This window comes from Dasypus novemcinctus, chromosome 30 (genome assembly GCF_030445035.2).
Source record: "Dasypus novemcinctus isolate mDasNov1 chromosome 30, mDasNov1.1.hap2, whole genome shotgun sequence".
In the NCBI taxonomy this organism is placed as follows: Eukaryota; Metazoa; Chordata; class Mammalia; order Cingulata; family Dasypodidae; genus Dasypus; species Dasypus novemcinctus.
This window is the reverse complement of record NC_080702.1, coordinates 37,937,310-38,009,398: the sequence shown is the minus strand read 5'-3', so window position 1 is coordinate 38,009,398 and position 72,089 is coordinate 37,937,310. Positions and strand designations below refer to the sequence as shown.

At 35.8% G+C, this 72,089-nt stretch overlaps 1 pseudogene; it reads left to right on the top strand.

The window, feature by feature from the left end:
• Nucleotides 1-24,609: 24,609 nt before the first annotated feature.
• On the top strand, nt 24,610-66,111 carry LOC131272950 (vomeronasal type-2 receptor 116-like; annotated as a pseudogene).
• The last annotated feature ends 5,978 nt before the right edge of the window (nt 66,112-72,089 follow it).

Below are 72,089 nucleotides of genomic sequence, written 5' to 3'. Positions count from 1 at the left end.
TACAGTAGAATCTGTCATGAACTTAAATATGAGACCATAAAAGTTTAAAAAAGCTTACATTCCATAGAAAAGAATATTTTATGCTGTTTATGTCATCTTGTTGATGTAATAAATCTTTAATTACATGTATAAAAAGTCTATGTGTGTGGGTGCAGGACCCAGGTGCATGTTGTGCATGATTTTATTGGTTAATAAATAATCTGTCCATTTAGAAAAATAAAATATCTCCTTCCTCTAAATTTCACCATTAACATTGAAGTTTGCATGGGTGAACGATCTCTGTATATATTCTATAATCCATTACATTATCACCTTTGTGCTCAAAACTGTAGTCAATCCTCATGAACTAAGAAAGACTTTCACAGTAGCTTGAAATCCTGCAAAATAATTCCTCAGGGAATGAACTGTTGAGATTCAGCATAGTAAATTGTTTCTGCACAAACAGTCATATCCTTCCAATATTTCTGGATGATCTGGAATAGAATCTCAGCTGTGGTCCCATTTTATAGTTATCTGAAATAAATTTAAAAACAATGTATTCATGGATGCTGTCTTAAAATCTGAAGAAATGTTCAAAATAAGAATGAGCCCATTCTAAATTCCTATAGTTCTGTTCAATTGACACTTGTATCAACTGGATTTTGCTGCATATCAAACTAACTCAAAATAAATATTTTATAGTTACACTTTTATTATTATGTGGGAGTCTATGATGTGATATTATTCTGATGTCTGCTGAGCTACTCAAACATCTATTGTCAGCTCTGTGTCCACTGGAAAGCACTGGTTTATCAGGGCTAGTGTCTTATATTTGGGGGCTCTCCTGAATATATGCTGCTCTTGAGTGGCCTGAACTGAGACAATTTTTCTTTGACCCATGTAACCTCTAATACTCCAGTAAACTAGTCTGGATTTGTTCTCATGATTAACCCAGGACTCTAAGAGATAGCAGAAAAACACCAAGTTCTTTTGAAGCATGTTCTGTCTTAAAGCATATTATTTTAGACAATACAAATATAACACTTTATGCCAGTCCAAAAATAAATGTATTTAAAAATACTCCATATGTTCATTCTAGGAGCTACATAGTTGTGACAGGTTGAATTTCTTTTATGAATTCCAGAAAAGGTTATACGTTTTATGTTTTTTGTTGTTGTTTTTGTTGCTAACAAGTCAATTTTTGATGCATATTAATAAAGTATAAATCCATCCAAACTGTGTAATCAATGGAATTTGGTATATTCACAAAGGTGTCCATTCATCACCTCATATATTATTAATTTTCATTATCCCCATAATAATAATGAACCAAAGCAGGAAAGCAAAAATCTTCTCATCACCTCTCATTCTTTCTTTGCTTCTCCTGATTTACAGAGCTGCTATTCTTTCTCCATATCTCTAGTTTACTTGCATTTATATTTGTAAAAACAGACTTATGTGTGAAAGTTTGTCCATATTTGTAGTTTACATGAGGTTTAAGTTTTATACAGTCCCATGATACATTGTTTGCTTTCCTTCTAGTAGTATGCATGGCTTTTGACTTTCCTTTTAAAACACTTTCATACCCATATAATAGCACTGTAAGGTATAAATATTATGTTGGGCATTCACCATTTCTATTCATTTCCAAAGATTAAGACAAACCCATTTTACTAATTTTGCACAAGGTAACTCTCAGCTTTCCATTTCTAATCTCATTCTGTTTTCTCAGGTCCATATTCAAGTTATTAATATTAATTCCATGATATTACACACTATATTTAGCTCATAGTATAGCATTCATACAGTATTTGGGCTTTAATTTCTGGTTTGCTTTTCTCAAAATAATATCTTCCAGATTCTTCCATGTTGCCATATGATTTATAAACTCATTTCTCATTACAACTGCATAAAATTCCATCCTGTGCATACACCAAGGTTTGTCTATCTATTCATCTGTTGACTGACACCTGGGTTGTTTCCAACTTTTGGCAAAGTGAATATTCAATTAGAAATATCAGTGTTCAAATGTCTGAGTTACTATTCTCAGTTATTCTTGATATATATCTAGAAATGGTATTTCTTAGTCACATGGCAAGTATAGATTCAACTTGTTTAGGAAGTTAAACAGTCCTCCACAGTGACTATACCATTCTACATTCTCACCAACAGTGAATAAGCATTCCTATCTCTCCATATCCTCTCTAACATTTACAATTTTCTGACTTCTTAATAATGGCTAGCTAATAGGTTTAAAATTATATCAGTTTTTATTTAATTTCCTAATTGCTGGTGATGTTGAACAGTTTTTCTTTTATTTTTCACTACTTGTATTTCTTCTTGGGACAATTTTCTTTTCAAGTCTTTTTCCCATTTTTTATTGGGTAGTTTACCTTTTTAATTTTGACTTTTAGTATCTCTTTTTATATCATGGATATGAAATGCTTACAGAATATTTGATTTCCAACTATTTTCCCCCTTTGAGTTGTATGATTTTTCAACATTCTGACAAAGTACTTAGGGGTGAAAGTTTTAATACTGTGCAGGTCCCATTTATCTATTTTTTCCCTTTGTTTCTCCTGACTTGCGTGTAAGGTTTAAGCAACCGCTGCCTACACAAGATATTGATGATATTGTCTTATGATTTCTTCTAGGAGTTGTTATATTTCACTTTTTATGTTTAGGTTCTTAATGCATTTTGAGTTAATTTTAGTATAAGGAGTGATATAGGGGTCATTTTTCTTTATTTTGTATATGGATAACCAGTTCTACCAGTACCATCTGTTGAATTGACTTTTCTAACTCAGCTGAACAGGCTTGAGAGCATTGTCAAATTCAATTGACTGCATATGTAAGGGTTTATTTTGGGGTTCTAAATTCATTACCATCGATCAATCTGTTTATCTTTATGCCAGTACCCTTCTGTTTTTGAATTGTAGCTAGGTAATATGTTTTAAGGTCTGGAAGTGAGAGTTCTCCAACTTTTTTATTCTTTATAGGACACATTTGGCTCTTTTAGCCACTTATCCTACCAAAAATAAATTGATACTTAGCTTTTCCACTTCTTCAAAGAATGCTTGTTGGGTTTTTATTGGGATTGTGGTTCATCTGTAAATTAGTTTGGGCAGAACTGACATCCTAATGATTTTAAACCTTCCTATCTGTGAACACTGCATGACCTTCCATTTACTTAAGTCTTTGTTTTCTTTGAGCAACTTATTATTTTTTTTCTGAACACAGATCCTTTAAATTTTTGGTGTAATTTTTTTTGCAAGCAATTTATATTTCTTCTTTGGACAGTTATCTATTCAAGTTTTTGTCCATTTTTTATTGGGTAGTTTGTTTTTTTATTGTTGAGTTATGAAAATTCTCTGTACAGATCATGGATATTAAACAATTATTGGTATATGATTTCAAAATATTTTTCTCATTGAGTTGGGTGCCTTTTGACAAAGTCCTATGATGTGCAAAAATGTTTAATTTTGAGAAGGTACCATGTATCTGTTTTATCTTTTGTCACTCATTTTGGGGTATAAAGCCCAAGAATCCAGAACCTATTACAAGTTCTTTAAAAATTTCACTACATTTTCTTCTACTAGCTTTTTTCCTGTTTTAATTTCTTTAAAATATTAAAGACCATTAGATTACAGAAATATTACTTAAAGTTTCAGTATCCTGGCTTTTATATGTAGGTCTTTGAAACATTCTTTCTTGATTTGTGTGTAGGGAATGAGGCAAGGGTTCTCTTTCATTTCTTTGGTTATGGATATCCACCTCTCCCAGCACAATTTTTCAAAACACTGTTTTATCCCATTAACGTGGCTGTGGTTTGTTGGTAGAAAACCAGTTGGCCAGAGAGGTGAGAGTTTTTTATGGACTCTTAGCTCAATCCTACTATGGGTGTGTATGTCTTTATGCCTACACCATGCTATTTAGACCAATGTACCTTTCTCATATGTTTCAAAGACAAGCAATGAATTTCCTCCTACATCACTCTTCATTTGTAAAATGCCTTTGGCTTTTCAGGTGCAATTTCACTTCCAAATGAATTTGGTAAATATTTTTTCTGTTTCTGTAGAGTATGTTATTGGAATTTTGATTTGCATTGCATTATATCTATGAATCAGTTTAAGCAGGATTGATGGCTTCAAGATACTTATTCTTATAATCCATGAACATGGACTGTCTTTCATTTTGTTTAGGGTTCCATTGTTTACTTTTACTATTATTTTGTAATTTTCAAAATATTGGTCCTGTACTTCTTTGCTTAAATTCATTCAAAGGTATTTGAGTAATGTTTTTGCTTTTGTAACTGAATTTTTCCCCTTATTTCCTCCTCAGATTATTCAATACTGTTGTACAGAAACATCACTGATTTTTGCATTTTGATCTTGTATCCTCCCACCTTGAGAAACTTGTTTATTAGTTCAAGTACCTTTATCACAGTCATTTCAGAATGTTCTAAATTTAGGAAAAAGTCAACACAAATAGCGAGAGTTTTACTTCTCCTATTTGGATGCTTTTTATTTCTGTCATGTCTAATTGCTCTAGCTAGAAATTCTAAGTTTGAATAAATCATGCAGTGGGCATACTTTTACTGTTTCTGATCTTATAGGAAAATCATTCAAACTTTCCCCATTGAGTTGGATGTTGGCTGTGGGTTTTTCACATATGCTCTTTTTCATATTGAGGAATTTTCCTTCCATTTCTACGTTTGGAAATGTTTTTATCAAGAAAAAATGCTGGCATAGAGAGTGGCCACAGTTGAGCGACATGGAGGTTCATGAACTACAGTGTAAACTATAATCCATATGGTACAGCTGTGCTCAAAACCATATTCACCAAATCAATGAATGTGTGACAATGATGAAATAGGCTGTTGATCTGGGAAAAGGTGAGTGGGGTGGGGTGTATATGGGAACCTCATAATTTTTTAATGGAATATATTTGTGATCTATGTATCTTTTATAAAAGGCAATTAAATAATAAAGATTAAAATATGTATCAGTAAAATGGATTAAAAATAAAGGAAAAAATGTTGGATATGTTGAATGCCTTTTTGGCATTTATTGAGAGGATCACGGGCTTTTTCTCTCAATCTGTAAATGTGGTTTATTATGTTAATAGATTTTTTATGTTGAAACACCCTTGCACATGAAGAATAAATCCCAATTGTTCGTGATGTATATGTCTTTTGATATTTTGCAAGTATTTTGTTGAGAATTTTTGAATCTACGTTCATTAAAAAGATTATTCTGAATTTTCTATTAGTGTCTTTAATTGTCTTTAAAATTAGGATGGTGATGGGTTCATTAAATTTGTTGGGCAGTCTTCCCTCCTCTTCAAATTTTGGAAGACTTTAAATTCACCTCTTAAGCCATGTGGCCCTGGGCTTTTCTTTCTTGGTAGATTTTTAATGACTGATTAAATCTTTTAAGTTCTTATATTTCTTCCAACATCAGTGTAGGTTGTGCATTTTTAGGAATTTTTCTTTTTCTTCTAGGCTGTCTAGTTTTTTGGAATAGAGTTCCTCATAACATACTTATAAATTATTTTTAAATTTCTGTGTGGTCAATCGTATCTTTGCCCCTTTCATTTTGAACTTATTGATTTGAATTTCCTCTATTTTGCTAATTTAAATAGTCAATTTTATTAATCTTCTCAATGAACCAGCTTTTGGTTTTGTTGATTTTCTCTATCTTTTCTTGATTTCATTCATTTCTGGTCCAATATTTTTTATTTCTTTCCTTTTGCTTGATTTGTGAATTTTTTGCTTTTCTTTGACAAGTTTCTCTGGTTGTCCAGTTCAATATTTGATTTTAGCTCTTCTTCTTTATAAACCAGATATTTAGAGCTATAAATTTCCCTTTCAAGACTGCTTTTGTGTAACCCAGAAGTTTAGTTGTGTTCTTATTTTCATTTTCATTTTTAATATATTTACGAATTTCACTTACAATCCCTACTTTGTCCCACTGATTATTTAGAAATATATTGATCAGTCTCCACACATCCATGACTTTAACTTTTTCCCATCTCTTATTGATTTGCAGTTCATTCCATTATGATCTGAAAATGTGCTTTGTGTATTTCAATCATTTTTATATTTGTTGAGACCTGCCTTGTCACCTAACATGTGGTCTACCCTGGAGAAAGGACTGTGAGCATTTCAGAAAAATGTATAACCCAAAGTTTGAGTGCAGTGTTCTGTATATCTATGTTCAGTCATGCTTGCTTGCCATATTCAAGTTCTCTCTTTCCTTGCTGATGTTCTGTATAGTTGTAAAATCTAATAATGTGAGTGGTGTGTTGACATCTCTAGCCATAATTGTAGAGATGTCTATTTCTCACTTTAGTTTTCCCAGTTTTCCTCAGGTGTTTTGGGGCACACTCATTATGTGCATATAAATTTATGACTGTTAATTCTTCCTGGTGGATGGACCCTTTATTAATATAAAAGGCCTTCTGTATCCTTATAATTTTTTTCTACTTAAATCTGTTTTTTCTGTTATTGGTATAACCTCTCCTCTTTTTCGGTTACTATTTCTTTGGAATGTCTTTTTACAATCTTTCATTTTCAACAAGTTTGTATCCCTGGGTCTAAGGTGAGTCTTTTATGATCAGCATAGGGATGGCTCATGGTTTTATCCATTGTCAGGCTATATATTTTGATTGGGGAATTTTTATCCACTAACATTCAATATTACTGTAAATGCATTATTTCCTTCCACCATTTTATTCTTTGGTTTTCATATGTATTGTCTTATTTTTATATGATATTTTACTCTTTTTGTTATCCTTTCTGCTCTTCTTTTTTATGTACTCTCCTCCAAGCATCACTCTTCTGTCATTTTCTTTCAGGTTGTAAGGTGACCTTTAATATTTCCTGCAAAGGTGGGTACTTTTTTTATGAATTCTTTTAGTTTCTGTTTATTTGTGAATATTATAAACTCACCTTTACTTGAATTTCAATTTGGCTAGATAAAGAATCCTGGCTTGCACATTGTTTTTCAGTATCCTAACGCATCATGAAATTGTCTTCTCTCCTTCATGGACTCTGATGAGAAATCTGCACTAAGTCTTACTGAGTATATCTCATGTGTGATGTTCTGCTTATCCCTTGCACCACTCAAAAGTTTCTCTTTATCTTTGTCATTTGAGATTCTGAGTACGTACTATGTGTCTGGGAGTAGGTCTATTCACATTTATTCTTAGTGGGGTACCGGGGATATTATTTCTTCAGATATCCTTTCTGCCCCTTTACTCTTCTCTTCTTTTGAAAATTCCATAACACATATATTGTTTAGATTGATGTTATCATTCAACAGCTTGAGTCCTTGCTCAAGTTTTTCAATGCTTTTCCCTTTTTGTTATTTTATCTCTTCAAATTTGGCTTTTATGTCTTCTGTATCACTCATATTATTTTTCTATTTTTTAAGTCTGCTGTTGTATACCTCTAATGTAGGTTTGATCTTATTCATCATGTCTTTCATTCCTTTTTTTAAAAAAGATTTATTTATTTAATTTCCCCCCCTCCCCTGGTTGTCTGTTCTTGGTGTCTATTTGCTGTGTCTTGTTTCTTTGTCTGCTTCTGTTGTCGTCAGCGGCATGGGAAGTGTGGGCGGCGCCATTCCTGGGCAGGCTGCTCTTTCTTTTCACACTGATCGGCTCTCCTCACGGGCGCACGCCTTGTGCGTGGGGCTCCCCCACGCGGGGGACACCCTTGTGTGGCATGGCACTCCTTGTGCGCATCAGCGCTGCGCATGGCCAGCTCCACATGGGTCAAGGAGGCCCGGGGTTTGAACCATGGACCTCCCATATGGTAGAAGGACGCCCTAACCACTGGGCCAAAGTCCGTTTTCCTCTTTCATTCCTATCAGCACTTTACTTTCAAATTATCTTTATGCTTGCTCAGTATCTTTGTGATATATATGATTGCAAAATATTTTTCCAATTGAGTAGGTTGCCTTTTTTGTTTCTTGACAAACTCTTTTGAAGCAAAACCTTTTTAATTTTGAGAAGTTCCCATTTATTTGTTTATTTTTTTCATTGCTTATGTTTTGCTGTAAAGTTATGAAACCATTTCCTAGTACAAGATCTTGGAGATATTTCCCTATATTAAGGTTTTGATTGGACCACTTCAGAAAGATGCTGATTCCCCACCCCCTTGTTAGGTGGGGACTCACAGAGAAACCACACTGTGTAGAAGGGTGGTTGGAGATTTGACCTGGAGCCCCTGGGAAGTAAACACACAGAGAATCAGATACACGAGGAAAGAGAGAAATCTCCAATAGAGAATGCAGAGGAAAAGAGACAATCTATTCACCTGATAGCCTGAAGTCGGCTTTGTGAAGAGAGCAGAGCAGCTGAGCCCAGGGAGGAATGAGCCCCAGGAGAGAGACAAAACTTATCCGAGCCTACAGCTAATATTGGAAGAAGCTGGGACCACAGAGCCAACAGAGAAAGAGGAAGCCTGAACCCTTGCAGATATTGGCAGCCATCTTGCTCCAACATGTGGCAACAAACTTTGGTGAGGAAAGTAACTTATGCTTTATGGCTTGGTAAATTTAAGCATTATTTCATCAAGGAGAAGTGAAACCTGTGAATCCAATCTAATATGCCTAGAGAGGAGACCAGATTACAAATATCATCTAATATCTATTTTTGTCGTTCATAAACAATATCATACTGCAATATTTACATAAATAAGCTACCAAATGATGTAGGAAATTGTCTCCAAGAAAATTTCTTACAAGTAACATAAAATTAAATGAACTTATCAGAATAATGATTTAATATGGTTTTATACATACAAAATTTTACTTCATTTGAAATACCTGGTAGCATGCAATACTAGAAATATTTTTTGAGAGACAAGATGGCAGTGGGAACCAGTTGCTATTGGGACTAAGCCTTAATTTAATTGAAGGCTTACAAAAGCAGCCAACATTTTTCAACTCTTTTTCTCTTTTTCCTTTCATAAAGCTGTCTCAATCAAAAGTTACAAAATGTTAACATCAGTAATTTTGTCTATGTTATTATAAGTTGTAATTATAACTTTTGAATGTAACATTAAAAAATAAAGAAAAAAGAAAAAAGAAAAAAAAACAAAATTGAAAAGTTAAAAAAATGAAAAATAAAATGAGAAAAAAACAAAAAATAAAATAAAATTAAAAAAAAGATGAAATTAGTTGTTATGCACAGCTGGGGAAGGACTGCTAAGGGTTGTGGAGTTTTTCTCTTGGAGTAATGAAATTTTTCTAAAAATTTTTGATGATGAATATACAACACTGTGATTATACTAAAGCCATTGTTTATATATTTTGGATACATCTTATGGTATGTGACTATATCTAAATAAAACTGATTTATAAATAAATAAATAAATAAATGTGCAATAGTCAGAAATAACAGCTATGTACAGCATGTGAAGCATAGAGAGTACAAGAAGTGAAGAATTTTCTTGTTTGTCTGTTTTATGTTTATTATTATTATTATTGGAATAATGAAAATGCTCTAATAATGACTGAAGTGATGAATGCACTGATATGTGATTATACTAAATACTGTTGATTGTACAGTCTGGATGAATTGTATGCTTTACTAATATGTATCAATAAAATTGGTTTATTTAAAGAAAATTTTCAAAAAAATAAATGGTATGCAACCTTTAAAAAAATTATACTTAGAATTAACTTGGACACAGAATAAAGAATATTCGTAAGGCTAGGTTTTTCTACTTTTCCAACAGTTAAACTATTTCTGTTGTAACCCACTAGCCTACAGTCACATCATTCAGGTGGTAGGGGGTTGCAGCGTTACTGCAAGAATGTTCTCCTTATCTCAGTTAACAATGACAGAATATTTTCTAATGGTTTCACTGACTAGTGTGCTGATCTTAAGTTCCAAATCCTTCTTATCTAGTTTCTCATAGAGACTTGTCCCTAAGGTCCAGGGGAAGTCCACACATCCCTTTCTAGTTGTAACTGTTTCCTCAAATGGCAGATTTCTTTGCCTTCCTCAAGACAATCTGTTATAGCTTACCATACAACCCATTGCAATAGTCAGCTGACTTCTATGACAGCATGTCTACTGTCTTTACCAAACTTCATAATATTTTGTGTTTACAGCATGCATGCTACTCCTATCAGTATTTATTGGGTGTTCCCATATTTATTCATGTGGAGATCCACAACAGTCATTCAAGTGAGTGACCCCATATTCTCTTTGTGGTCTCCACTCATCTGCTCCCCACTCATACAGGAGGACACCCACCCCTCCCCACATGAACATTATAGGACAATGTGGGATATGCCACACAGATTCTCCCTTCCTGAGCTCATTCCCAATACTGCCCATTTTCCTTCATTCTCTTGCCTGTGGCTTACCAGTTGTTCCAACCCACCTTTGAAGGACACAAGTTGGGGCATCCATATGACTTAAGAATGCATCAGGCAAATGATTAGACATGAACTTTATTAAGATTTATGAATAGAAGAAGTTTCCATGGTGACCAGTCAAATAGTGAACTTAGCATCCCAGAAAGAAGCAAAAAGGAGGGGGATATAAAGGGTCTCAGAACAGAGACGTTCCATAGGGTATAAGAACAGAATTTCTGCTAAAGGTATATGAGGTACACAAATGGTGTGCTTGCGGTATTTTCACAGGAAGGCAGTATACAGGCTTAAGAAGATTAAAGTTTGCAGTGGACCTTTACAATTTAACTAGGGAGTGCACTGGGTCTCCCAGGCAGCTATGTGCTTCAGGCTGTTTTTCATTTAAGTGGGCACATGAACATCCCCTGGCTCCCACACACCTAAATATGTGAAAAGATAATCAAGTTTATTCCTCTTAAGATAAATAAAAATTAAACTGCACTGATATGACATATTCACCTATTATTGAAATAATCTAAGGGACTACCCTCTAGGTACTATTCCTTTCTGTGCCTGGCTGACTCCTATTCAGCTTCAGCTCTTCCCCTCCATATCTAAGAAGACCCACCTTTTAGCCTCAGTTACACACAATCTCTCCCTTAGAAAAAATCACAGACTGTAATTATGTGTCTGGAACAATATTGTCAGTGCCCGAACACTCACAATTCATAAGACCACAGTGGGACTTTGAATTAGTAGTGTTAGGAAAATTGTTCAAGGCATAAAAGTTGGGACTTCTGAGTGTGCTTTGGGGAAAAAATATAGTAATATCTACTTCACAAGTCCAAATAATCCCATATAATTTTCAAGTCACTTAAGTATATTTTATTAGTGTTTCTTTCCATGCACTTTCACACAAAATTATGATGATCTAAAGTTTCCCTCAATTTTAGAGTACCTTGAAAATTTGTCCTGACCAAGTTATGAAAAAAAGCTGATTGATTTTAAGAATGAAAAGTAGAAGAGAGTTTACAGAGAGAGTTAATATTCAAGTTTGGAGGTAATTTGAGTGAAAGAAATGAAAAAACAATTCTCCCCATACTCATTCTCAAACTACTATTTCTCAAAATGAAATAGGATCATGTTTTCTATCCTTCACTCTCCCCCCAAAAATTGAAGGTCCAAGGAGATGGAATATTATTAATATGGTTATTTGCCTTTGAAAGTCTTCCATATTTCTCTACAAAGTCTTGCATCATCTCTGTAGTCTATACCTTAGAGAGACATAGTATCTTTTTTATATAATTAAAAATACAACCTATCACCAGAAATAGTGGGCAAGAGAATTCTTAATATTATATTGATGGAGTATTCTGTGCCCTGTTTTTGATTACCAGTGAAGATTGGACTGAGACTGTGATTCTCATTCTCTGTGGATATCAGCATTTCCTGGAGGAGTTTCTACAGATTGCTGATCCAAACTGGAAATTTTATTTAGGTCTGAGATGCTGCTTGATAAATTGTATTTGTAACAATTTATCTGACATTCCTCTCTTGGTTAATGTATAGCCATGCTTCTTTACAAAGGACAACTTTAATTCCACTTCATTCCTCCCATCTCCGAGCTAAAAATTTTGATATTTAGTCAATAAATAGCCTCCCCCATTTCCTGACATCAGCCATCTGGAAAATATGCCCCGCTTTCTTAAACTCTCCTTAAAATATTCAGCATAAGTTAAAACTATAAAACAAGCTTACTCTAACTTCCTTTTATAAGACATCCCATGCTTCCCCAGGGATCATGCTTTCCTTTGTTGCAACAAGCTAGCCAACCTAATTTTGTTGACTAAGATATCTTCCTGGTGACCTGTACATATTACACTTTATTAATACTCACTGCTGCATTCTACTTGTTGATGTGTGAAAATTGGCAAAAGAAGCTTCAAGTTGTACTGGTATAAATTTTTAGAGGGTGGGCAGGCAGTGCTCTTTTGGTATTCATCCACATCTCCAGAATGGAGTAAATAGTTCTTTATAAAACCAGCCAAGGGGACAAACATATACTCCACCTGAGTATGGAAGGTTGTTTCAAATTCTAATCTTATACTTATTTAGAGGCATTTATTGAAAATATAGATTCACAGGCTTCACTCAAGCCTACTAAATCAGAATTTAAAAAGACAGGACTCAGAATCTAATTTTGTCACAAAGACACACCATGTGATTTCTATTATCAGACATTTTTTGGGATCTGTCTCTGAGGATGGCTAGGCTAAGAACATACAAAATTTTCCTAAGTTAAAAATGGCTAAAGAAAAAATCACAGTATATTTTCTCTGGGAAAACTCTTGGAGTCAATTCAGTATTTCCAGTACTCTAATTCTCCCCAGGCTTCTCACATTGTCAGATGAGAAGAGAAAGCTATAACATTAATACAATGGAAAACCTCAGTGACAGAAACTGGAAAAGGGGAAAAGTCACCATCTAGCTATTCTGGCTCACATTCATTCCTAGCCTTTGCTTTTGATAATAATGCATGAAGGAAGTTCTCTTCAGCTAGAAATAATTTGAAGTGTGAAGAAGCTTGTGCTTTGTTAAAAAAAAAAGTCTGATGTTTAACTGTTGTTAGTGCAGAAATGATTAAGACCATAATATTCAGATTGATCTCAATAGTCACTGTCATTATTGTAAGAATTAAATAAAAGAGAGAAGTCAGATGAATGCATGCTTTCAAATTACAGTTCTATTCCTGTTCTTTTCCTGGTGTATTTGTATACCAATTAAGACATTTTTATTCTTTCATTTCTATTTTTTATAATTGTTTTTTTTGAATATACATAGATCACAAAAAATGTTACATTAAAAAATATAAAAATTCCTACATACCCACACCCATAACCCCCACTCCTCCCACATCAACAACCTCTTTCATCATTGTGGCACATTCATTGTAGTTGGTGAATTCATTTGGAGAACTGCTGCACCACATGGATTTTAGTTTACATTGTAGTTTATACTCTCCCCCAGTACACTAAGTGGGTTAAGGGAAGATAGATAATGTCCAACTTCTATACTGCAATATCATTTAGGACAACGCCAATTCTGAAAAATGCCCCTACATCACATATCTTATTCCCTTTCTCTACCCTCAGCAACTACCATGGCCACTTTCTTCACATCAATGTTACAGTTTCTTCCATTACTAGTCACAATAGACTAAGGTAGAATAAAAATAATTCCACTCTAAACCATTTTTTATTCCTCCACCTCTTTATCAAGAGGGGTCTTAGACCCACACGGTCGATGGCTGTGATTCACCTGCTTAGAGCTCTAGGCACCCTCCTTTCCCTAGTGTGATAGCTGCCCATCTTCACCTCCCTGTTAGGTGACCTGGGTAAGTCCAATGAACAGGAGAGTAGGAGTTGTAACTCTGCTGAGGCTCAGGACCCAGCTGGCCCATGGCCAGTCCAGAGTTTCAAGTCTCCTGTTTATATACCAATGCTAGTGCCAACAACAATTTCAGTAAAGGTGACAGTATAGGTATTTGTAGAAAGGTCACATCTGAGTCCAATTCCATCTCATTCAGGAGCACAAATTCCAAAGTAGGGCCCACTGACAAGGCACTGAATGCAAGAGCCAAGTGTCATGATGGTAGAACCTGTGTGTCTTCATAGTCCTCAGTAGTACCAGTACCTGGTGTTGTATCTACATTGGCTGTCTCTGTAATCCTACGGAGGCGTGCATAAACACGACCCCTCTGATGATCTCCTGACTCTTTTTTGAAGGCCCTTAGCTATGTAAACTCATTTGTCTTTACAATTTCCCTCTTTTATTCAAGGTATTTTTCTAGTTGCATGACCAGCTGATGATTGGTAGTAATACATCAGTGCCAGGGAGGCTTATCCCCAGTAGTAGCAATGGAAGAAATTGTGTCATGAATATGGAGACAGTGGACATTTTAGTTGCTGAGAGTAGTAAAAGGGAAGAAGAGATGTGATATGGGGTTATTTTCATAACTTGGACTTGTCCTAAATGATATTGCAGGGACAGATGCTGGACATTATATATCCTGCCATAGCCCACTGAAAGCACTTGGAGAAAGTGTAAACTACAATGTAAACTATCACCGATGCACTGCATCAGTGTTCCAAATTTTATTCACCAAATGCAATTAATATACAACAATTATGAAAGATGTTGTTGATGCAGGAGTAGAGGGGTGGGATGGGATGTGGAGTATATGGGAAACTTATATCTCTTAATGTAACTTTTTTTTTGCTATCTATATACGTTTTGTAAAAAGACAATTTTAAGGGAAGCCAATCCCCCAAAATTTGAAAAATATCAAAAAACTTTTTGGCATTTTGCCTTTCATCACTGATAATAGATGTTTCCCTATATGTTCATAGCAAGGAAATCTCTTCCATTTCCTCCTCAGTGTCTACTTCCTTTATATATATATATGTGTGTGTGTGTGTGTGTGTGTATTCAAAAATTTTTAGGTCTGTGTAAGTTCACATATAGAATATAGGGAAATCTCATATACCCAACCTCAAACCCTTTTCTCCCTCCCCCAGCAATGATCTTTTCCTATGTGGATATTATATTTGCTGCAATTGATGTACAGATATTGAAACATAGCTACTAACCATGTTACCACTATTGTTTACATTATGGTTTACATTTTGGACTGTGCACCTTTATAAATTATTGTTGATATTTAACATGGCCTGTATCCATCTTTGCAGATTCATGTAAAACACTTCTATTGCACCTCAATTACCCCCTCCTCCAACTATTCTATTCCTCTCTCCTCATCCCCTCATCCCCACAGAGCCCATAGTGACAACCAAGTTTCACTGCTTAAAGGACAAGATTCATATTTACTTGCAACAATGCTAAGGACTTGACACATCAGTCATTCCTCCCCCATTGGAAGCCATCCATGCTCTCGAGAAACTCGCGCCCCTGGGTTTGAGAACATCAGGGGTCCCCAGGTTTTGGGCATAACAAATTCCCCCTTGTTGTATGGATTTCTATGCACTGATTTAACAGACTATGACATGATGAGCACACACATAATCCCTAAAAGCTTGCCCCAGTTGAATCCTGGGCCAGATACCCCAGTCAAACATCTTATACCAGTAATCCTTTTTTTTTTTGTATTTTCTACAGACTTTTTCTTAAATTTATAGTTTGAACCACATACTTAATGATCTCCTGTGTTCATTTGATCCCCCGCAAACTTCCCCCCAATTACTTGGTCCATCTGACAAATCCTTCCAACCCCAGATCCCCTCAAGACTGCAAAGCCCAACTCAATAGTGTCCCTACACCCCTATCTTATCCCTATCTTAACATCACTTTATCATAGATTTTTCTCATGTGGGTATTGGTTCACAAGCTTCCTCTCCCCCCACCCCATATCCTGTAAAGCTATCTTCCAGACTTTACCTCTCTGAGATGGCTTGATTAGCTTAACTCATTTCAGAGAGGTCATGTAGTATTTTTCCTTCAATGCCTGGCTTGTTTCACTCAACAAAAGGTCCTCAAGATTCATCCATGTTATCCCATGGATTAATACTGCATTTCTTCTTACAGCTGAGTAGAATTCCATTGTAGGTATATGCCACATTGTGTTGATCCATTCATCTGTTGATAGGCATTTGATTGATTCCAACTTTTGGCAATCGTGAATAATGCCACTATGAACATTGGTGTGCATATATTGGCTTGTGTTCTTGCTTTCAGTTCTTTTGGTTATATACCCAGCAGTGAAGATGCTGAGTCTTATGGCAAACCAGTAGCTAGTTTTTGAAGAACAGCCAAATAGTCTTTGAGAATGGCTGGATCCTTCATTCCCATGGGCAGCAGATGAAGGTTCCCATTCCTCCACATCCTCACATAACACATAAGCAGCCCACATTGATGATAGAAGAAATTGAAGATCTCAACACGCCAATCATAAGTAAAGAGATAGAATCAGTCATTAAAAACCTCCCAACTAAGAAAAGCCCTGCACCAGATGGCTTCACAGGTGAAATCTACCAAACATTTAAAATTTAATTTATGTCTCAAGTCTGTGCCAGGGCATCATGCTTCTTTCCACTATGCTACTTGATTCCAGGAGAATCATCAACTCCATATCATGATATGTTAATAATATTTCTGGATGTATCAGAAGCATCCTTTTTTTATTTCAGTATTCTGGATCATGGCAAACACTTGGTGACTGTGTTGATCACTTTACGCTAGAACAGATTCCCTTTCCTCCTGGATCATCCAAATTATGTACAACATACCGTACCATGTACACACCACAAAAAGACTTAAAGGGAGTAGAAATGAACCCCAAGAATGCTTAACATTCTAACTTCCCAATGATTCTTCCTTCCTCTCCCTCTGAAAATTGTTATCTGGTTTTTCAGTGGAGATAAAGGAGAGTTTGAAAAATTGTCTGTGACTTGACTTATATTATGCCCCAAGTATCCTGAAGAACTTTAAAATCAATCACCTTGGATTTGGGGACTCAGAAGTCAAAACAGTCTTCTCTGAAGCATCTTTTTCTGAGGCAGTAACACTAACTCCAGTCAAAGCCAGGAGGAGGGAGAGGACACAGGGAAAATATTAGACCAAGGGGATGATTTTTCTTCACCATTGTCACAACTGGAATGACGGAGCTTCTAGGGGGTTGAGGAATGCTGAAATGTACATATCAATATATTTATTCACTTATCAGTTTTATTTTCTATGTCCATATGATAGTCGAAGTAATTTACACTACTGAGATTTTAACTTTCTATATGATCACAGAAATTTTGCCATGTTATGAAAAGTAGATAAGATCATCCCAACCTAAAAATCATCTAATTTAGGAATTATCTTTCCAATTCCCCATCTATCTTCTACTTCATTTGATTACTTTATTTTCTAATTATATAGATAATATATGTGGCTGCAGAAATTTTAGAACTAACACAAAAAAGGATATAGTACAGAAATGACAAAGAGAAAAACCTAGATTTCCCCACACCCCTGACCTTTTCCTTCCATCAGTATTCTGTTCTGATTAGAGTTCTAAAGTTCTCTTGCTCAACCCAAAGTTTTTGGTATCCTCCTTGATGATTCATTTTTTTTCTCTCTCTCTTCCATTGCACATGCAAACTGCCAGGAAATACTGGGCATGGCCTTACTCAAGAGTTTTCTCAGACATGACCATTTCTTCCCATGCCTGCTGTCCCCATGCTGGTCTACTCCATCATCATATTTTGCCTGAACTATTGCTGTAGCCTGCTTTGTATAAAGTCTTAGTTTGCTGAAGGCTGCCAAAGGAAAATATAAGAAATGGGGTGGTTCTATAAGGGAAATTTATTGGGAGTAAAATTTTTACATTAATGACACTGCATAGATATCCAAAGCAAGCCATTATTGGAGATACTTTCTAACCAAAGGTAGGCTACTAGCAGATGATCAAGTTATTGGCCTTATCTTCTTGAGCCTCTTGTAGCTTCTCTGTATTTTTGAAGCTTTAGGGGAATTGCAATCTGTAGCCATATTTGCTGTTGTGAAGGGAAACAGGTAGTTTATTTATAATAAATATTTTAAGGTTACAGAAAAGTATTTTATCATTGAGGAGTTTCTGAGTTCTCTTTGAAATGATACTCAGGTCTTATAGTAAGTTTGAAAAGAATTAAATAATATTTCCCCTGTCTTCCACTAAAAATAGAAAATATATTATAACACAAATACTTTAAAAAACAACTTTACAGTTTAGTTAGGTTCTATAATTGTCTGTCATACTATATGGAGTTGTTGGGAAGGGTATCCCTGTAAGTGAGGTAGTCAGCCATGTGGCCCATTCCAACACTCGCTTCTTGGTCTTGCACAAGTGACTTACCCTCATGAAACCTCAAATTTCCTCATCTATAAATGAGAATGATAATAATTCTTAATCCATAAGTATTTTTTCAAGGATTAAATGACTGAATGTGTTCAGTGTTCACCCATCTTGTCAAGATATATCAATGCTTCATTCATTTTCTTCTTTTTAAAGAAGTTATAGATTTTCGGAAAAGTTACACTGAAAATGTGGGGATTCCTATATTACCTCAACTTCTTTCCTCACCCATTTTCCCCTTTTCATAACACCTTTCATTGGTGCTACTAGATTGAAACACTTGGTACAATTGATGAACAAATATTGAAACATTGCTGCTAACCACCCTCTACAACTTACATTATGATTTATACTTTGTACCATACAATTTTAAAGATTTTAACAAAAAGTATATTCAATGTCCCAAGCATGCCCCATTATACACCTATTCGTCTATCTTTCTAACTCCAGAACTTCTGGTGAACACTTTTTTATATCAGTGTTACAAGTTCTTCCATTACCAGAATCAAATGTCTACTTTGGCCCATTCTTGCACTCCTACCTTATGTTTGTGTCTTCCTCTGTCTTGAGGATTTTGAAATGATGATGCCCATTCAGATTCAGATTGAGAGGGAGCTTTGATCTTATGGGACAGATGGAAAGAATTGTTTTGCTTGCAGTTGAAGATACTCTCTGTTTTAATTTAATTTCTGGTTGTTTTGCAAAATAATATGTATATTTTAACAAATAATTTTTAAATGGGTAAAATAAGGCAGTGAAATCTAATTTAATTAACGAATCTATACAATGCTTATTATGTATATAAACAAGATACTATTTTGAGTACTTCATAAATTTCAAGTTATTTAATGCTGCCAATTTTCCTATGAGGGAGACCAAATAAAATTTTATAGAAACATATTAATAAAGCATAAATCTGTTTAAAGTGCACAATAAATGTTATTTAGTATAAATACATAGTTATGCATTTATCATTTCAGTCATTTTAGAGCTTTCCCTAAGACCCTTTTCCCAATTTTTCATTCTCTTCTCTTTCTGTTCTCCTGTATTTTCCAGTTCCGATGTTCAGTTCTCAAAATTAATAATTCCATCTACAAGGATTTCAAATCTGCTCTACTGTGCCACAAATGTATTTTTAATATCATCTACTGTGTATTTCACTAACTTAAAGTCTGTTCCTTTCCTTGCAGCCTTCAAAATATTCTTTATGCTCACCCAGTGTCTTCTTTTTTGTCTTTATTTTTTTACTGTTACATTAAAAAATATGAGGGCCCCATATACCCCCACCTCCCCCACCCCAATCCTCCCATAACAACAACCTCCTACATCATCATGGGACATTCATTGCACTTGGTGAATACATCTCTGAGCACTGCTGCACTACATGGTCAATGGTCCACATTATTATCTTTAGTCATATTTTCTTTCAATTCTTTGAATTGATTTAGGAGTGTTGTGTGATTATCATTAATTGTCTTAAATCCTGTATCTCTTCAGGATATTTAGTTTGTTCTTTGTCTAGACCATCTTTTCTGGTTTCCTAATAAGGTTAGGTGATTTTTTGCTGATATCAATGCATCTGAATATATTGGTGAATTTTCTCTAATGGACAATTTCTTTGCTTTGTGTATTTTTTCACAGCTTTTAAAAAAATATTTGCTTCATTTTTTTCTAAGTCTTTAAAATTCCCCATCTCCATTTACCAGAAAAAGTCCATGGACTCACAAGTATTTAGCATACAAAGAAACATAAAAACAAATTTTGTCCGTGCAATTTCCACCCCAGTCAGTAGATGTTGCTCATTGGTGAGTCTTTCCACTAAGGTATTGCAATCTCTGCTTTCCTGTGTTTTTGTCTCTCCAGAGGTGAGATTTAAAGTCGGCTCTCCTGGCCTAATTTACCGAAGAGAATCTCCCTGATTTACCCACTCTTTTTGCTCAGTTGGGTGCAATGAACCTGGGTTTTAAACTTGCCTTAATATTTTCATGTTGGGAGAGGGAAGCTTTTACCAGCTACTGCAGGTGATTGGTAACTCACATTTTATGTTTAGGTTCTACATCTCACTCACCCTCAAAACTCATGCAAATTGTATAACACTGTCCTGGTGTGTTGATCCCAAAGGCAGGTTCCTTGGAAAGCCTTTGGCTCTTTCTCTGTATTGTTTTATTTAGAGACTTGAGTTTTGCCTGCATATTCTGATGACATCTTCCTGTAAACCCCTCTTGTGATTTTTTAAATAACCATGAAGACTCTCTCATCTTCCTACCAACTTGGATACTATAAATTCTTTCTGGATTTTGTTGTCTACCTGGCATCAACTTTATGCTTTTCACTACCCTATCTCAGTATTGTCTCTTTATTTTTCAGTCAAACTGTAGAAATTCAGGTAGGAAAATGAACTATTGCCACTGCCATAAGTCCAAGGCTCTATCTAGAGCTTTTCAAATTTTTTTTTTCATGGAGAGTTCATTATAAGAGGGTGTGGTTAATAATGGTAACCACATTTGATCATTATTAAGAGATTAACATGATTGAAAATTCCCACAGCTAAGGTTTTTAAAATGTGGTGGAAAAGTCAATAGAGAATTACTCATTTAACAGAGCAATCATTTTCTTTATTGGTTCATCACCAATATCACACAGTATTGATAAAATAGTTTCAAATATTTGCCAATTGGGGATGGAAAGGTAGCACTTGTCAAGTCTTGATTTTTCTGATGTAATTTTCCAATTAATATTTCTTTTACCCTTTTTTCCCCTCACATTCTAAACCAACCTCTGCCAACACACACATGACACCATTGCAACCACCACCACCACCACCATTAACAATGACAAGTGTGCTGGGAATAAGTAGTTGGATATGACTATGCCAAAGTTTTACAAACCAAAGAAGAGGAAGATTCTAACAATAGCATAAAGAAGGGTCTCTAAATTATCTCTAAGCTCAGCAATTCATCCGCATACTTCAAGTACATTTTAGACATTTTTTTCTATTTGGTGAGGAAAAAAACACTTTAAATTTACCCAAGAAAAACAAAACCCAACTTGTTGGCACATTTTTTGGAGATATTCCCTGGCAGAACACTGGGACTTGTATTTTCCCTTCTCATCCATCATGTACATCAGACAGGTGTTTGCCATCCATTTATTGAAAACAATGTAAACTATCATTTTTTTATAAAAAAATAAAATATTTTACTGGAAAAATGCAAACAATGGAACAAAACAAAATCTAAATTAACTGTAAGTCCACAATTAATAGATATTCCTTTATATTTTAGGGCATATCTTCCTAGATTATTTTCCTATTATATATAAGTGTATATAATTCCATTATTATGTTATAAAACATAAATCTATTATTATTGCACCATTTACATTATACAAGGACAATTATTTCTAAAAATAATTTATTAAATATTTTTCCATGTTAATAGATGTTTTCTGATGTCTACAGCCCTTTGAGTTTATCATAATTTCCTGCACTAACTTGTATTAATATACACTATAAATTGGGGTAATTTTAATATTGTAAATAATATTCTGATGAGCCTCTATATGCTTGCATCTTTGCTTGTTTGTTGTAGAAGCCATTAGAAAAGGAAGACTGGATGCATATTTACTAAAATGGTTACTCTATTTTGTATCCCCATTAGCAATGAAAAAACAGTCAAATTTGCTTCATCCTTTCTTTGTCAGAAACATTTACCACTGTTTTTAATATTTCAAAATGTTTGGTGAATGCATTTATTGGAGACTGCGTATATTTTTATGTAGGCTAATTTTGGAAATTGAATCATGTCCCCCACAAAAAGTTTGTTCAAGTCCCAATTCCTGGTCCTGTGGGTATGAACTCATGCATATATAAAACTTTTGATGTTGTTATTAAGTAAGATGTGTTTGATCTGAATGGGTGTGTACTTTAATCCTATATGGCTAAAAGTCTTAGATGCAAAGAAAATTGGATACAGAAAGCATGGGGAGCAGTGAGAAGTTGGACGTGAACAGAATTGAAGGAAGAAAGAGACAGCACTCTAATTTCATAGCCTTCTGACAGAAAAACCAGAAATTCCAAAGAAAACTTGCCAGCCAGAAGATACCAAACCTGAGAGGAAGCAAGTCTTTCAGGCTTTGGAAACATGAGGCAATACATTCTGTGCTAAACCTACACATTTTGTGGTATTTGTTTAAATAGCTAGTAAACGCTACAAACCTGTAATATTCCTTTTTGTGCATTTTTCATTGGAATCTTCAATTTATTGACTTTGAAGAGTTCATAAAACACATACACCCCTCTTGTCTGACTTCTTTATTTTTTTAACCACAATGTAATTTATTATTATATCAAGGAGGTTTCTGGATAAAATTGTGTTTTTCTTTCTCTGTCATGCTGACTTTTGTGTTGATCTATTTCTTGCAAAACATGTACAAATCTGTAATATCATTTGAATATAACATGTCCTTTATTAGAAAGCAAGTAGTCAAATAACAGCTTTCCTAATTTTATAAGTGATATAACTAAGAATAAAAATCACACATCAATTCGTATAGAAAACGTATCAGGATCAACTATTTTTTAAATTCTTTAATAAACTTTATTTAGAGCAATTGTAAGTTTAAGGAAAATACATGTCAAAAGTACTGAGTTCCCACTGGCATCCCACACACAATATTTACCTATTAATTAATATTTTGCATTACTGCAGGACAAGTTAAAATTGTTGAAGAAATATTGTTTGAATTATATTTTTGGTTAAATTCCCTAGTTTGCATTTAAGCTCACTCATTGCCCAATAGAGTTTATGAGTTTTTTCATTGTTATTGTTATTTCAATTTTTGTTTGATATTTTCCGTTTAATATTTTCTGAATTTTTAAATTTAACTGTGTAACATATATACAAAATATATTTTTCGCTTTTCAATGAATTCCAAATGTACAATTCAGTGATGTTAATTATATTCACAATATTGTGAAGACATCAATACCAGCCATTAATAGAACTTATCCATGTTTCACTTCATTTAATTAAATTAATGAAAATAAACCAATTGTTGACATTGTTTAATGTCAGAGGAATTAGACAAAGCAAAAAAATATATCAAAGATATGCCAAATGAAAAGGATGAAGTATACTTTCCCTATTTGCTGATAATATAATCCTCTACAGTGAAAATCATGAAAACTCAACCATAATGCTACTATACCAAATAAAGGAATTTTAAAAAGTGGTGGGGGAAGCAGACTTGGCTCATTAGTTAGAGCATCTACCCACCACATGGGAGGTCCATGGCTCAATCCCAGGGCCTGCTGACCTGTGTAGAGTTGGCCCACGTGCTGTGCTGATGTGCACAAGGAGTGCCATGCTACACAGTGGTGTTCCCCCATAGGGGAGGCCCCCACACAAGTAGAGCAACTCATAAGAAGAGCCTCCCCACTCAAAAGAAAGTTCAGCCTGTCCAGGAGTGGCACTGCACACACGGAGAGCTGACGCAGCATGATGGCTCAACTAAAAGAGATAACAGTTTCCCAGTGCCACTGACAAGAATAGAAGCGGACACAGAAGAACACAGCGAATGGACACAGAGAACAGAAAACTGGTGCAGGGGGTGGGTAGGAGAAGGGGAGCAAAATAAATAAAAATAAATCATAAAAAAAAGAAAAGTGGTGGGCTTCAATTTTAACACTCAAAAATCACTAGTGTTTTATACACTAATAATCAAATATATGAAAGGAAATTTAAAAATCATTACATTTCCAAAAACAACTAAAAATTTAAATATTTAGGAATAAGTTTAAAACAATGTAAAGAACTTGACACACACACACAAAGTGCTGAAAGAAGTTTAAGAAGAATAAAATACAGGGAAAGATATTCCATATTCTTAGACTGGAAAACTAATTATTGCTAAATGTAAATTTACCCAAAGTTATTTCCAGATTCAACTCAGTCCAGTTGAACTCTCAACAACTTTTGCAAAAAGGATATCCAGTTGTCATAGCCCCATTTATTGAAAAGATTATACTCTCCCAATTGGATAATATCTGTAGAGTAACAGTAGATTAAGTTGAACATATAGAGAATCCAGGAATATGACTTAGGGTATGGAAAGAAATGTATTAAAGAGTGATGAATGAATAACAGATTAGATATGTGAAGTTGATGGTCTGGAATGAAGCCCAAAGTTGACTCAAGAGTGTTTCTCCAAGTACTACCATAAGTACTAGGAGTAGTGACACCATTTTTCTTAACATTTGGGTTCCATGTAGAGGAAAAGAGGTACAAGGCTGGGTCTGATCTTGAAGGTCTTTTAATGCTGGCCTAGGAGTCATGCACTTCCTCTGGAAGTCATTAAGTCATGACCTCCATCGGGTTGCCACGTTTGATTAAAGCAGAAGAAACACAGACCCTAGTGGGCAAGGTAAAAGGAAAGAGAAGTGGTCTGAATTATTGGAAGTCTGGTGTAGAGGAAAACTGGCTGGTGTTCGGGAACTACTTCAGGGTTACAGCTCAACTACAAGGAAAAAAACACATGATAGTGAAGCAGCATAGCATGCTGATATTGAAACCAGCAGTGGAAGGAAAGGAAAAGAATTAGACAAAATCATAAGAGGATGTTGAATTAATCCCCTACTTCAGGGGAAAAAAAGGATTAATGTCAGATAAGTGGCAAAGCCCTAGAATGTGTGACTTTTAATACTTAAGAAGAACATGATCACATGATTATTTTTCTACAGTATCTTCAAAGTCAAGTGAGTCTGTTGATTCAATAAATCCTGAATTCAGTGCAAATATTTTTCCTGTTTGTTTTATTGTTATGCTTTGGCACTTTGTCAGTAATCTGAATTCTGTGGTTACTGGAAACAATAATGAAGTCTCCAGTCTGCAAGTTCACCACAATATTTCTATTGGTGGTTTCATTTTTATTCAATCTACACATCATATAATGAGAATCTTTTAAATGGATAAAAAATTTACCACACATTTTAGAAATTTTTTCCTGCATTATTTCTTCAAATTTGGATTTTCTGTTTGTCACTCTGTTTTTTGTCTCAAACCTTTTTAGGGCTGGAATAACTCCAGAAAATCTCTGTAGTTGCCATTTTTAAAATTTTATTTTACTTTTCTTTTCTTTCAACTCTATTTTGAGCTTTTGCTAAAATCCACAGTACTTTGTCCCAATTATCAAATGTACGATGTCTTTGCTCATTCAGGTCAAGATTTTTTTCTTCATATTTAAATTGTAATCATTTTCTTTTGGCTAGTATATTCATTGTTTCCATGCTCTAATTTTTCTTTATCATATATACTTGTTCTTGATTTCTATATGTCTTTTATTTCATAGTATTTGGTTCTATTTACACATAATGTTCACTGCTTCTTTGAGGAACTTACATATACCTAATTTAAATTCATGTTTAAATTCACATTAGTTATATTTTTCCTGAGTGTTTAATCTCCCATTTTTTTACTGCTAAGCTGTCTTTATTAGTAGTAATTTTCCTAATGTGCACTGGAATATTAATATGTTATCTTAATTTGAATTAAAGGTTTTTCTTTCTCCTTCCACGGACCCACTCCCTTGTGCTTCAACCAACTCTAATGAACCTTTAACCCAGAAGTTGGTTTTCCAAAAGTATTCAAGAATAGATTTTTAAATTACAAGCTCAGACCTGTGTGATCTGTTGACTTTTAACAAATCAATTTTATTCTTACATATCAATAAAACATAAATTCATCCAAAGTGTACAATCAGTAGCATTTGGTGTAATCATGTATTTGTGCATTCATCACTTCAGTCATTCTTAGAGCATTCTCGTTATTCCAATCTTTATAATAATAATAATAAGCAAAAAAAACAAACAAACAAAACTCATGACCTCTCAATTCTCTCTGCTTCCTCTGTCATACATGGCTGTTCTTCTTTTTCCTTCTCTCAATTATAATTGTATTTGTATTTTATAATGTTGTCTTATATACACAGCATACTGTTATCTTTTATATATGTTTATGATTTCTTCCATAAGTTCTCCCAATATCTTATTTTCTTCACTTTATTTTCAATGAAATTTTAGGTTACAGAAAAGTCTCTCTGAAAATATTGAAGATAACCATTTATTCCACCCCTTCCACCTTTCACATTTTCCCCTATTGATAATATCTTGTAACTGATACAAAGAGAGTGGTCAGCACTTTATAGGGAAGGAGAAGGATGAATTGGTGTAACATTGGGCATTTTGGGACCATTGGAATTGTACTGCATGATATTGCAATGATAGACACAGGTCATTAAAAATGTCAAAACCCATAAAATTGTATGGTGCTAAGTGTAAACCATAATGTAAACTATAGACTATGGTTAGTAGCAATGCTTCAATATGTATTCATCAATTGTCACAAGTGTACCACACAAATGAAGATGTTATTAATAGGGGAAAATATGAATGGTGGGTAGAAGGGTACATGGCTATTACCTCTGTTTTTGCGGTAACATTTCTATAATCTAAAACTTCTTTAAAAATAAAGATAAAATATCTGCAAACTCACACCCTGAAAACACTATTTATACTAGAGTCAGAAGATCTCAAGACTTTTGTCTTCCTCTCAGATCCTGAGACCTATTACTTCTTTGAACAAATTCATTGCTGTACATTCATAAGCCTTTTCTACAGTCCCATGTCAATGTATGGAATCTCAATCCCTGACCCCATACTCTTCCAAATATGCCTCCTTTAGCATATTTAGAACCAAGCAACAATTTCTTCATGGAAAATTGAAATTATCAAAGTTTCTGCCACCAAATCAGGTTTTAAGAAGAGACAATATCTATTACATGGTAGGTCTTCTTTTGCCATTATGCATTGGAAAAGTAGATATTGTTCCTCAACAGCACTGGGGAAGGCCCCCCCCCCACCCCCGGATATGATTCCATTTACCTTTTGATAGCTCTTCCTGCCAATTTTGAAAGCTTGGACCAAAAGCATCACCATAATCTTCAGTTTAATATTCACCCTTCATTTCCTCAAATATTGAATGGGCCATGCCAACATCTATGACTACAATAAATCCACACCAGAGCACAGTGATATATGACCTTCACTCCTACATGGAAGTGGTTCCTGGAGCCTTACTGTTCATGTTTGTACAGGATGTAGGTTAATTTCTGCTGTTATATGAGCTCTACCACCCATAGCCTCAGGGATCATTAACTATCTCTAGTAAGGGGAGATAGAGTGTGGTAGACCACATATTTATGTGCTATCCCTAAAACTTAAACTCCCTACCTTAAGGATTGACTCACTTGTAAGTGTTTGTCCCTGCATGATGGACACATCTACAATTTCCCTTTCCAAAACTTAAATTCCCTGCCTTGAGGATTGACTCACTTGTAAGTGTATGTCCCTGCACGATGGGCACATCTTCAATTTCCCTTAAACTCTCTGCCTTGAGGATTGACTCACTTGTAATTGTATGTCCCTGCACGATGGGCACATATTCATTTTCCTTTCCCAAAACTTAAACTGCCTGCCTTGAGGACTGACTCACTTGTAAGTGTATTATGTCCCTGCACAATGAGCACATCTTCAATTTCCCTTCCAAGTTAGTTGCAATAAGCCCTTCATTTTTTACATCAGGGCAATAGAAATCTATAGTTGTTGCCTCTGTCATAGATGTTAGATATGGTAGAATGCATGGGCTACTTTCCAACTACATTTCTTTGTTTTACACTGAGAAAAGACAAGATTTTCCCACATAAGGTCAAGTTCCCAGAAAAGTACAAATATTTGAGGAAACCATTCTGGAGATGGAGGAATGGACAAGTATAACTTGCTGATCTATGGTTTTAGCATGCTTTATAAAGGCTGAGGAGTAGAGAGGGGTGTCAAATTTAGGAATTCATAATGGACTTTTATTTCAACATTACGCTTAAGCTACAGATTTGTAAGTTTTGATTTTAGAATGCCTATCCAGGCAGGGACACATTGACTTGTGGGTGGCTGTGATCAAATGAATGACATGCAGACTTATGTCTGCCATATAGGGTGTGCTGTGTGGTTACATGGGAACCTACATGTTTTAGGCTGCCCATCTCTATGGACTCTGGAGTGGATGATTCCAGGATGCTCTTCCTAAAACTAGACATCCATGAGCCCTTCATGAGACAGCATTCTGATGCAATTGATAATAGTTCATTGACTAGACCTGCTATACTTACAAGGGTTAGACTAAATCTGCTTCAAGAGGAGGTGGTCGTTGGAGCCTTACTATCCATGGATTTGATGAAATCAAAGAACCTATGGATAAGGTGGATGATCCAAACATGTTTTCACACATTGGTTTTCACCTGGACACAGGACATCAGGTACAGAGTTCAAGAGCAAAATATGTTCCAGTTCTCCTTATTGTCTTTGAGGATATGGAAAAGCTTAGCAAAGACAAGTCATTGGAGAAATTAGATTTCCCTTTCCAGGTCATAATAATATCCTAAACACACACACACACATCTGTCTGAAGCTACAGATTTTATTTCACCTGTCTGATAAACACGTTGCACACACTTAAAGCTTTCCCTGTAATTCATGGAGACACTTCTGAAATGTACCCACTGATTTTTATTTTCCTGCTCTTTCACCTTCCCCTCTTGAGTGGGGATTTACTGATCTCAACTGCTTCCACAGAAGGAAACTCAGTATATTTAAAGATGGAGATCTGATTACAGGTTTGTTTTTCCAACTTTATACATTTACAACAAGTGATGGGAACACCCAGCCAACCAAGGAAATCAATTTGAAGCAGTAAGTGCCTCTTTCATTCATTTTCTGCTTAGGTATTATGATGAAACCTCTCTGGGCAATTTGTAGATGGTTCAATCAACCTACTCCACTTTTCCTGTCCTCCCCTTCCCACCTGCTCTCCACATTCCAGAATGTGAAGAATTTATTTTGTCTCTTCCCATTGGAATTTTTTTTTTCTTTCTAAGGGTAATGAAAGTATTCTATTTTTGTTCCTTTTAGTTCCCATGACATTTTATTTCCCAGAGCTGGAATCCAAGTGAGACAGCCCTCTCTAAAACTGCACTTTCTGTAACTTTCCCCCTGTCTCCGCTGCCACAGGAGTGAATCAAATGATATGTCTTCGATACCCAATCCACTGGTATGAGAGCTTTGCTAAAAGGTTACAGGTAAATGTCTATTCCCAAACAAGGGTTTGCTAATTATTCTTTCCCCATGAGTATATTCCCCATGCTAATATTCTTACCAAGATGCCACAGGTATCTGTGCCCCCCATGCAGGGACAGATTTCTTACCACAGGCATTTTGCTACTGTTTGAAATATCTTTATATTATCACCTGCCATCATTCTTTCACATCTCCTCAAGCTGTCTGACAGTACATATAAGAGATTAATGATTTGTGAGATATTTTCAACTCCAGCTTGGTTCTGATCCAAGTGTGCATTTAAACAATCTGTTTTTAGATTTCTGTGACTGCCAGTTCTCTATCTGATGGGTCTAATTATGAAAGTGATGAAGTTAAACTTCAAGTCAACGCATTTTAATACAGTAGATTTTAAAAATTCAGAGTTGGGAGGTCATCAGAGGGGTAATTCTTATGCACACTTCAGCAGGGTTCCAGAGACAGCCAAAGCAGATAGAAACCCAGGTATTGGTTCTCCTTAGGGCTACAGAGACCCAAAGGTTCTGTGGTCATGGCAGATGACTCTGGAATTCAGTGCCATGTCAGTTGGCCCTACTTTGGAGTTTGTGTTCCTGAGTGTGACAGAGTTCGACTCAGATATGACCTTTCTACACATGCCTTTTATTGGACCTGTGGTTGGCAATGGGGTGGTGTATACTCAGGAGACCTGAATCTCTGGACTGTCCATGTGACAGCCAGGCCCTGAGCCTCAGCAGACTTGCAACTCCTACCATATGGGTTTTTGGACTTACTCTGGCCAGCTAACAGGGAGATGAAGAAGGTCATCCATCAGACTATGGAGCCAAGAGTGCCTACAACTGCAAGCAGAAGAATTGCTTCCATTATCCATGTGGAATCTAAGCTCTTTCTTGATGTAGATGCGAACTGAACATAACCATCCCAGGGTCCACAGGATGGAGGAATAGAGTATGGATTAGAGTGGACTTACTAGTGTTCTGCTGTGGAACTATTGTGATTAGTAATGGAAGAAATTGTAGTACTGATATGGAGAAAGTGGCAATGGTAACTGCTGATGGTAGGGAGAGGGAAGAAGGATACGATGTGGGGCATTTTTAGCATTTGGAGTTGTCCTGGGTGGTGTTGCAGTGACAGATGCTGGACATTGTGTGTCCTGCCATGGCCCACTGGGTGGACAGAGGGAAAGTGTAGACTACAATACAGACCAATTTTCATATGGTGCAACAAAATGTATTCACCAGGTGCATTGGATGTGTCATGATGATGGAATAGGTTGTCGATGTGAGAGGAGTTGGGTGAGGGGGAGGGGCTATATGAGAACCTCACATTTTTTTAATGTAACATTTAAAAGAAAATAAATAAGAAAAATAATAATAATTTTGAGGGATTCCATCAGATATTTCTGGTCACATGAGAAGAGGGGATTTCACTCAGTAAAATGATGGGTTAATGCTTTTTTGAAAGTGCCACAAGTATATAATTTGCAAGTAACTCTGCAAATTTTTGACAGGGAATGGAAAGGTAAAGGATTTGGGAACTCTTTCTCCTTTAGAAGGAGTTTGTAACTAAGATTTCTTTCTTTACATTCCTAGATATTTGTCTGCCTATCTCTTCTTTTCTCTTGTACTCCTTCAGTGCCTCCCTGCTTATATCTGCTCCATAATTATCCAAAACATATTGTCATCAATGTATGTGAAGCACACATCTCATTCTGAAAGATGCTGCTGATTGATGTCTTTTAATGCAGAAGTTGAGCTTGGCTAATTCAGGGACATTTTGAGCTTAATTTCCTGGAGTAGAAGGCCAGATTTTTTATGGGTCCCAACTTGCTTTAAGAACCATATAAGGCAGAGGGAAAGAGTAGTGTTCTGTCCATCAGAGAAGGAGGAACTGACAGCTTTTCTTCTTAACACTGTTGTCCATTCAAACCACCTCAGGGAAACATACACCTTGACAAATCGGCTTTTTTTTTGTGTCTAGAAATGAAACCCTGTGTGATACTTACTCGAAGACACTTGCAGTTATTTAAGCTTTTCTTATCTGGGGGATTTATCCACCAGATTCAGAAGGCAGAGTGCCCAGTGCTCAAAAGACTGGAGGGTATCAAGAAGTTATTTTAAAGTCCTTTACAATCTGAAGGAAAAAAATGACTTTTTAATCAAAGGAAATGTTTTAACATAAAATTTAAAAAATTATTCTTTATAAGAACTCAGTTATGAAAGATAGGATGTATAGAAACATTGTCTCTGTCCCTGAAAAAAAAAACACGTAAAACCATGAAAAACCCTGAAAATTACCATGAAGCCTGAACATATTCTTGCCTTGCTAAAATGTGCATATTTTCAGTGTGATCTCATTCGGTCTACATTCTTCCTTAACTTGGTTTGCTTATAAAAGAAGATGTCATAAAATTATTTTACATACACAATTTTCTACAATGATAATTCTTCTGCAAATATAATATTATAGTCTTGCTGGTAATACAATTTTAATCCAATATAATTTTTGAAATATCATTTGTTTGTAATATTTTCTTATTATTATTCAGAATAGAACGGGCCTACTAGTAGTCAGATATTTGCATTCTACACAGATAAAAGCTAACAAAAATTCTAGAGTAAAGTGGGTGAGTCCAAGATCATGTATATTGTAAATGCTCTTTAAGCATATTGTCAATCACCCTCCAGAAATGCACCAATGAACACGTTGAATAAATAACTATGAATGAAACTATTTTTTTCCTTCTCCTTTTTGAAAATATTTGGACAACATGTTGTTAGAATATGTTAGCTCATTGACCATACTTGCATTTATTTTATTAGTAGTTGGGCTCATCATATTTTCTTGGGTTAATTGATCTTAGGAATATATTGTTTGATGATTTGCCTTTTATGACTTCCACTATTTTTCTATTCACTTTTTAAGAATATTGTAGTTAGTGGGATTAACAAGAACTTCATCAAAAATTCATTTTATCATGATGTTGCTTGTTCTAAATATTGTTTACAACATATGTGTTGTATATATATGTATCTAAATAAATAAATAACAGCATGAAATTTCAGTTAAAGTAGAATTTATGTATATTTTCTTTTATTCTGTATGCCTTTTGGGCCATGTCTCCCTAATCTACAGTTTGATAAATAGATATGCTAATTTTCCTACTTTGAATTTTGCTCTGAGAAAAAGAAAGTTTTTGGCTCAAGTAAGAAGTAGATTACCTCAATTTTATATTCCAAAATTAATTACTTTCACCACCAATCAAACTATATTGGTTTTCAAGACCAGCTTAATAATGCAGGAAATATTCATTTAAACACAGATAATTTCTCCATTTTCTATTCTATCCTAGTGATATATCCATATCTTCCAATGCCATTGCCACACTGTTTACAATATTGTGCCTAATTAGAAACTGCAATTATTGGTTTTGCTAAGTTTTATTCTCCCCTTAGTGTTCTCAATTATTTTCACTAATTTCCTGAATTAACCATGCTTCCAAAAACCTCTTAAACTACGTTAACATTAACTTTATAAATACCTGCTTTTTAAAGATATTTTATAGTAACATACACACCACTCAAAATTTTCCATTTTAAGCACCATTAAGTGTACAATGCTGTGGTATTAATTACATTGACATTATTGTGCTGCCATCACCAATACCTGTTACCCAAAGGTTTCCATCATCTCTAACAGAAAATCCTCACCCACTAAAAAACAAATCTCTCTTCTTCATCTCCTCATCCTTTGGGTACTGGTAACTGGTAATCTACTGATTGTGTTAGCTTTTTCTAATCAATCAATTTTATTGATACATATTCCTAAAGCATACAATTCATCAAAAGTGTACATTCAATGATATTTGGTATAATCACAGATTTGTGCATTCATTGCTTCAATCACTATTAGAACATTTTCATTATTTCAGTAAGATTAATACTAAATTTATAGAACATTTATAGACTATTGACATTGTTGCAATATTTTTAAGAGGAACCGGAGATTGAATATGAGACCTCATACATGGGAAGCAGGTGCTCTACCACTGAATTAAACTCACTTCCCTGTTTTTAGTGCTTTTATATTCCTGAATAGAGCTTATGGTCTTGCTCACAAGAAACAGAGCAATTATTTATAGTTTAATTTATAGAGGAATTTACAGTTAATAAATTTCTTAATAATAATTATTAATCATATGTATTATTACTTATATTATAAAATATAAATGAAATTGCCAATATTTACCATTACTAATATTAGGAATTTATTATGCTGTCATATCTATTTATTTATTTATTACTAATAATTTATTTATTATTTATTACTAATATTATTTACCACTAATATTATTTATTTATTATTAATAATATTAATAATATTTATATATTTATTATTAATATTAGGAATTTATTTTGCTGTCATATCTATTTTCCCATAAAGCTTTAATGAATTATTGACACTATCTTTAAATGCCATTAATAGTTGTATGTATTTGGTTGACCATTTCCTTATCAACTACAAATACTTCGCACATTTTCTCTTGAGTTTCCCATGTGAACCATCTTACTTCCCACAAAAATTGTGCTTTGCTTCTTTCTTTCCATTCTTTTCTGCCTGTTATTTTATTGCATTATCTGATAGTCTAACAATTCCAGTAATGTACAAAGCAATTCTGGAATTAACAAACATTATCCTTACCCTTGATTTTAATAGGAAGGCTCTTTGTTTAGGGATTCTTCAAGCAAATTTCATCCCACAATACATGAGGTGTATTATATTCTGCTGCAGCCAACGTGGCTAATAGTTTTGGTGCATTCAGATCTGGAACGGGGAGAGTATCTGAGAGTGCAGATCAGCCCCTAGGTGGGATGATCCTTCCATTCCTGACACTCAGCCACTTGCTATTTGGATTCACAGTCTATGCCTAAAGCAAAATTTAAGTTCTGATTTTGAGTGGGTTTTTGTTTTCTTGGGTTTAATCTTATTAAGAAAATACTCTTCTCCTAAATAAATATATTCAGTTAAATGCTCAATTTTCTTAAGTGCTTTATCTACTTCTCTGAGTGTGATTTTTTTATCCTGGAAAAAAAGTGAAGATATATTTTCTGCTTGACTTTTATCATAACTATTATAATCCTTCTTTTTCTATATTGTGGAAGATTTTCCTAATAGGTATTTCAGTTTTTTTCCCATGACGACTGTACCATCTTACTTCCTTGTAAAATGGGTTTACAAGACATTTTAAGAAAACAATGACAACTTGAAAGTCAAAGTATACAATTAGTATGCAATTAGTTATAAAAATACTCAAGATTACTGAAGTTAATAACCAAAAATAATCAGAGATAAGTATTTTATATATGGATGAGGATAAAATGCATCATTAGGATCCAAGGGGTAAATTCTCAATAATAAAAGGTACAAATCATCAAAAAGAAATAGCAATTCTTATAAATATATGAAGATATAATACCCTCAAATAATAAACAATAAAGAGAAACAAGGTGTAAAATTAGGCACCATATGAGAAAGTTCAACATCTCTCTCTCAAACAAATGACAACATATATGTACTAAATATAAAGCATATTAGGAAAGAGTTTAACAAGTTCAATTTATTGAGCACATTCGGAAACTTTTGTTCAACTGTTGAAATGTACAGAAAGCAATAGCTATTAGTGTGCTAATCAAACCAGAAAAAAAGGACACTTGAAATAAATGCAGAAGACGCATTCTTCTTGGAATTTAAGTTGCCATGTAATTTAAATGAATGGAATTTTCTTCACCTTGGGAAATTAGTTCTTAATAAAGGAAGTAAAACTGTACACCAATCAACAAGAAAGATGAAAAGAATAAGGGTCATTTGAAGGGAGGACAACTGAAGATCTTAATTAAATATTAATGCTAATAGGATTGTAATATCTTAATTAAGAAATGGGTTACCAGACCTTTTAGACATCATGACACTTTTCCCTTTAGCATATACTAAAGTGTTTCCAGTCCTATTCTGTATAGTTAGAGATCACCATCCACGTCATCAATTTTCTTCTCACAAAAGTTCCTGCCTTGCCTGATTCTTCCATCAACTGGTCTCTGAGGCTCTTCGCAGTTTGTTGATCTTGGAAAATGGCAGATCCATAACTTGGGGTAGAACCTTAGACTAACTGAATGTCAGTCTTCTTGTGGACTCCTCTCACTCCACAGATGCTGTACCCCTGAGCCTCACCCATCCATATCTGCCTATACTTTGGAAATGAACTGTTGAACAGATATATCATTTAGTCAGAATTACTCTAACTTCAACCTGATGTCCTTAATCCTGACATTATACAAATGACTTAATAATGTGTTAATATGGAGAAATCATTTTTGTTTCCAGATATAAAGAATAAATTAAAAATTCTACATGAAGTTTTCCACTCATTATACTTTCTTTTGTAAATATTATCATCTTCCACCATGCAGAATTCAGTCATAATCTTCAAAAGCCTTTCAGCTCTTTCAGGATTAGCTAAGATTTTTAAACTTCAGAAGAGCTCAACTAGAAAGAGTCCACTTGTTCTTTTATCCCTAATTTGGTCATTTTATTGAATTTGAAGATAACCATGAATTGAGTCTGCTGCCTAAATATAACTCCACATTCCATTCAGGTTTCAGACTAAGAACTACCAGTATGTTCTGGCCTTGGTTTTTGCTATTGAAGAGATCAACAGGAACCCCTATCTTTTACCCAACATTTCTTTGTGATTTGTTCTCTATAATTCACTACACAGTGAACAGAGTACTTCGGAGAGTGCCAACGTTTGAGAATCAGGGCTATGCAAAGATGTTCCTAATTATACCTGTAAGAAAGGCATCAACCCTGTAGCAGCCCTTTCAGGAAAAATATGAGCAGTTTCTGCTCAGATTGGAACACTGCTGGAACTCTACAAAATTCCACAGGTGAGTCCACTGGAGGGGAGGGAAAATGAATTAATGTTTCCTTTGCTATTTTTAGGGATCCTTAAAAGAAAAGACAAAATGAAGAAACTGTGTTTATACATGTCTCAAAGGGTACAGTCAGTATACAGAGACATGGTTGGATGTTCACGTGTCCTTTTCTAGAACATAAGTGAAACCAAGTGAGGAAGAGACAAAGGAATTTCCTAGACCACTGGGACTTATCAATTAATTCCCATTATGCTCACAGCGATTGGGAGATTATTAGGAAATAAGAAGAGCAGATCTTCCCGTCTACCTTTTTAAAACATTTCTTAAAATGCATCAAGACTGAGCTTGGGGTTCTGACCAATCCTCTTTCTCATACTGACTCTTCTTCTCCTTCCCCTTTAGCTTGCTTATGGCCTTTATGACACCCAGCTGAGTGATGATGACAAGTTTTCATCTCTTTATCAGATGCCCCCCAAGGACAAAACTCTGGCTCTTGGCATGGTTTCATTGATGCTTCATTTCACCTGGACCTGGGTGGGACTGGTCATCTCAGAAGTCTAGAAACATGTAAAGTTTCTATAGGACTTGAGATAAGAGATGGACAAAAGGGAGTCTGTGCAGGCTTTTTGAAAATGGTCCCTGTCACTGAGAGGGCATATTCCTCAAAAGACTGATGACATCATTTACACATCAGAAAATCATCAGTGACTGTGATTGTCATTTATGGTGACTCTGACTCACTTTTGGGATTGAGCTTTTGGGGATGGAGATTCTTAGTGATAGGGAAAGTTTGGGTCACAACCTCACAATGGAATTTTACAATCAGTGAGATAAACATTTTATTGACTCATTCTATGAGGTCCTCATTTTTTAACACCACCCTACTGATATGCCTGTTTTCAAAATTTTCCTCCAGATGGTTAAACCTTCAAAATACCCAGAAGACTTTTATCTCACTAAATTGTGGTACATCTATTTTGATTGCTTCATTTCTGAATCTGACTGCAAAACGCTGGAGAACTGTCCTCCCAATGCCTCTGTGGAGTTTTTCCTTGATGCTTATTTGACAAGGACATGAATGAAGGAAGCTATAATGTGTATTATGCAGTGTATTTTGTTGTTCAGAGCCTTCATGAAATGCTTCTTCAACGAGTAGAAATGCAGTCAGTGTAAAATGGAGATGGGCAGGTGGTTGATCCCTGGTTGGTAATACACCTTCCATTGAACAGCATGTGTATTTCAGAACATGTCATAATAATGATTTTCTTGCTTTTGAGCATATGCTCAAGTTAGGAATTTTAGGGTTGTTTCTCCAAATGTGCAAGAGTTTATTTACTAGTTCACTTTCTAAGAGGTAAATCTAGCCTTAAGTAGAAATGGCCATGAAGAGGAAGGTGCCAATGGCAAGAAGAGAATGAGTTATTAATAGACATTAATGCTTCATGTTACTAAGGACCTCGGCATACTGCCTACCCAATGTTTTTAATATAAAATACCTAGACTTCTTCCATGAAGCACTTGAATAACATTGGAGATAAACTAGTTATTGAATTATTTCTACACACTGTGTTGGATATTGTATATCAATTATATCATTTAAATCTGCAACCTCTTAAAGTATTGGTGACCTTGCTTTGGTAGAATTCAGTTACTAATTGAGAGTGGTTAGATTTGATATTTCCTTTAAGGTTCATATACATCCCACACTCACAGATTTTTTTCTTGTGTTTGGAGTTTTCCTCTGAAACTTAGTATTTTATAAATGATATGATATTTTAGTCCTCCATCCAGTTTCTTTTTTTTTAAATTTAGTTGAAAATTAATAATAAAGTTGCCTTAGGAAGCAGGGATTAAAGAGGATCGAAGATGTTCCCACCTTGGTGTTTTGCCTTAATCAGAGGGCACAATTCCTCACAGGTGTGTCCCTTTCAGCTGCACCCATTTCTGAAGAACATCCAAATTAACAATTCTGCTAGAGACCCAGCAAATTTGGATAAGGAAAGGAAATTGGAAGCCTGGTATGGTTTTCTTAACTTTTGGAATTTTCCAGGAAGTTTTGGACATAAAAAGTAGGGCATGTTGACTCAGATGTACCACTGGATCTACAATTGTCTGTATCTGGGGAGGTGATAGAGTGGACCACAGGATTTTGGGAGGTGGCTAGGACAAAGTCACTGTGCTTCCTAGTACACCAAAATTAAAAAAAAAAAAGTCTTGTTGTGGTGGCTTTATTAGTCAAGGTCCTCTAAGGAAATGAATAAACCATAGATACCTGTAAATAATATGAGATTTAATAAAATTCTCTCAAGTGACCATGGGGATGCACAAGTCCAGATTGCACAGGCAGACTGCAAACAGGGCCTCCAATGAACCTCCCATGGAGGTCCTTGATGAGTTCTCAGGAGTTGCTGACTCCCCAAAGATGAGCTGGGAAATTGTCTCTGAATGCTGAAGTCACTTCCTGTTTTAAAACATTCAGCTGATTGAATAAAACCTGACATCTTATCAATTAGTTTGATTTATATATTTAAACAATCTAATGCCTGGGGAATTAAAACCACAGCTGTTAAGAACATGTATCTGATTTTCTTTCCAGACTCCCAACTTTGTATGCAGTAAGAAGTGTTTTCCTGGATTCAGGAAAACATTTCAGGAGGGAAAGGCTATCTGTTGCTTTCTTTACATCCCCTGCCCAGAGAATGAGATTTCCTATGAGACAGGTAAGTATATGTCCACAAGAATCCTCACCTCTGCTTTATATCCCCATTTCATATAAGGTATTGTAAAGAATCTGGAGGAACACTGCAGAAACAAAATTCTTCTTTCCTTTGTTTAGTAATTTCATTTTTATAATAAAAAATATTTTCCTCTGAAATGATACCCTTTCTCTGCCCTGAACTATCTTATTTGAGTCATTGTTCAGACATATTTGAAGTCTGAGTAGTTTCTAGGAAGCCCCTTTGTTGACCTCAACAAATTAATATACCTAGAATTTAAAACATGGTTTTCAAGTAACTACTTTCCGTCTTGATTGAAAGCATGTTTAGATAATATTTAAGTAATGTGTTTTAACCTTCCTCAGTTTATGTGCCTAAAACTGTTCATGCACAGAGCTGAGGCACAGAAACTTTGGGAATGATTTTAGATATATTTATATCTATTCTGTACAACATGAGGATGAAGCAACATACCCTTCATGAGTTTTTGTTTCTGCTCTTCTCTAGTTCACAGGTAATTAGGGAGAACATCATTTAGTTTCTGTTTCCATGTTTAAAGCATGCAATAAATGTATGAACATGGACCTACCAATCAGCATCTTTATTGGGATGAGGGGGCTCATGGAGTTCTTCATAAAGGCAGGGGCTTAGTATTATGTAAGATGAGCGAAAGGAGAAATAAAGTCTTGGTCAAATAATTTAAATGAAAAGAAAAGGAAATCACAACTGCTTAATATATTCAGGATTCAGAGAAATTCAATTCAATGTAGTAGGATCATGCAGAATATTGGGGATGGGATTTGAGACATGATGCAGAAAATTCTTTAATATCCCTTTCATAATATAATTAACATATAGAAATTATTTATATTCTTGATAATAAATGCTAGAATCACTTCTATAGTGGGAAATTTCTAATTTTCTTTAGGCAATTAATATGTAGTTTAATTCCCTCAAGTGCTTATTGTTATTTCAGTTTTTTGAGACATTTTGAGCTGATGATATAAACTGGCATTTAGTCAGTTTGGGAAAATGATTCATGTACACATTGGGTATAAGGTAATTTTGAGTAAAAGTTCCATGTGCACATGTAAACAGTAAGTTTGAGTAAATGTTCCATGTGCACCAATACAATTCCCAGAAATTTGGAGTTTAAGAAATACACTATTAAACTGTTGGAGTCGACAGACCCAAAGGGTATCAGGAATGAAAGACAAAGAGAGATTGGAATCAGGGGCTCTGAGAGCATTGAAGCCTCAAGCTCATAAGACAACTTTATTGTTTACAAGGGGCTCTTCATATACCATAGTGTACATGTCAAGAAGCAGGCAAAGGTAGCCTATGTGCCAATAAGCACAAACATAGCACAAACATAGCGTATGTGACATTAAGGGGCATCACATATTAACTATCAGCATTACCCATAGTCTAAGGAATTTTAAAAAATCTTATCTCAAGGTACAAAGTCTATGTGTTCTATTCACTACAAAAGGTATGAGCTCATTTTGTCTTTCAGCCTTTAAGAGCTTCAACCAATTTGCTGAGAACTCTTAATGACCACATTCTTAGGTTGCAAGTGTAGCCATGGAGACAGCACCAGCATGGAGACAGCATGTCTCTCTTTGAGAGGCCACTGTGCCTCAGTTTCCAACATTTCCCCCTTTTAGTTTTAGTCGAGGTGACCATAACTGTCTTAGGTTGCCCTCCTCTGAGAGTCTTACCCGTCATTGACTACCAGCCAAGCTCTTTGACTTGGGGAAATTATTGAAGTGCTTTTGCTAGCACCAGATTATTTGCATGTCCCACGGCTGTTAGGCTTTGCAATTTTCTTCGAAAGCACTGCCCAGCACAGGTGAGAATCATGAGCAACAGAACAAATATGATTAGCCCCTATTCCTAAAGCTGATAGGAAATGCTGTTATTGCCACCAATTTACTGGACTAAATTTTGTAATATGTGAAATCATATCAGAGAAAATATCCTCATCATTGGCTACATGCATTTGATCTTGAGACATTTCTAATATTTTTCTTTGTAATTCCATCATTTCTAGAGATAGAGATATTACTTTTATGGCCTAATAAATGATTCTCAATTTTTTCCATACTCTATCTGATGAATTATATGCAGAGTCATACAGAAATTACTTTCATTCCAACCACACCTCAATCCCCTTAACACATTTAAATTATACAATTGATCTCCAATATGCAAAACAGCAGATTATAAATCATTAACCCAATTATTTAACTGTTCACCAGTGTGCTCTTGGCTATGCCACAAATCACTAGCATTTTTCATTCTTAATAGTTATCTTACCAGTTATGAAAATAAATGGATCTCCTACACAGGCTTTAAAATGATATGTTTAAGGATCAAATACTGTCCAGTCCACTAATTCTTTTGCAGGTTATGACTATGAGTGCCATTAGTCCAAGGGGCCGGTATCCATTTTCCTTTGTGATGTTAACAGTTCCTGTCACAATAGCATAAGGAGAGAACACACAGGCCCAAAGTCCATAGGCATACACAAGCTGCAAGTTCTCAGTTTCAGGATTTGTAAAGTTAATGTAATGCATGGCAGCAATTGAAAATTTTTATGATTAAAGTTAATGTGATGCATGGCAGCAATTGCCACAGGTCTCAATGAAGTATTTTAATCTCTGGCCATATTTCCACATTTCCCCCTTTTTGTTTTAGTAAAGTAATGAATACAGCTCCAGTGGATTTGAGTAGTGCATCTGAGGGCTCATTCCTCTCAAGAGAAGGAGGGATCTGATGTTACAGTCATTGGGGTAAGCATGAAGGAACTTATGGGGGATGTCTATGAGCTGTTGGCCAGTAACAGGCAGCTAGAACTGCTAGACTAGGCACCACAAGGTTTGGTACTCATGATGTTCACCTTTCTGGTGGAGCCACTCTGCCTTTTCTCAGGTTTCAGGGGTAGGCCCTGGATCTTCACAAACACATCTGAATCAACAGTCCTAAAAGAGATGTTAGTGATGTGGGCAGGAACATGACAGACAGTTACCTGTTACTACTAACAGGTATCCCAGATGTTTTTTCATAATTTGAGGGTGATTTACAATAGTCCATCATTTCTGTCTTGTTTTTAGTATTTGCAATCTACCCCTGGATAGAGATGGCAGTCTTTAGAGTGTCCAGATACTATTGAGTTAAATATTTCACTTTTAGCAGGACCTCCTATGCTGCACACAATTGCCTTTTTATATTGTACTTTTGGTCTCCTTCCAGAATTGTGTTTAAAACCCAAGGGTTACTTGTTTAGAGTTTTGCTTTTGCCACAAACGTCACCCAAAGCCAATATGGGTGCTTGCTACATCCAATTCATAGGCTAAGTTAATGTCCACAATTTACCATCCTTTTATTATTATTTAAAGCAGCTTGCTGGAGGTTTTCCTACTTCCATGAAGGACTTTTCCCAATTAATACAATGATTTTAACATTTGAGCTAAATGAGGGATGAAAGATTTTTAGCACTTCAACATTACAAACTCTATTAACATGAGAAAACATTGCATTCCATCAGTTATAACAAGAGGGCATAGTTTTATCCCACCCAACCAAACCACATTTAGGAATTTGATAGAGCACCAGGGACTTTGCAGCCTGTCCCAATTGTTTGCTTAGTTCAGGCTCTTAAGATAAGATAGTGTTGTCTCTGATGTTTCTTTTCGTTCTGAAAAAAGGATTACTGGTTAACATAATGTCATCAGTCAAGTTTCAGCCACCGATTTTTTCTATGCAGGTAGATTATTATCCCCATGCCAGGACAGATGGTTGGGTTATGCAAACAGCTTTGGGGAGGCACTGCAAAAGTCCATTGTTGACTTTTCTACTGGTAGGAGAATACAGGCAGGCTTGACTTGCCTAAGGAAATACTAAAGAAAGTCTTACCACATTTTAAAACAAAGTGATAGCAACACAGCTGGATATTAATTTTTTGCAGCAAACTAGCAATATTTGTGACTGCTGCATACTACAATGTTGTTATTTTAATTTATGATAAGAGGTTGTTTCTGTGACACATACCTTTTTATAATAATGAAAACCATAATTAACCACATTGTACTTCTGTTTAATATTATGCTAAAATATTGGTAAATTTATACACTCTTAAGTATTCATTCAGGTTTTGTCCCACACTCTACTCCTTTCTAATAATCATTTTGTCTTAGGACAAAATCATCTCCTGTTTCCTTAACAATAAAAACACATTCCATATATCCTACATACTAAGTTACCAGGCAAACTTCTTACAACATATAATTGCCATCAACACTAAATGAGCTTGTTAAAATAATGGACTTTTCTTCACTTTAAATACTTAGTAGCATGCAATACGAGAAACAGTCCCCTAGAAACTAGTTTGCAGGGAAGACTAGCTGCCAACAAGTTTTCCTGTTATAAAATTACCTTTTATTATTATTATCAATTCAGTTTTATATATATTTAATAATGACTTTTTGGAATTAGCCATTTAAATACCTTAATTTAAACAAACAATGCTTTGTTTAACTTCTTATAATTATTTATAACCATAAAGATTATAATTATATTATTTTAAGACAAATTTTACCTTCACAGAACACAGTCCCTTACTTAAAGTTACCACAATACCTTCTACAACTTGCCACATGCATTTTAAGTTCCAAGAGTTTATGAAAAATTAGCCATCCTACTTTAAGATAGAACACACTTTTAGAAAAAACTTATTAAATTTCAGTCAACTTTCCCACAAACTTTTAACCTTTATTAATATTCATTTAAGTTTTACATCCTTCATTTTATCCTGTGAAGAAAAATAAACTATTCATTTCAATCTAGGGAAGAATAACTTTTTATGAAAAGACTTACAGTAATTTTGTTAATCAAGACTTACAATTTTTAGCATTGTAGAGATCTTATTAACATATAAACTTATGTATTAATATAAATGCTTATTTAATTTTTTAGCCATTTGAATAGAGCTCTTTTAAAAATTTTTACCTATTAATTTATATTACCATCTGGAGGTATCAAAATATACACTGACATTGAACAAATAGACAAACACAAAATGATTACAACACATTAACAGGAACATACAGTTTACAATGGACTCATAATTCTTACTTTATTGGTATAACTGCTTTTAAGTCCTCTGTTATATCACACCTTAGATTGTACTTTTTAAGATTTCTTTTGGAATCCATGTTGCCTGTAACATGCAAGCTTGTGCTTGGAAACATTGTTATCAGTTATCAGCAATCAGTTAATGAGGGCAAGCATGCAAAAGTTTGGCTCTCAGAACTGGCTGCCTCTGAGGTCTGAGGCATGAAATATGCCTCCCTTGGTTGGCCCCTCGGGACAAGGTATGCACCTACGCCTCCCCGCAGGGGAAACTCACGCAAGCCCCCTCACACCACCTCCGTCTGGGCCAATCTCAGGGCCTCCTACCTCGTAAAGGCACGCCTGCTCTCTTCCACCTATCAGCGAGCTGTCCAGCTCAGCCCTCTCAAATTTAAGCTCTCCCTACTAACTACTGACCAGCCTAGTAGACGAGTTCTGCTTCTATGCCCTTATAAGGTAACAACAGCTAATCTAGCCTATCAGAACCCAATCACCCTCCACCAATCCCCTCTCTTCATACTCTATAAAACTGCTTGTACTTCCTCAATAAAGAAGACCTGCGCCATCCGCCTTGTCTCTGCAGTTGTCCTTCGAGTCACTGTGCGTCCTCTCACGCCTGTGCCTCCCCACCCCGAGCCCCCTGTCTAGAGAAGCGGTGGCTCCTCACCTCAAGTTAAGATAACTCGAGCAGCATAAAGGTTGTTAAGTTCTTATTTAGCAGTTTAGACAGACGGTTAACACATATTTTTGGATTATGACTCTGTAAGACTATACTGAGACTTGAAATTCTGGAGTAAACTATAGATTTAAAACTGAAAATTCCTTTCAACACCATGATAAAAATTTTCTACTAATTTTATTGTCTTGGTTAAATAAGCCCAATCAGAATTAGCATGGAAACAGAACACCATTGTTGCCACGTTTTTCTCTTTTTCCAGTGGCTTAACTCTATTAACCCCCACTAACCTATAGCTACATTGTCATGTAGACAGCAGGGGGTTTGCAGAGTTGCTGCCAGAATAGTTTCCTCATTTTAGTTAACACTTTAACAGAGAGCTTTCTTACAAGCCTGATTTCACTAACAAGGACTTTATTCAGTAATTTTGCCTGTTTTAGACCTTTCAATAGTTTAAAAGGTATTAGTTCAAGATGGAACTCAACACCTCCCTGAGGATTATTAGCATCTGATGGAGTTGGTGATAATATAAAAGCTGATCATAATTGTATGGCCTCCGGATCCCCTTGTTGAGATCTGTGCAATAAAGAGGGCATTAAAGGTTTCTGAGGAATGGAGTTGGGAACAATTATATTATTAATATAGAGTAAAGTGTCTGATTGTAAAGGATCTAAGGTGGCAGCAATTTGCTGGCAGAAAGCTCACACAGATAATGGTATAGTTTCTCCCTTTTGATATGCTCTATGTAGCGCCCTCATTACCTGTTTCCACTGTTTAAGATTTAAAAGATTCTTTCCTTCTGGCTGAAACCAGTAACAGTGTTTTTGTACTAAAGTAAAAAGTTCAAGTAAATATGCAGTATTCACTGTGACTCCAACAGTTTTTAAAAGAGTTTTCAGTACCTGTGAATATTCCTCCAGACATCCCAGTTGATTTCCCATACCCTGATGCTAGTGGAAACAAAATTGATTAAAATTCTTACCCTTATTTTCTGACCCAGGTCACCCTATGTTGGATGTCTCAACCTTTCAGGAAGGTTTCCTGTTTCCCTATTTCCAATATGACCATGGAAGAATCTCTGCTACAGTCACTACTTTGGGCCCCATGTTGGGCACCAGTTGTTGGTGTTGATGGACCCAAAGGGTATCGGGAATGAAAGACAAAGAGAGATTGGGATCAGGGGTTCTGAGAGCATTGAAGCCTCAAGCTCATCAGACAACTTTATTGTTTACAAGGGGCAACACGTATTAACTATCAGTATTACCCACAGTCTAAGGAATTTTAAAAAATCTTATCTCAAGGTACAAAGCCTAGGTGTTCTATTCACTATAAAAGGTATGAGCTCATCTTGTCTTTCAGCCTTTAACATCTTCAACCCATTTGCTGGGAACTCTTAATCACCACATTCCTTAGGTTGCAAGCATAGCCATGGAGACAGCACCAGCATGAAGACAGCATGTCTTTCCTTGAGAGGCCACTGTGCCTCAGTTTCCAACATTAAACAACCCATGGTTTAAAGTAAATAGCATAATAGGATTTTTAAAATATTTACATTGAAAATAACACATTACAAGTCTTATGTGATGGGGCTAACGCTATCCTTAAGAATAATGTATAAACATAAATTATATATATGTGTGTGTATTATTAGTATGAATATTTAAATGTAAAATAGCTGCTTATAAGTATCAAAAACTAAAATAAGAACAGTAAAGTAAAGATGAAGAAAATAAAAGAAAATATTTAGTAACAATATAATAAAAGATGAACATGAGATGATAAAAAACTTGAAGCTAAATCTAATGAAAGACAAAACTAATAAAATGTCAGAATAATGAATTAAGAAAACTTGCATAATAAATAATGAAAGGTCTTAAAAGTGGTAAATATGTACAGAAATTTTAAATCATAAAAGGAGAGTATAAAAATCTTCATGCCTATACATTTGAACATTTAAATGAAATTCACAAATTCCAAGAAAAATAAAAGTCAGCACAACTGTTTCAAGAAAAATGGAAAATCTTTAAAAATTCATATGTAGTTAGTATATTAAACCATAGATTAAAATGAGATATCATCTCAAAACATTTTTGGTGACCTACATTTCATTGGAAAATGCAACCAAGTTTTCAGAGAAAAAAGAAACTTATTTACTCAAAATCTTCCAGATGTTAGGAAACTTTTCCAGATAGAGGAAAATCTGTAAAAACTACACATTTAATTTTATGAGAATAGTTTAACATTGGTACCAAAGCCTGAAACCATTGTTGCAAGAAGTAAATTTACAGACCACTTTTTCTCTTGAGGATAAACTCACATTTCCTTAAAAGAAAAGCTGCAGTTCAAATCCAGCTTTATTTTTATAAAGAAACCATTGTGGTGAAGTTTGCTTTATACAAAATAATTCAGTACCTGATCACCCTGAAAATGAGAAAGCATCATTTCCAAAAATTCAGGAAAACATTTGATAAAATTCAGCATTTATTATGTATTAACATTCATTATTCAAAAACAAACAACAAAAACATTGCATGCCAAATTAGATATGGAAGGGAACTTCAAAGTTGGATAAAATATTTAAAATAGATCTAGCCACATGTAGCATCTATAAAGTGCTTTCTAAAAAGCACAAAACAGATAGAAAATACCGTAATAAAAAGGGTCTGGCTTGTGCATAAGCTCTTCCCACAAAAACATCTTGAAATATGCTATGCACATATGAACTAGTGTTCAGACTAATTAGCCACCAAGAAATTCATAATAAAATTATAGAAAGAAGCACAAAACCTCCCCCATAATAGCAAAAATTAAACAACTTCCTTGTCAACGGTCTAAGAGAACATGGTACAACTGGAATAAATTTGCTTGTTGGTCTGCATCATCCAACAAATCACATTTGGAATTGTGTTTACTGTAGCTTTGTCCACTGTATTGGCCAAAACAATCACAGGGCTTCTGGCCTTCAAAGTCACTGCTCCAGAGAGAAAGATGAGACAGTGTTTGGTGTCAGGAGCACCTAAATTTGTTATTTGCATTTACTCCCTGATCCAGATGACACTCTGTGAAATCAGGCTGGGAACTTCTCCCCCATTCATTGATAAAGATGCACACTGTGAACCTGGTTATAGCATCATTGAGTGTAATAAGGGTTCAACCACTGCCTTCTACTGTGTCCTGGGATACCTGGGCTGCTTGACCTTTGTGAGCTTCATTGTAACTTTCATGGCCAGGAACCTTCCTGACACCTTTAATGAAGCCAAATTCTTGACCTTCAGCATGTTGGTGTTCTGCAGGGCTTGGGTCACTTTTCTCCCTGTTATCACTTCACCAAGGGGAAGGTAATGCAGCTGTCAAGATCTTCTCCATCTTGGCTTCCAGTGCTGGTTTACTAGGCTGCATCTTTGCCCCAAAGTGTTGTATTATTTTGTTAAGGCCAGATAGGAACACTCACCATGTATTACAATATAAAACACATCCTAGGGGCAATAAGTCTTCTTAAATTTTAACTCATATGTTTCTTATAACAAATACAGGGACTAATGAAAGTCTAGTCCATGCTTGCATTCAGGTATTAGTTAAAAACACAATGTAATTTACTTTCAATTAACACATAACTTTCCTACATTCTCTAAAAGTATTCAGGAACATATCTCTCATCTGCTGAGATCAGCTCAGCAATAGGTCTGCATGAAGGGAAGTTGACACAGAACTGAAGAAATAAAAGCACAGAAAGACAAAAGGGGAAACAAAGATGGGAACAGGGGGTTTCCCAGCTTCTGAAACTGAGAGCCTCAACCTTAGTTTCCATATCATATTTATTTGAAAGCTAAAGAGCAGCTGTTTGCTACAGAAAGCACCTTGCAACATCTTCTACAATAGCAGGAAGCAAATGTAACATTTACAGTAACAGGAAGCAGTTGCAACATCATCTACAATAACAGGAAGCAACAAATAGGTAAGCCAGTTTCCCACAACATTTCCCTTTTTTGTTTTTTAAAGCAACAAAGGCAGATTAGGTGGTTTCTTATTGCTTCACACCTCAAAAGGCTTGTTGCATGCTTATCATTTAAGTAGCAATGTCAAAGCAGAGAACAGTACTCTATACATAATCCAAAACTACAGCAGATTTATACAATCTCCAACTAACAGATGGTTTATATCTCATGCACTTAAGATTTCTTACCAGCAAGACTATATTTATGTGGCCTATGGGTGGGAGGCTGTTCATCCCTTCATAAGTAACCTAAGTGGTCTGTGTCCTGACTTGTGGCGGTGAGATGGTAAGAGGCTGCAGACCTGCCTTTGGTGACCATGGCAACAACTCCAGGCCTAGAGATACACTTTAGCAATGCAAACTCTATAAACTTTAAATATTCAAGGAAAATGCAAACCAAATGTGCTTAAAGCTTATCTAGAATGTATAAAGTCCATGCTAAAAGCTTACCTGGGATGAGGAAGATATATGCTAATTCAAACCTATTGAGCATTGAAACAAAGAACGATGTAGCTCTTACCCTGTATAAAAGGAACTCAAAAATCTTGTTCAAGTCTTGGATTTGAAACAGAAAGCTCCCAATTCAGGTCAGTCATCAATAAATCATTTTTCCTTTTCAAAATCATTCCTGAGTCCTAGCCTTACTATATGCAAATAATTGAACCTCTCTCAACTTCTACATTTCTGGGAACTCATCCAGAATTTCAAATGAAGGTCAGAGATGGTAGCATTTTGCTGCCACTTCCAAATCCCCAAGGAAGCCAGAGGACTTGGGTGAACCCCAAATCTGGGTGTCCCAGGATTAAATATAATCCAGAAAAGATGTGGGCTCCACCAGAATCTTCCCAACAAAAATCCAGGGCAATGGAAGGTCTGAAGAGAAAGATTCTGGGAATGAAAAAGAACTCCAAACATGGTAGAAGGTAAGACTTCCCAGGGAATCACAGTCTATAGAAACCTAGCTTTAATTGCTAGGGAGAGAGGCTGATCACCTCCCAAAAGAACCCCAGTAGTCCCAGAAAAGTGGGGGGAAGCTGTTTTCTCTAGTTATGGAAAAAGGAGAAAAACTGGGAAAAAGCCTGGTGTTTTGAATTTGTCTAACTGCATGTTAGAATCCGGTACAGGTCTTATATCCACTGAAGGAGTGGAAGGTTGATTATAATAGGGAGGGCTGTTTATAGGTTCAAATCTTAACGTCCTGGAAATTGGTCTGGATTTTTGAAAACTTGGTTACAGGAAAATGGATAGACTTTACTAGTGAAGTTTGGTCTGGGTGTAAAGTTAAACAGTGAAAAAAGTCTAGGTGGAATCTTTTGTTATGGTGCTAAATTGGGAATGAATTCACTTTATACCAGATGTTAATGTTAAGTGTTCTCTCTAAAGTTTGTGATGGCTGTGGGGGCAGCCATGCTGAAAAATGTGGGAAAGTTTAGTGACCTTTGTGCTTCTGTTTGTGTCAGTTCAATGCTGGTGTTGGAGTTGTATGGTTATGTAAAGAGGTGGAATTTAATTGAGCTAGAACCCTCCCTTGCCATTGGCAAGGGGGTGAATTAGATTATGGGGCAAAACTGTGGAGGCTGGATGTTTACACATGCTCTGTTTCCTTGTCTCTGTTCTGCCCCTTTGCCAGGGCTTGGAGGCCATCTGTGTCTGCACCATACACCCAGGTTTGTTGGGGCTACTCCAGTCAGGGAGGCTGAGTCCCCAGAAGGGGTGCCAGATTTGAGTAGGTTCTGTCTGCCCATTTTGGCAGAAAGCTGGAAAGGGGGGAGTGGCTTTCCCCTTTCCAATGAGTCCACATCTTCTATTCATAACCCACATTCCTATTTGATTGCTGTGCACCATACTGCCTGGAGGGGGGAGAGGTGAAGGAGGTGAAAAGCAGCATCAAAATGAATGCCATAAAGTTACCTCCCTAGGATGTCAAAGGCCAAAGTACATTTGCATTCTGCCCAGGTTCTTCTACTTCTCTTAATCTCTCTGTGAGACTATAGAAATACTTTGAAATGTTTTAAAACTCTAAATTTGTCTGAAGAAAAGAGGCTATCACTTGAAACAATAGACCTCTAAACACTTGATGGCCTTTTTTTAATAGACTGGCTAGAAACTTCAGAGTTTTGAAACTACAGAGAAGGAAGAAAAACAGGGAATGAAACTCCACTTTAAAAATCTGTGTTTGACTTTTGTCAGTTGCTGGAACCTAAGAATTCACGGTAAAATCTAGGCTAAAAATGAATCTTTAATTGCCAATACACTCTTGCTTGTGAATTAAATGCATAACAAACAAATAAGAATTTGTTCTGGTACTAGGAAAAGGCAGAACTTCACAAAATTGTTACTAATAAAATTCTTGTAGCTTAATTAATAAAAGTATCCAATTTGGCTTAAGGTTAAAACATAATGAAAACTGTAACTAAGAGTAAGATCATTTATAGATGCATTTATATTATAAAACAGCAGCAAAATAATAGCAGAAATTATAACTGGGTGAATTTAGTCTGAAAATATTATTGTAACTGTAAATTCTAAATGAACCTTACCTTGATTTTTAGTTACTTCAAGTATTGCCTCACCCCTTGCCTTTTCTTATGGTTATTTCATAACAGCTTCTGCCTATATAGTCCAGGGAAGTGCTGGGACATCCCTGTCTCCTGTCCTACTGGTATTAGTAACCCTGCTTTCTCTCATGATTCCCAGTGTGAACTAAATCACTGCCTGGTGAAATTCTTAGCTCTCAGGGTTGAATGACCACTGGATTTTTATTACCTCCCAGGACTAGGGGAAAAAAGTCTCCTGCATTGACTGTAGGTGTTCCTAAGAGTGGCAATTGATGAGAAAAACCAGTCTCCCTGAGACTGCAATTGCCTCAGTAAATATACATAAAATAATCTTGTTGCTTATCCAAAACACTGCTAAATTCAAAGTAAAATATAAAGTTCTAAAACAAAAAAGAATTATGTTAAACTTTGGGAATATTTTGGTTACAAACCACTAGTTAAGAAACAAAATTCTTATGCAAACTAAGAAAACGTTTCAAGAGTCTTTAAAATGTTTTGCAGTCACTTATTTTGTAAAAATAAAAGTTTTAAGTAGCTAAGTCATGTTTTTGTGTCAAACTATTCATGTCTGCCTATCTGTTCAAATTGTTAAAAATTAAGTATGCAGTTCTATAAGTAATATATTTTTCTGGAACCCAAATTAAGCTAAACAGTATATAAAATAATGCAAATTATAGGTAACATCAATGAGTTGTGTTTCTGTGTCTAACTCTATTTGAGTCTGCCCAGTGTATGTCTTCATATATCAGGATGATATTATCAGGATGATAATATCAAATTAGCAAGTGAAAATTCTTAAAAGAGATCGATTCAAATTGCTAAAAATTAAATATGAAGATATATATGTGAATAAATGTTCCTGGAAACCAAATTAGACTAAGCAGGACAGAAAAGTCATATAGAATTCTGATTATAGAAACTATTGTGTAAGAGCCTTCTCTTTGCAAGAGTTTTGAGGGTGGGACTAGGAGTGGCAGATAGAATTAAGACTCAATCTGTTTACCCTGCAATTTCCCAGTTTAAATCTTTTAACAGCCTTAAAAGGAGTGGTTAGTGGTTCTGTTGCCAAATTTCAGTAAGTAAAGAAAAGTCCATAAAAGCTATGGAGAGTTCTTTCCTGAATTATGTGATTATAATGTGTTTTGGAACCTGATAGTCAGTATGCTTTTTAAAAATTATTCAGTTTCAGAACATAAACAAATAAAAGGAATTTTAGCTTCCTGTAAAAAAAAAACTGCATAAACTATAATGGTTTCAATTCTGTTTAGCTTGAGTGTAATCTCCCATATTTTATAAATTACCCATTAAGTAAATTAGCATTATATGTACAAAATCTTTGGAGCAATGAAAATTGTTAGGTCATGTTCATGAAATTAAACTAAAGAAGAAAAATTGTAGATATGCTCTCTTAAATCAATAAAGTGAATGTCTTTGGTTAGGAATTGTAATTTAATGTGTTTATTTTAATGTAAAGTAACTAGTCTATGTTTTGTGGTCAATTATAAAAAGTTGTAAAAATATTTTCCAAACTGAAAACGTTTAAATGGTTCTACTTCTAAAAGTCATTATTAACTAAAAACCTGGATTGATATTGGTAGCAAAGAATAACTTTGTGATAATAAAATCTGTTTGAATGCAACTGTAAAGTGCATATTTAGGTAAATAGTAATGAAGAGTTATCTTGATTCTACTAGAAATCTTCTGTTTTCATTTTAACTATGATTAATAGTTATTTTTCTCTATTACTAAAGTTATAGTATTACTATTATTTCCATGGTAAAAAAAAAGTATAAGTAAAAAAAAAGTATATGTAAATGAAGTCATTTGATATATGATGTGTTAATTTAAAATGATTAAAAATATATAAAAATAAGAAATAAACTTTAGCATTGTCAAACTCTCTTGTGCATTCAAACTAGGTCTTGAATACACTGCAGGTTGCCTCTCCATGTGAGTTATTTGCTAGGCTGGTCATTGAATACCCTAAATTAGAAATATTTGCTATATCAGCCTCTGGTTCTGCTCCTGGAGTTGATAGAAACTACATTGCAGTTTCAAGTTCCTGCAGCAGCCAATGATAACTCATTACAGCCAAGCATACAATGGGTATTGTCTCCAGACTGGCACTGTTCCATAGTGCCAGAGAGCACTGTGCACCAGGCTGGTAGAATACTGGAAATTCTCTCTAGGATCAACGATGCTGTGACTTGCTCACTGTGTAAAAAACATGTTAAATGGAGTCATGATTACCAGGATACTGTAATAAAACTTAAAAACAATTGGCATTATGGCCTGCTCCTGTGGAGAGATAACATGTAAAGTATTACAAACCTGAAACTTAAAACTATTTAATTGCAACTCTGAATCCTTATGCTTTAAGTAATACATTAATTAATATTAAATTCTGTACTTTTACCCTGTACTAAATTTATGCCTAATAATTAAAATGATATCTTTTCTATTTTGAATCAAGTACAAAAGTATATTAGACATGTTAAATTCCTGGTAAATTCATTTTCTAAACAGTTAATAAACATGTCTAAAGAGTAAAGTGGCAGTCTCAGCCAGGATCAGTCAACTTACTATTCTACTGTACTCTACTGTGTAGTAAAAATGAGGCTTGCTTGCTAATAATGGGTCACCTATTGAACAGACAAAATTACCACAAATTGTACAATTAAAGCCAAAATGTAAAAAACCTTTATTCTGTAGTTCTGATCACTCCCACAGCTAAAAACTAAGAAAATTGACAACTTGGTGCACTAACCCTGAATGAACCCACCTGCTCAACACTTTCATCCATTATTTCTTTTAGAAATTCAATAGACATTTGGTCATCAAACAATATGAAGAACTAAATATTAATCTGGGAGTGATGAAATGAGTAACACATAGCTCCTTTTACAAAGCAATGAAGGTAATGAAAAAAGAGCAGTATAGGAATTCATCAGCTTAAACTAAAGTTAGTATAGGAAGTAAATAATGAAGATTAGAGTGGAAAATATGAAAAAGAGAATGGAAAAACAATTGAGAATGAATGAAACTAAAGGTGGGTCCTTGGAAGAGATCAATGCAATTGCAAATGATTAATTGAAATTTAAAAAAAAGGAAGAATGCAAATTACTAAATCTAAAATGTAATTCAGATATTACTAGATATTGCCGATATTAAAGTGATTATAAGAGAAGACTATGAGAAATCGTAGGCAAACAATCTAAATAATCTTAGACACTTTCTCTGATAACTTCAGGTTGAGACACAGAATCTTCACAGGTTCTGGGGGAATGTGTCTGCTAGTAAAAGGTGAAAGAATTATATGATCTGAAGAGAAAACAGAGTATGAAAGAGGTTGTTTATGTGGGAGGAGTGGGTTGAGGGGTTGGGGTGTATATGGGGACCTCTTATTTTTTTTAATGTAACATTTAAAAAAAATAAAGAGAAAGATAAATAAATAAATAAATAAAATATCTGATAGAAACATTCATCCATGGATGTTTGTGCAGAACTGCTTTCATATAATCCACATATGTACCTAAGAGCACAATTAAAGGATGATTTAGTAAGACAATATTTATTTTTCCAAGAAAAGACTAAACTGTCTTCTCTTTCTTCCATTGTATATTCTTACTAACAATGAAGAAGAGCCTGTATTGTGCCACACTCTCACAAGCAATTGTTATTGTAAGTTTTTATGTCTTTAGTGACCTTGTTTTATGCCACAAGCCTTGAAGTGGATATTTGTTCTGCTGCTACACAAAACTCAAGGGCAAACACAATAGCTTCAATGATGTACACAGTTGTCACTCCCATGTTGAATCCCTTTATCTACAGTTTTGGAAACAAAGACATATAGCAGGTCTTAAAAAATGTCTAGCCATGTGTTACACTGTGGGGCTCCCAGGCTTCCTGTTGACCAGATTGGAGGTTGCCAGGTCTGAATTACCTAAACTCTGGTGGCCCACACCACAGAGACTCACACCTCTTGAGTCCTCAATATCTCAGACTTTCCAACCCTGAATCCATCACGCACTGAGGTCCATCTGAGGTCCTTAAATGCCCTAGCCTTCAACGTTGGCGTTTTTTCTTTATCGTTTCATTTTGTTTTGTTTTTATTTTCATTTTGAATTATTCTTTACTTTTTTCAATTTCCTGATTGCTAACACCACATTATCCCTGAGACTTCTCTCACAGCGTATCCCCCAAAGTCTTTTTTTACTCAGTTATTTAAGGTTTTTTTTGTGTGTGGTAGGTGCTGTGTAGTGGGTGTTTTAATTCTGGTTCGTGTATATCTATTTTTTTTTCTTTTTTTCTTTCCCCTACCTGTTCCCCACCCTTTGCCCACCCCCTTTTACTTTCTTCCTCTCATCCCTTCCCCCCCTTTTTTTTTCTTTCTTTTTTTTTTCCTGTTGCCTCTTCCCCTCTTGTCCCTCATATTCTACTTAGTTTATTTTAACTCAATTATACAATAGGTGCGGCAGGAAACACCTCACATTCACTGGGATTCTCATCCTCCACTGCCTCATTTCTGTGTGAACTGATTTAGGCTACCTACACTATCCTCTTTCCCCTACATCTTGATATCTGCCACCATCTACTGTCTCTCCTATATTCCACCTCCCACCTCCCTTTCTTCGATCCATGAAGGGTCTAAGTCTTAATTCCTAATACCTTTGTTTTGTTTTCTGTCTGTTATCCACACTTGAAACTAGTACCTTTCTTTTCTCTTCCCCTCTCTCATGAAAACAATAGCTTTTTAGCTCATACCACATTCCTCCCATATTCAATCATCTACCTCATAATAAGTACGCTACCTACTGCTATAACTCTACACAATTTACATGAATCTAACCTCCATCCTCCCAGATCTCATATTCTTGTTTTGTTAATATAAATCACAAATACTACTATACACTTTTCCCTTGCTCACACAATTGCCATTCCCCAACACTAATATACTTTCTCTTAAAGTGAACTTAACCAACAACAAGAAATTAGAATAAGAAGGAAAAAAGTGGCAAAGAGAAGATATAACACCTATGCAAAAATAACAGCTAATTAACCTCCAAGAATAGACAAAGAAGCTAAGGAACTGATTAAATCCGTCAAGATAAAGAGATGACCAGAAAGCAACAAAAATCTACAAACCAAACCAATAATCAGGAAAACATGGCTGAATCCATTCAACAATCCAAAAATCATGAAGAGGAGCAAAACTTTGCACAAGCAATGAAAGAGCTCAGAACATTTATCACCGACAAATTTGATGAAGTAATTAAAGCGGTTAACAACATGAAGACATCACTTGGAGGGGAAATTGCAGACATACGCAAAAACGTAACAGATATGATGGGAATGAACACCACAGTTCAAGAAATCAAAAATACACTTGCAGCAAATATCAGCAGACTAGAAGAGACAGAGCAGAGAATTAGTGATGTGGAAGACAGTACATCAGAAATCAAACAGATAGTAGAAGGGGTCAATAAGAAGATAGAAAAAATCCAGTTAGGACTTAGGGACCTGAATGACAATGCAAAACGCTCAAACATACGTATTATAGGCATTCCAGAAGGTGAAGAGAGGGGAAAGGGGTTAGAAGGAGTGTTGCAGGAAATAATGGCTGAAAACTTCCCAAATCTACTGAAAGAGACAGATGTGCATATTCAAGAAGCACAGTGCACTCCACTAGTCATAAACCCCAACAGGCCCACCCCAAGACATATCCTTGTCAAATTATCCAATGTTCAAGACAAAGAGAAAATCCTAAAAGCAGAAAGAGAAAAGAAAAGCATCACATACAAGGGAAGCTCAATTAGATTAAGTGCTGATTTCTCATCTGAAACCATGGAGGCAAGAAGGCAGTGGTATGATATAGTCAAGGTACTAAAGGAAAAAAATTTCCAACCAAGAATACTCTATCCAGCTAAACTAGCATTCAAACATGATGGAGAGTTCAAAATATTCGCAGACAAACAGAAACTGAAAGAGTATACCAACAAGAAACCTCCCCTTCAAGAAATTCTAAAGGGAGTTCTGCAGGAAGAAAGGAAAAAACAGGAAAGGCAGAGTTGGAGGAGAGTATAAGACCAACAACAACAAAAAAAAAGACAAAAAAAATACAAACAAAATATGACAAACACAAATCCAATAAAAATATGGCTAACACAAATAATTCCTTGAAAGTAATAATACTGAATGTCAACGGATTAAACTCACCTATCAAAAGATTCAGACTGGGACATTGGATAAGGAAATATGACCCATCCGTATGCTGTCTACAAGAGACACATCTTAGACCCAGAGACGCATGGAGGTTGAAAGTGAATGGCTGGAAAACAATCATACAAGCTAACAATAACCAAAAAAAGGCAGGAGTAGCTATATTAATATCAGACAAAATAGACTTTAAATGTGAAACTATTGTGAGAGACAAAGAAGGATACTACATTTTAGTGAAAGGGAAAATCTGTCAAGAAGATCGAACAATCATAAATATCTATGCCCCTAACAAGGGTGCCTCTAAATACGTCAGGCAAACGCTGGAAAAACTAAGTGAAAGAATAGATACATCTACAATTATAGTGGGGGATTTTAATACACCACTATCAACTCTGGACAGAACATCTCAAAAAAGAATCACCAAAGAAACAAAACATCTGAATAGGATATTAGAGGAGCTCGATCTAATAGACATATATAGATCGCTACACCCAAACACAGCAGGATATACATTTTTCTCAAGCGCACATGGATCATTCTCCAAGATAGATCATATGCTAGGCCACAAAGAAAGGCTGAACGAATTCAGAAAGATTGAAATCATACAAAACATTATCTCTGACCACAGTGGAGTCAAGCTGGAGATTTGCAAGGGACAGAAGCCCAGATTTCACACCACGATTTGGAAATTAAACAGCACACTCTTAGAAAAACAGTGGGTCAAAGAGGAAATCTCAAAAGAAATCAATGACTACCTTGAAACAAATGATAATGACAACACAACATACCAAAATTTATGGGATGCAGCAAAAGCAGTACTGAGAGGGAAGTTTATAGCCATAAATTCATATATCAAAAAAGAAGAAAGAGCAAAAATTGAAGAACTAACTGCACATTTGAAGGAATTAGAAAAACAACAACAAAGTAACCCAACAGGAAGAAGAAGGAAGGAAATAACAAAGATAAGAGCAGAACTAAACGAAATAGAAAATAAGAAAGCACTTGAACAGATAAACAAGACCAAGAGCTGGTTTTTTGAGAAGATTAACAAAATTGACAAAACTTTAGCAACACTAACAAAGAAAAAAAGAGAGAAGATGCAAATACACAAAATAAGAAATGAGAAAGGCGATATCACCACTGACCCCACAGAAATAAAGACTATCATAAGAGGATATTTTGAAAAACTATATTCCAACAAAAATGACAATCTAGAGGAAATGGACAAATTCCTAGAAACACATAAACAGCCCATATTGACAAAAGAAGAAATTGGTGATCTTAACAAACCAATCACAAGCAGAGAGATAGAATCAGTTATTAAAAATCTCCCAACTAAGAAGAGCCCAGGGCCAGATGGCTTCACAGGTGAATTCTACAAAACATTCCGGAAAGAACTGACACCAATCCTGCTGAAACTATTCCAAACCATCGAAACAGAAAGAACAATACCCAACTCCTTCTATGATGCCAACATTACCCTAGTACCAAAGCCAAACAAAGACATCACAAGAAAGGAAAATTACAGACCAATTTCTCTAATGAACCTAGACGCAAAAATACTTAACAAAATACTTGCTAATCGTATTCAACAACACATTAAACGAATTATACACCACGACCAAGTGGGATTCATCCCAGGTATGCAAGGATGGTTCAACATAAGAAAATCAATCAATGTAATACACCATATAAACAGATTGAAGGAAAAAAATCACATGATTATATCTATTGATGCAGAAAAAGCATTTGACAAAATACAGCACCCTTTCTTGATAAAAACACTCCAAATGATTGGAATACAAGGAAATTTTTTGAACATGATAAAGAGTATATATGAAAAACCTAAAGCCAATATTGTTTACAATGGAGAAATCCTAGACTCCTTCCCTCTAAACTCAGGAACAAGACAAGGATGCCCACTGTCGCCGCTCCTATTTAACATTGTCTTAGAAGTACTTGCTCGAGCACTGAGGCAAGAACCAGAAATAAAAGGCATTCAAATTGGAAAGGAAGAAGTCAAAATTTCATTATTTGCAGATGACATGATCCTATACATAGAAAACCCTGAGAGATCTACAACGAAGATTCTAGAACTCATAAATGAGTTTAGTAAAGTCGCAGGTTATAAGATCAATGCGCAAAAATCAGTAGCATTTCTGTACACCAATAATGAGCAAGATCAGGAGGAAATCAAGAAACAAATACCATTCACAATAGTAAATAAAAAAATTAAATACTTAGGAATAAATTTAACTAAAGAGGTAAAGAACTTATACACTGAGAACTATACAAGATTGTTCAAGGAAATCAAAGAAGACCTAAATAAATGGAAGACTATTCCTTGTTCATGGATAGGAAGACTGAACATTATTAAGATGTCTATCCTACCAAAATTGATCTACACATTCAATGCAATCCCAATAAAAATCAATGCAGCCTTCTTTAAGGAACTAGAAAAACTAACTATGAAATTTATTTGGAAAGGAAAGAGACCCCGAATAGCCAAAGACATACTGAAAAAGAAAAACGAAATTGGAGGAATCACACTACCTGACTTCAAAACATACTATAAAGCTACGGTGGTGAAAACAGCATGGTATTGGCATAAGGAGAGACATATAGACCAATGGAATCGAATTGAAAGCTCTGATATAGAACCTCACATATACAACCACATAATATTCGATAAAGCCACCAAACCCTCTCAACTGGGAGAGAGTGGCCTATTCAACAAATGGTGTCTGGAGAACTGGATAGCCATATGTAGAAGAATGAAAGAGGATTACCATCTCACGCCTTATACAAAGATTAACTCAAGATGGATCAAAGACCTAAATATAAGAGCCAAGACCATAAAAACCTTAGAAAGCAGTGTAGGGAAACATCTACAGGACCTTGTAATAGGTAATGGATTTATGAATATCTCACCAAAAGCACGAGCAGCAAAAGAACTAATAGATAAATGGGACTTCCTCAAAATTAAAGCCTTCTGCACCTCAAAGGAGTTTGTCAAGAAAGTAAAAAGGGAGCCCACACAGTGGGAGAAAATATTTGGCAATCATATAACTGATAAGAAACTTATAACTTGCATATATAAAGAACTCCTATATCTTGAAAATAAAAAGATAAACAACCCATTTAAAAAATGGGAAAAAGACTTAAACAGACACTTCTCTGAAGAAGAAATACAAATGGCAAGAAAGCACATGAAAAAATGTTCCAAATCTCTAGCTATCAGGGAAATGCAAATCAAAACCACAATGAGATACCATCTTACACCCATAAGATTGGCAGCTATGAAAAAAACAGAAGAATACAAGTGCTGGAGAGGATGTGAAGGAAGGGGAACACTCATCCACTGCTGGTGGGAATGCAGAAGGATCCAACCATTCTGGAGAACAGTATGGCGGTTTCTCAAAACACTAGCCATAGATTTGCCATATGACCCAGCAATACCACTGCTGGGAATATACCCAGCAGAACTGAAAACAAGAACACAAACCAATATATGTACACCAATGTTCATAGCAGCATTGTTCACTATTGCCAAAAGTTGGAATCAACCCAAATGCCCATCAACAGACGAGTGGATCAATAAAATGTGGTATATACACACAATGGAATACTACTCGGCTGTAAGAACAAACACACTACAAACACATGTGATAACATGGATGAATCTTGAGAACCTTATGTTGAGTGAAGCAACCCAGACATTGAAGGACAAATACTACATGACCTCAATGATATGAAATAAACAAGCTGCCCTAGATAGCAAGAGACTGAACGATAGGCTTGCAGGAAATCGGAGGGTGGAGGAAGGATATGAGCCGATGTCTGCAGGGGTGGAATTTAAGACGAGATGGTGGTAAGTATGAACACAAAGAAGAGATAAAAGGGGGGCAAGGGGTTGCCTTTGCTTGGGGCTTTGCGGATTTGAGGGTGGCTGGGGAGGGACGGATGGGTAACGTTGCCCAAAAGTGGGGGGAGGGAGGGGTAGCATACGAACCAGGAGAGGGTCAGGTGTTGGTGGAGAGTAAAATGCCGAGAAAATCATATCAAAATATAATAAAGAGGGTTACCTGTTTAGAATGCTCGGAGGGGAGGGTCTGATGCAGGACGGGCTCCTGGGGAATGTCTAAATGCTCATTCTGCCAGAGTGGGTGACACCATGGGGTAGAAACCCAAGTAGTGAGAGTGGGGGTGGACCCACATCCTGGGGAGGACTAATGCCATCCAATAGAGGGAACTGTATCCCTCGAGAGAAAGGGTGGCTCCCAGGGCATTGGGGCAGTTGAGCAAGTTAGGCCCTGAACACTATTCCATCTATCTCTGGAAGTGGCTCCTCAGGAAATGGAGGTTGGCTATCACTGAGGGCACCAAGGTGGAAGGGAAAATGGACGTTAAATGTGTGGAACCAAAGTAAATGGGGGGTAAGAGAGGAGTTTCTTGAGAGTACACAAAGATGGATATAAAACATGTAATATTACACCATAACATATAGGAGATGACAGACTGATAATGTAAACCATAATGTAAAACATAGGATAACTAAAAATGTAAAGAACTGTGTATCCTAAAGTATGCACCATAATGTAAGCACAGATGCCACCTTGTTAGAAAGCTAATGTCTCAGACTCTGTACATCACTTTAAGTAAATATGATATGAATAGGGCGTAAGAGTATCACTGTGGAAGGGAAAAGGTTTTCTGGTGGATGTGTGGGAGTGCTGTATATTATATATATACATTGCTGTGGTCTAGGACTCCTGTGAAGAAAAGCTGAATAATTAGGGGGGGGGGGGGGAAAGAAAAAAATAGGATGTGGAATTTTTTCAAGTCAACATTCTTTATCTAAGTTCTTTAACTTTATCCAAGTTCTTTATCTATCCTTTAAACTCATCGCTATATGCCATTCCCTAGTAAGGGACCATGACATTATATTGGGCTTCAAATTTCGGGGAGTTCTGGATCACAGAGTGTTTCAACAATGGCAATGGAGGGATACTGGTATGGGATACCAATGACAGGTGATATATGACTGACAGGGAGCTGTACAGAACATATGTCCAGGGTGCATGGTAATGTTTGGATATACTCATAGTGGCAACAATTAAAAACCACAGTAGGGGGGGTACTGGGTTCCTGGCCAGTGGTGCTCTGTCATGGTCCCTAGGGGAGCAGCGACAGTCTCCCAGGAACAGTGGTGGGGACCGGGAGGGAGTGAGGGTTCAACAGTGAGCCCCAGATGCTAATGACTATGCTTGTGAGCTGATAAACCCAAAATAAGAACAAGGCCTAGAGCAACTTTGTGCCTGGGAATTTCCTTCTGTCAGCCTTCATGTTACTCAAATGTGGCCAGTCTCGAAGCCAAACTCAGCATGTAAATGCAATGCCTTCCCCCCAGCGCGGGACATGACACCCGGGGATGAGCCTCCCTGGCAATGAGGGACCACTATCAACTACCAACTGATGATGCAACTGGAAAATGACCTTATACGGAAGGTTCAATGCGGATCAGCAGAATATCCATGTCTACATAAAATACCATGACTTTAAAATGCTGTTTGACCTAAAGTAAGGGGGAAATGGAAAGGAGAAATGAGTTTGTATGGCTACGAGTTTCTAAAAAAGAGTCTGGAGGCTGGCAGAAGGTTTGCCCTCATGCACAACCGAGCAGAGTCAGAGAGACAGATAAAGCAGATACAACCCCCAGATATTGGTTCCTTTGAGGGCTAAAGAGACCCATGGGAGTTATGGTCATGGCCGATGGGGTTAACTACCAGGGCAGATGGCCCCTCTTTGGAAATGGTGTTTATGTGTGATGAATCTGGACTCAGATGGGATCTCCCTTCATAAGACTTTCATGCTAATGTGCTGGAGGTGCAGTTAATGTTGGGGTTTAAGATATATTTAGGGGATTTGAATCTCTGGACTGACAATGTGATAGCCAGATCCTGAGCCTCAACAGACTCCAGCACCTACAATCTGATTTATTGGACTTACCACACTCAGCTAAGATGGAGTTGAAGAAGGACAACCACCACACCATGGAGCCTAGAGTGATTACAACTGAAAATGGGAGGATTGCATCCAGCATCCATGTGGAATCTGAGCCTCCTCTTGACATTGAGGTGCAATGGACACAACCAATCCGATGTCCACATAGAAGAGGTGGCATTGGATTGGGAAAAGTGGACATGGTGGCTGATGGGTATGGGGAAAGGCAGGAAGAGATGAGAGGTGGAGGTGTCTTTGGGACATGGAGCTGCCCTGGATGGTGCTTCAGAGGCAATCACCGGACATTGTAAATCCTCACAGGGCCCACTGGATGGAATGGAGGAGAGTATGGGCCATGATGTGGACCATTGACTATGAGGTGCAGAGGTGCCCAAAGATGTACTTACCAAATCCAATGGATGTGTCATGATGATGGGAACGAGTGTTGTTGGTGGGGGGGAGAGGGGGGGTGGGGGGGTGGGGTTGAATGGGACCTCACATATATATTTTTAATGTAATATTATTACAAAGTCAATAAAAAATAAAAATAAAAAAAAAAGTGAATGAAATAAAAATTATGAAAGAATATCATCACAATCTTACTATTAATTATATTCATATGTTATATTTAGTATATTTACCATCAATCCACTCTATCATTAGTTTTAAATATATTTTTATTACAAAGTTGGCACTTAAAAATTAATCAAGCACATGTGTAGAATTTCAATACAACACCCTTTCAGCAACACACGAAAACATAGGGCAATATTTGATATTGATTTTGAGATAATACCATCAGAATATTACCACCAGCCATCATTCATATTGTATATGGCATATTTTTTCCAAACTCCTCCATTTTGTCTCACAACAATGCAGTGTCTTGGTGGGTTGATGAATGGCGCCCTGCATGATGTTATGCATGTTTGTTTCGTAAGTTCACAACTTTTATTTTATACTTAGTCCTGGTTAACGTTCATGTATTAGTGAAATTGATTAAAATTTTAAAAAGTGAAAGAACTATATAAACATATCCTGTGAAATGAATGAATCTCACAAATAATTTTGGTAAAAGGACCCAAGCAGAAGTAAGCTAAGGGCTTGAAGTCAAGGGCATAAATTATTTGGAGATTTGAGAGGGATTAAATGATTTTGAGGTATTAGATAAGAGTCCTCTAGAAGGCTGGGCATGTACTAGTCCTTGGACTGTGTGGTATTACCCATATGTTCACTTCCTCATAATTCATTAATGTGTACACTTATAGTTTGTTCCCTTTTATGACTATATGTTACACAACAAGATACATATTTAAAAAAATAAAAGAATGGAAGCTCAACAGTAAATTGTAACTGTTATCAAATTGAAGGACAGAATTTCTGAAAGAAAGCCAGAGATCTAAAAGAAAGATTAGAGGAAGGAAAACAAGCAGATTAAAACACAGGGTTATTTAGAATCATCATAGACTGAACAGATTTGGCTGAAATTGCCCAGTGTTATTCTTTTGGGTTCAGTTAATAAGTGAGAATTACTGAACACGGGCTGATGACACTTTGCATTTCTTGTCAAACATAGAGTACTGTGTGAATTGTCCGGATCATCAGTATGCAAACAGTGAGAGGAGTCGATGCCTCCAAAAAACTGTGAACTTCCTGGCTTATGGAGACCCTGTGGGGATGACTCTGGTTGGCACAGTACTTTGTTTCTCCTTCCTCACTACTGTTATTTCTGGGGTCTTTGTGAAGTACCGGGACACTCCCATTGTCAAGGCCAATAACAGGACTCTGAGCTACATCCTCCTCATCTCCCTCAAGCTCTGCTTCCTTTCCTCCTTACTCTTCATCGGTCGTCCCAACACAGCCACCTGCATCCTCCAACAAATCACATTTGCAATTGTGTTTACCGTGGCTGTGTCCACTGTCCTGGCCAAAACAATCACTGTGGTTCTGGCATTCAAGGTCACTCCTCCAGGGAGAAGAATGAGGCAGTGTTTGGTGTCAGGGGCACCTAATTTTGTAATTCCCATTTGCTCCCTGATCCAAATGACACTCTGTGGCATCTGGCTTGGAACCTCTCCCCCATTCATTGATAAAGATGCACACTCTGAGCCTGGTTATATCATCATCGAGTGCAATAAGGGCTCACCCACAGCCTTCTACTCTGTCCAGGGATACCTGACCTGCTTAGCCCTGGGGAGCTTCACTGTAGCTTTCTTGGCCAGAAACCTGCCTGACACCTTTAATGAAGCCAAGTTCTTGACCTTCAGCATGTTGGTGTTCTGCAGTGTTTGGGTCACTTTCCTCCCTGTCTACCACAGCACCAAGGGGAAGGTCATGGCAGCTGTGGAGATCTTCTCCATCTTGGCTTCCAGTGCTGGATTACTAGGCTGCATCTTTGCCCCAAAATGCTATATTATTTTGCTAAAACCAGAAAGGAACACTCAGCATTGATTATGGATTAAAACACATACTGGGGCATTAAGCTGTTTTAAGTTATAATTGAATATTTTCCTGCACTAAACAGAAGGCTTTAAGAAAATCAACATCATGCTTGCATTTACCTTCACCAATTATGAAGTAAATCTCATTTTTCTCCTCTCTAAAAATATCAGGAGAATGACAACCATAGCCATCCAACTTTTCTACATTAAATTTCATTGTTGATTCTTTTTTTTTGTTAGATAAAATCTAACATTGCAGACTGATATTCTGGTTACTTTTGTGTGTTCTGAATATTTTTATTTAGTTTTCCACTTTGGTTTCCGGTTCTTCATTTCTCTATTTCTTTTTTTCATAATTATCTTGGAAAGTATGATGATTTTTTCCCTTTTCTCTGGATATGGTTATCTTTTTTGTTGCTGTTTGATTTTTAATATATGTTTATTTATTTTTAAAAGATACAGAGATGACACACTTTGTCACAATAAAAAATATGAGGTTCCCATATGTCCCACTCCTCACACCCCCAATTTTCCTACATCAACAATTTCTTCCATTATTGTGGCACATTCATTGCAATTGATGAACACATTTCAGAGCACTGCTACACATCATGGATTACAGTTTGCACTGTAGTTTACACTCTCTTCTAGTCCCTTCAGTGGGTTTATGGTAGAATGTATACTGTCCTGCATCTGTCCTTGCAACACCATTCAGGACACCCTCCATGGCCCCAAAATGCCCCATATCACACCTTTTCCCTCTCACTGCCTTCACCAAATCCCATGGCCACTTTCTCCACATCAATGATATAATTTCTTCCATTGCTAGAGTCACAATAGTTCTATAATAGAATATTGTAAGTCCATTCTACTCCACATCTTACTCTACCATCCTGAGGACCCTGTGATGGTGTTGTCCACTCCACCTCTCGACTGAGAGGGGGCTTCGATGTTGCCTGGCTTCTGGATTGAAATATCGTGTCCACAGCTCTAAACTCTCTCAGTTCCCTGGTGCAGTGTTTGACCATCTTCACCTCCCTGTCAACTGACCTGGGTAAGTTCAATGAACTGGAGAGTAGGTTTTGAAACCTCCTGCTGAGGCTCAGGGTGCAGCTCGCACAGGGACAGCCCAGGGATTCAAATCTCCTTGGCATACACCAGCCCCAGTGCCAACCACAGGTTCCATAAAAGGGTCAAGAGAGGCATGTGTTGAGAAGTCATATCTGAGTCCAACTCCATCACACACAGGGGCACAAATTCCAAAGTAGGGGCCACTCACAAGACACCAAACCCCAGAGCCATCTGCCATGATAATAAAACCTGGGTGTCTCCATAGCCCTCAGAAGCACTACTACCTGGCATTGTATCTACTTTGCCTGTCTTAGCTCCTGCTCATTCATGCATAAACACCACCCCTCTGAATATATCCCAACTTATTTTGAAGTCTCTTAGCCTTGTAAATTCATTTGTCTTTAGCTGGCTATGGCTATTTTAATGATCCAATAAGATTTAGGAAATAATCTTTACTTTCACACATATTTGAATTGTTATTATAATATGTACCTACATATAAAAGCTCTCTTTCTCGACACACTCTGTAGCAGTTTGAAGTATACAGTTTTGATTGGGCCACATTAGTAGGACATTGAGTCCCCATTCCCTTGGTTTCTGAGACTCCAGGATTTGGGCTCAGAAACCAATAATCCCCCAACATCAAAATCGTCTGCAGTACAAATAACGCATGGATAAATACCCTACTGTCCCCAGACCTAGGGGTGCTCATTTTCAAGGCATAGAGACTAAGTTGTTACATAACCTTTTACTGAAATCTTTACCAAAAACCACAGCATTTTCCCATCACTACAGGCAGCAGAAAACACTGCAGGCAGAAACAACTAGATCTAGGAAATAGCATGGACTGGGTTCGAAAACCCCATGGTGTGTGAGTGGTCGAATGGACTATGGTATAGCTCTCATCCAGTCATTTTTATTTATCATGTTAATCCATTTTTTTGTACTCCTCTCTCACCCCAAAATATTTAAAATAAGTATACTCTCTAACTAGAAGTTATAAAATGGAACATGAGACTAGACTTTTACTCACTCTACTTCTGAGTCCCATTTAACCTACTCCAGTTTATATTCACTAACACTGAGTTACTGATCCTGAATTTACATTATGTGAAATGTCATTATTGGCTTTACTCATTAACTCATCAGAGGAAATATTTTCTATGCACAAGGCCTTGTGTACACTAAATATCAATATTTTAGTTGAATAAATTTGTGAGTGTATTAAATTGTAATGTTCTGTGTGTGCATTTAGTTTTTTATGCATTTGTTCATTCATTTAATATATATGCATTGATACATTTAAAATATTTATTCTATGAAGATTCAAAACAGAACACTATAGAACCAGAAACTATCCTCATTAATCTAGTTGAAGTTTGTTTTGGTGGCGTTATCCTTTAAGGGTATTTCAGGGTTCAATGAAAGAATAGGAGGTAATGCCCTAATCTAGATATGGTAGGTAAAGAAAAAGCCTTTTATGGTAAGGAAATTAGAAAAGATATCTGGAGGATAGGCAGGATTTAGGACTAGGCATGGAAGGGGGACAGAGATGTGGAAAAATGATATTACAATCATGGGGACAAACTGAGCATAGACACTGAGTTTGAGAGGTGCACTGAAGAAGACAGAGGCCCTACAATCCAAGGTGGAGGGAGAAGTGAGAATACACAGGAATAGGTCAGACTATACAGATTATGTAGTTCATTTTAGGGTGTTGAACTTTATTCTAAGAAAAGTAATCTATTGAAAAATTGACAACTGGAGAAGTGGAAGTTGTTCATAAAAAATGATCTCATTTTGGAAGCACATTATTTTGAGTTTAATTAACACCGCTGAATTATACAGGTGACTGTGGCTAAAAGTGGAAACTTTAGGTCTTATATATTACTGGGAAAAGTAGTAAAAATAAATCAAAGGACTGTATTAACACAGGGAAACTTATTGTAGATAATAAACTTTAATTAATAGTGCATTTATAAGAATGTCCTTTCATGTTTTATCACTAATGTAGAATATTTTAATATGTTAGTAATAGTGTGGTATATGGGGATAATGCACCTAATGTAAACGATGGGTGATAGTTAATATTACTATTTTAATAATCTTCCATCAAGTGCAACTAAGGTAATTACTAATGGAAAGTGCCAAGAATAAGGGATATATGGGAACACTTTAATTTTTACATGATTTTTCTGCAAAGCTATGACTTCTTTAATTAAGCATTAATGATGATGACAGGAGATATTTCACGTGCCTGTGTATTGGGTGTTTTTTATGTTGTAATATATGTAAATTGTTTCTTACACTGTCTAGAATATAGACTCTTTAATTAAATGCTGGTTATTACCATAAAATATAGAGGTCACTTATATTAAAAAAAAATCTATCACCAAATTTAACAATTATTCCACACCAATGAAAGGTGTTGGCCATGGGGTGCTACATAGGAATCCTGTGTTTTCTGCATGATTGTTCTGTAAACCCACAATTTTGCTTATTATATTTTAATCAAATCAAATTTATTGATAAATATTAAGAAAGTATAAATCCATCTATAGTGTCAAGTCAGAGGTATTCGGTGTAATTACACATCTGTGCATTTAACACTTCAATCATTTTTTGGACACTTCCATTACTCCAATAATTATAAACAACAACAACAACAATAAAAACAGACACACACACACACAAAACTCATCACATCTCAATCTCTCCATGCTTTCCCAGCCATAGTTAGCTGCTATTATTTTTCCTTCTCTCTAGTATATCATTATTTATAGTTTGTAAAAACAGTCTTATGTATGAAATATCACATGTATTTGTATTTTACATGAGGTTTTACTATCTTTTAGAGTCCCATATTGCAGGTTTTAGCTTTCCTTCTACTAATATATATGACCTCAAACTTTCCATTTCAGTCACTGTCATACATATATAATAGCTCTGCTAGTTACAAACACCATGATATATTTTAAACATTTCTATTTATTTCCACAGATTTATAAAAAGCCTTTTTAAAAATCAGTTTTGCTGATTTAACCTTCAGGTTTCTATTTTCTACCCTCCTCCTATTTTGGTGTCCTATATTCTAGTTATTAACTCCATGAGTTTGTACAATACACTAAGTTAATGTTAGCCCAATCAAACAGGATTTTTCCTTTACTGTCTGGATTGCTTCACTCAACATAATGTCCTCCAGCTTCTTCCATGTTCTCATAGGATTCATGATTTCATTTCTTCTTACTGCTACAAAATATTTCATTGTGTGTACACTGCACAATTTGTTTCACCATTCAAAAGTTGATGGATATCTGGGTTCCCAATTTTTGGCAATGATGAATAATATTGCTGTGAACCTTGGTGTGCAAGTGTCTATTCATATCTCTGCTCTCAGTTCTTCTAGATATATTCATAGTAATGGTACCTCCAGGTAACATGGAAATTCAGTGCTTAACATCCTTATGAACTGATAAACAGTCCTCCACAGTGACTTTACCTTTCTACACTTCAAACAACAATGAATAAGTATGACTATCACACCACTTCCTCTCAAATGTTTATAATAATTTTCTGATGCTTTAATAGTGGCCAGTATAATAGGTGTAAATGATGTCCTACGTAGTTTTGATTTGCATTTCCTTAATTGCTACCAATGTTAAACATTTTTTCATGCCTTTCTTCACCATTTGTATTTCTTCTTTCAATAAGGGTCTTTTCAAGTATTTGGCCCATTTTTAAATGGGGTGTTTTGTCCTTTAATGGAGTTGCATGATCTCTTTGAATACCATGAATATTAAACCCTTAACAGATATTTTACGACCAAATATCCTTTATTTATTTTTGTTTATTTATTTTTTTAATTTTACATTAAAACATACTAAAGGTTCCCATATAACCCTCAAGCCCCTCACCCCACTCCTCCATATCAACAACCTCTTTCATCATCATGGGACATTCACTACATATGGTGTATACATTTTTGAGCACTGCCGCACCACATGGATGATCGTTTACACTATAGTTTACACTTTCCCCCAGGCACCCTGTGGGCCATGGCAAGATATAAAATATCAAGGAACTGTCCCTGCAGTACCACCCAGGACAACTCCAAGTCCTGAAAATGCCCCCACATCATATCTCTCTTTCCTCTCCCTACACATAGCAGCTACTGTGGCCACTTTATCCACATCAATGCTATATTTTCTTCCATTACTAATCACAATAGTTGCAGATTAGAGTATCAGTAAATCCACCCTAATCCATACTCTATTCTCCCATCCTGTGGACCCTAAGATGATTATGTCCACCCCACCTGAATCTTAGGAGAGTTGCAGTCAATACCTACTCTCCATTTCATCAGAAGCACCCAGGACAACTAACAAAAGGATTATGATGGACAGTGCTCAAAAACAGTATGTACAACTGCATGCAAGACCAGTCCGTCCATCTGTCACAATGGACCTAACCCCCTTTCAGTCAGAAGCTGAATGGACATCACCATGCCCAAATCTCACAATTGAGAAATGAGCAACATCCGAGGGAATACAACTATGGAACCAAGTAGACTTACTATTATTTTAGTAATGGAAGACCTTGTATCATTGATACAAAAAACAGTAGTCCTCAGAGGTTCTTAGGAGAGGGAGAGAGAAGAGTAGCTGTAATCAGGCAATTTTAGGACATTGGAATGGTTTCCTATGATAATGCAATGACAGGTGTAGTAGGCCATTTTGTCAAAACCTATACAATTGTGTGGTGAAAAATTTAAACCATAATGTAACCTATAGATCACAGTTAATAACCAGGCTTCAGTATGTGTTCATCAAATGTAACAAATGTACCACACTAAGGACAGCTGTTGCTAATAGAGAATGTGTGGGAGGGGCAAGGGAGTGTATGTAGAAATTCCTAATA